Source organism: Pongo abelii, chromosome 13 (genome assembly GCF_028885655.2).
Source record: "Pongo abelii isolate AG06213 chromosome 13, NHGRI_mPonAbe1-v2.0_pri, whole genome shotgun sequence".
NCBI lineage: Eukaryota > Metazoa > Chordata > Mammalia > Primates > Hominidae > Pongo > Pongo abelii.
The window spans coordinates 113,923,596-113,995,684 of record NC_071998.2 but is presented as its reverse complement, the minus strand read 5'-3'; the positions used below and the strand labels follow the sequence as shown (position 1 = coordinate 113,995,684).

The 72,089-nt window shown below is 39.3% G+C and overlaps 4 protein-coding genes and 1 pseudogene across 5 annotated transcripts in view; 1 reads left to right on the top strand and 4 right to left on the bottom strand.

Annotated features, from left to right (window-relative positions):
• Nucleotides 1-221: 221 nt before the first annotated feature.
• LOC100446246 (serine/threonine-protein kinase tousled-like 1) lies at nucleotides 222-2,559 on the bottom strand (annotated as a pseudogene).
• Nucleotides 2,560-12,438: 9,879 nt separating this feature from the next.
• LOC100442309 (olfactory receptor 1L3) lies at nucleotides 12,439-13,397 on the bottom strand. Its single transcript, XM_009244841.4, is given in 5 exon segments — nucleotides 12,439-12,712; nucleotides 12,714-12,976; nucleotides 12,978-13,072; nucleotides 13,075-13,373; nucleotides 13,375-13,397. Coding segments are annotated over 5 exon segments (954 nt in total).
• Nucleotides 13,398-25,991: 12,594 nt separating this feature from the next.
• On the bottom strand, nucleotides 25,992-27,073 carry LOC100445862 (olfactory receptor 1L1). The gene is given in 2 exon segments (XM_002820188.6): nucleotides 25,992-26,275; nucleotides 26,278-27,073. Coding segments are annotated over 2 exon segments (1,080 nt in total).
• A 3,933-nt stretch (nucleotides 27,074-31,006) lies between these two features.
• On the top strand, nucleotides 31,007-58,011 carry LOC100459555 (olfactory receptor 1B1). Of its 2 annotated transcripts, none has more exons than XM_009237060.4 (2): nucleotides 31,007-31,102; nucleotides 56,168-58,011. In XM_009237060.4, exon 2 carries the CDS (start codon nucleotides 56,598-56,600, stop codon nucleotides 57,552-57,554), a length of 957 nt encoding a protein of 318 aa, XP_009235335.3. In that variant the 5' UTR covers nucleotides 31,007-31,102; nucleotides 56,168-56,597; the 3' UTR covers nucleotides 57,555-58,011. The 2 variants fall into 2 exon arrangements, with proteins under 2 accessions (XP_009235335.3, XP_054377075.2); XM_054521100.2 differs by lacking the exon at nucleotides 31,007-31,102 and adding an exon at nucleotides 31,189-31,270.
• A 13,576-nt stretch (nucleotides 58,012-71,587) lies between these two features.
• Nucleotides 71,588-72,089, bottom strand: part of LOC100441582 (olfactory receptor 1Q1) — a 945-nt gene continuing 443 nt past the window's right edge. The window contains exon 1 of the mRNA XM_002820182.5: nucleotides 71,588-72,089. This exon is cut by the window's right edge and continues 443 nt beyond it. Coding sequence (XP_002820228.3) covers nucleotides 71,588-72,089 — 502 coding nt within the window.

Sequence of the window (72,089 nt, the reverse complement as noted above, 5' to 3'; positions counted from 1 at the left end):
GCAGTCATCCTTCACTGCTCAAAGTTGTAGACAAAAGTGTGCATTTATTCATTGTCCATGATCCAGGCTCATACAAATGACACTATGAGGAACTTCAGCTCACAAACAGTTTTTAACCACATCCTGTGTAAAAAAAAAAACAAAAAAACACTCAAATGCTCTTAAACTCAAGTGTGCATCTGGAAGCAATTCAAAGATATCATGTCAATCTTGGAGGAAAGTCAGTAAGTAATTATACTTGAAGAAAGCGGTGTAGGAGATGTCAGCTCAGCCATGTTGTAGGTCTCCTGAATAATTTGATCTTCGCATGTGTAGGAGAAGGCATGGGTCATGTTGCTAGCTGGTGCACATCAAATCAATCTTCTTTTTGATATGCCAAGCAGCATCTTATAAAGGCCTCGGGTTCACTGCTTACAACTGGTTTTACAGGGAACAGGACTTCTGTGGCTTTTAATATTGTATTTTCTTGAAGAATGTCTTGTTGAGATTGATTGTGACCAAATGGCTTTTTATCATAAAGACACTGAAAGAAGATGACTCCAACTGACCACACATTAACCTTTTTGGAAATCGGAAATCTTTGCTACCTCTTTTCCAACTACAAAACACTCAGGAGGTAGATTAATTCCATCTGCACCACAGCTGTCATCATCCATAATCTTGGACAGACCAAAATCAGTGATTTTGATTTCACCACATGCTATTCTATCTACCAAAAGGATGTTTCCTGGCTTAAGATCATAATGTATAATGGGGGGTTGATCTCATTGGTATATCTTAGTGCATTTACAATCTGCATTACAATAGACTCAGCTTCTTTTTCTGACATTAGCTTGTGTTGCTTCAGATAGAAATCCAAGTCATTGCCTTCACAGTATTCTAACACTGTACAAAATGTATCTGTATCCAAGGAGAAATAATCATAGAGTTTAACTATTTGGGGGTGATCCAGTTCTTTGTGTATTCTATACTGCAGGCATGTTTGTAGTAGTTTTCTTTTTTCTCATCTCTCCAGCTTTTATTAAGCTGATGTAGCTTCACAGAAGCGTAGCTTTGTTCATAAAGGTCAAAAGCCTTATACACTTCACTAAAGCCACCTCTACCAAGCAGATGAAGTAATAAATATCTTTCATTTAACGTTGGGTGATCTTTGAATTGTGAATTATCTTCATTGTTTATTCTTCTCAGCTCATGTATGTGAAGATTTCTGACTCTTTCCAAACATTCAAGTTCTGCTTGGATTTCTGCCTCTTCTTTTCTGAGATGTCCTAGTCTAAGTTTGAAAATTTCTTCCTGTTCATAATATTCTGCCAAAGTCAACAGTTGTGGTAAATTTGGTCTAACAAAGGGATCATTTTCTGCTCCATTGACTGCTTTGTTTTTCCTTTGTTTTGGTTCAGAATTGGTAGAGGGTGCCTGAGAATTATTAGCTGTGGGAGGTTTGCATTTGGCTAGAATTTTCCTTTGCCTTTCAATATCTTCCCTTTGCTGATTCACCCATTCTTGTTGCTTCACAAGATTCTGAAATGCAAAACCATCTATCCATTATTCAGTAAATGAAGCGCCATGTCTAACTGTTGTAAAGTGCCTGAGACACAATCAATCTTGCATACTCTTCTCTCTGACAGTTTTTCTTGTGTACTCTTTTCAAAAGAAGTTTCTTGCTCATTTATATGCACTTATTTAATCATTCTTTGTATTTTTCAAGTAATTTTTTTTGTTCATCTATTTGCCATCTGAGATCATGGTTAGCCCTGAGCAAATAATCTATACATCCTTCCTTCTTTTCCAGGTCCTGGATTTTATTACTTTCTAAGGCTGCTAATTTCAGGATTGTGAGATCAGTCTGAATAATTTTAAAGGATAATTGCTTTGGTTGTAAAATAGGGTGGTCCCCAAATGCTAATGCAGTAGGAGAAGGGCTATTTGGTCGAAGAGATGAGGAAGGAGTGGAATGTGAATGTGAATTTTGAGGAGAACTGATTGCAGGAGGTATGCCTCTTACTGGACTTGAGCCATTTCCACCCTGGTATTCAAAATAATCACTACTTTTGTGGCCACGTCCCCCCAGTACTTTTTCCCTGATAATTTTCATTCTGGTTTTCTGCTTTTCTCTATCTTCCCCTAGATGATTCTGATTGTTTCTTCTCTGGCTTCTCAAGGGAACCCACTGCAGATAAAGTCCAGTCACTTGTATAGTCCTTTCAGCTGCCTGCCAGTCGTTTCTCTGATTCTTTGTCACTTAAAGATCCTAAGCTTCCAAAACTGTGATAAGAGCTTTCATTATTTGTTGAGGCTTTAGCTCCAACACTGCAACTGCTGGTACTCCCAGTGCTCCCACTTACAACTCCAGTAAATCTAGCTTCCAATAACTCTTGCCTTCTTGGATTCAGACTACAAAGCTCATCCATTGCACCTTCCCTGGGCCTCCTGGATGGTGGCATGTGATTCATCAGGGACCTGGCTGCCACTTGCCGCTGAGCCTGGAGTTAGAGATGTGGAGAGCTGGGACCAAGATGGTGGCCCCTCCAAACTTCCACTACTACTTTGGACACTCATCAAGCTGCTTCCTGGGAACCTGACTCTCACTCTGCAATGGCAGCAGTGACAATGGCACTGGCACTGGCCTCCATCATGGTGGGGGCTTGGCTGAGGGTGAGCAAGAGAGTGAGGGCAGGGAGCAGAGAGTCAAGGGGATGGGGGAGGAAACAAGAGGGGAGGTGGGGAGGAAAGAGGTGAGGGAAGGAGAGGGGATGGGGAGGAAGGAAAGGGGGAGAAGTAAGGCAGTGGGTGGGTGCACCAGAGAAGAGGCTGAGGGAAGGAGCCCAGTGGCTGAGGTGTGGTAGGGGCACCCGCCAGGGCTGGGGTCTGAGTGTGGGCCTATTGCTGTTTTTGATTTAAAGTCTGTTTTATCTAATAGAAATATAGCTACACGTATTTGCTTTTGGTTTCCAATTGCATGGACTATCTTTTCCCACTCTTTTACTTTCAGTCTATGTGTGTCTTTATGGGCAAAGTGAGTTTCTTGTTAGCAGCATATAGTTGGATCTTGATTTTATTTTATTCATTATGCCAATCTTTATCTTTTAAGTGGAACATTTATTTACATTCAAGATTATTATTGATATGTGAGGCTTTGTTTCTGTCATATTATTAATTTTTACACATTGTTTTATAATTTTTTTTCTCTTTTTACAAATTATGTCATGTTGCCATTTGATTCCTTTCTCCTCCTCCTTTGTGTGATTGTTTTATAAGAATTGTTAGTTTTATTTTTCCATGTGTTTTCATCATAATACTGATCTTTTGTTTCCATGTTTAAGACTCCTCTGAACATTTCCTGCATAGCCAGTCTAGAGGTGACAAATTTACTCAGCATTTGCTTGTCTGATCCTTCATTTGTGAAGCTTTTTCTGGTAGAATATAAAATTCTTGGCTGACAGGTTTTTCTTTTCTGTCTAGTGCTTTGAAAATGCCATCCCATTCTCTTCTGACCTATAAGGTTTCTGCTGAAAAGTCTGCTGTTAATCTGATGAGGTTTCCTTTATGGATGACTAGCTGCTTTTCTCTTGCTGATTTTAAAATTCTTTCATTTACTTTGACTTTAGACATTCTGAATAATACATGTCATGTTGAAGTCTTTTTGCAATGTTTTTTCCTGGGGATAGCTGGGCCTCCTATATCTGGATGTCTGACTCTCTTGCTAGGCTTGGGAAATTTTCATCAGTTATTTCCTCAAATAGATTTTCTAAACTTTTTGATCACTCTTCCCCCTTGGAATACCAATAATTCATAGGTTTTTTGGTCATCTTATGTAGTCCCAGGTGTCTAGAAGGCTTTGCTCATTCTTTCTTATTCTTTTTCTTTACTTTTGTCTAACTGTATTATTTCAAAATACTTGTCTTCTATTTCTGAGATTCTTCCTTCTGCTTTCTGGTCTATTACTGAAGTTTTCAAATGTATGTTTTATTTCCTTCAATGATTTTTTTTTTGAGACAGTATTGCTCTGTTGCCCAGGCTGTAGTGCAGTGGTGCGAACATAGCTCACTGCAGCCTTGAACTCTTGGGCTCAATCGATCCTCCAGCCTCAGCCTCCCAAGTAACTGGGACTACAGGCATGCACCACTATGCCTGCGTGATTTTTGTATTTTTTTTTGTAGGGATGGGCTCTTGTTATGTTGCCCAGGCTGGACTTGAACTCCTGACCTCAAGTGATCCTCCTACCTTGGCCTTCCCAAATGCTGGGATTCTAGGCATGAGCCACTGTACTCAACAGGGGATGAACTTTTCATTCCAGAATTTCTGCTTTTTTTTTCCCCTAAAGATATCTATCTCCTTGGTAATTTTTTAGTCATATCCTAAGTTGATTTTTGGACTTCTTTGTATTAGTTTTTAGATTTCTCTTGCATCTCACTGAGCTCCTTTAAAAATCAGTATGTTGAATCTTTTACTTGACATTTTGAGGAATTATTTTTTATTGGGATCTGTTGCAGGACAGTTGTGGTCCTTTGGTGGTGTTATATTTCCCCACTTTTTCATGTTTTCTGTGTCCTTCTTTTGATATCTGAGCATCTGGTGAAGCAGTTGCTGGTTCCAATTTTTTTTGAAATTGCTTTGGTAGGGGAATTTCTTTCCTGAAGATGTGTGTATGTTATTGGTTGAGTAGAATACTTTGGCTAAGATTATGGGTGCCTGCAATAGTGTGATCTTTGCATGAGCTCTTTAGCAGTACACAGAGTCAGCGGTATCCGTGATTTCCTCAGTGGCTTAGGGTACAGTTATTAGTTGAGGTTGTGGCAAGATTTTGCTGGGGACTTGGACACTGACTGAGCCAGTCTCCAGGTCCCTGTGGTGGCAGCAGTGGGGTTAATGTGCCTGTTTTTAAGCCCAGAGCAACTTACAGTGACTTTGGTGTTAAAGTGTCCTGGAGGGCTGGTTCTTGGGCCCCAAGTGGCTTGACTAGAAGCTAGTAGTGGGATTGGTAGGCCAGGTGTGTGGGTGGGTTCTCATATCCTGTGGCAGCTGGTATCACGTGGGTGATGGCAGTATCAGCGGTGGAGCAAACCACAGGGACCTGGGTGGTCCATATTGGTGTTCTTGATAGCTGTGATGGGTTGGGCAGGCTAGTCCCCAGTCCCAGAGCCACTGTAGCAGGGTGATGGGTATTACCCTTAGTGTGCTCAGGAGATCTTTGCCTCCCCTGTCTCTCTCCCAGCTGAGTGGCAGCTGCAGCTGTGTTGCCTTGAACTTGGGCCAACTGTGGGGCACAGCTCAGTGTTAAACTCTCGAAATGAAGCTAGCTGTCAGTTTGTGACCAGAGAGGGCAGGACCACCTAAGGCAAGCAGTATGGGCAAGAAATTATGGGGAGTGTGGTCTGCTCAAGTCTTAGTCTCACAGCAGCCTGTAGCAGGGTAGTGAATATTGTCCTATGTATGTGTAGGACAGCTTGGTTTCCTTGTCCCTTTTTGACTGGGTGCTGGCTGCAGCCATGGCAACTCAAACTTGGCCCAAGGGTGAGGCAAATCCCAGGATTAAACTCTTAAAATGGTGTCAGTTGTGGGCATATTACCAGAGAGTGTGGATCCCCTCTCAGGTGAGCACCATGGGCAAGAAGCTGTGGGGAATGTGGTCTGCTCATATCTCAATCTCAACAGTATTCCACAGCAGAGTAGTAGGGATCCTTCCTGGGGTGCATGGGAGCACCCAGTCTCTCCTATCTCTCCTTGAAGCAGCACAGTGGCAGCAGCTAAGTATGTAGATCACCAGTATCTAGGCTCTCTGAATGGCACCTGGCTGAGGCTGGTCTAGGCTCAGATGCCTGTGAGATTTCGTGTGGGTTCCCTTTCTGGAATGACATCTCTGCGCAATCTTTAGGCAGCTCTGTGTGTTAGGCCCAAGGTCTAGAGGGTCAAAGCATTCTCCCAAAGTCCAGAGAAACCTGGGGGTTTCTCTCTTACTGTTTCCCCATATCTAGGAGCCTCTCTCAGCTCTCAGTCAGTCCCTCACTAGGCAAGGTGTCCTGAACCCTCTCTTTACTTATTTTTGGTGCTTCTTGTATTTTCTCTGGTGAATCCTAGAATTCTCTTCTAGATGGTCTGTTTGAAACGTACCTACTTTCTATTCTGGTTCCTCTCCTGGCAGGAGGAACACACTACCTTCATCTAGTCAGCCTTCTTAATCCCTTTCTTGTCTAAACTGTTCTGTTTTCAATTAAATTCATACTCTGGATGAAGCAACTTTAGTTCATCTTCTTAGGATGTTCAAATCCAGGTCTTCCATCTTATCACATTAGGTATTATGAAAGGAACAGGTAAGAGAGTGACAGCATCAACAACAGCATTGACTAAATGCTTACTATCAACCAGGCACTGGTCTAAGCATTTTATACACATAAAACTTTAATCTTCACAGTAATTCTTGTATGTCAAAACCATTTTATGGATAAAAAACAATGTAATATTTCTGCTACGTTAGGATTAGAGACAAGTGTATTCTTGGGGCAAACAAGAAATATGTTAAACAATACTGTATTGCTCACCAAAAATTTTCTAAGAGAATAGATTTTAGGTACTTTTTAGTACTCTAGAAAAGCTAACTATGTAAGATGATGGATATGTTCATTTGCTTGACTGTAATAATAATTTCACTGTGTATACATATATCAGAACATCATGTTGTACACCTTCAATATATACAATACAAAATCTCAAGAAAATTTTTGTGAAATTGATTAACCATTGTTAAATTTTCTCTAGAAAAGAAATTGTTTAAAAATAATGAAGAAAAAAATTAAAAATAACAATGATGGAGGACTTGCCCTAAAAGATTTTTAAAAAGGCTCTTAAGTTATAGCAATTAAAAAGGCATAAGAACAAATGTACATATTGCTATAGATTGAATGTGTCACACAAAGTTCATTTCTTAAAAACCTAATCCCCAATGCAACAGTGTTGAGAAGTGGGAACTTTAAGAGGTGATTGGGTCCTGAGGGCTGTGTCTTCATGAATGGTTCAATGCTGTTACCTCAGGAGTCAGTTAGTTATTGCAGGAGTGGGTTTCTGATAAAAGGATGAGTACAGTCCCCTTCCTTGCTCTCTCCCTCATGCTCTTTTGCCCTTCCACCTTATACCATGAGGTGGCACAGCAAGAGGACCTTCACCAGATGCAGGCCCCTTGACTTTGGACTTCCCAGTCCCCAGAATTGTAAGAAATAAATTTATTGTCTTTATAAATTACCCAGTCATAGATATACTATTATAGCAACATAAAGCAGAATAAGACACATATCAGTGAAACAAAGAAATAAATGAGATAAATGTATATATGGGCATTTAGCATTTCAAATTAGTGATTGTAAATGTTATCAGAGTAATTAGATATATAGATGAAATAAAGTTATATATCTGTCTACAAAATATTTAAAACTAAAGAATAGAATAGAACTGAAGTTAATATCAGAGGCTATATTTTTTTAGAGGGAAAAGCTTGACAAACTTGACAACATAATAATCAATGGTTTCTATATACTGAAAAGTTCTATACATTGAAAATTACCAAAATATTTGAAGGCATTATAGCAGGAAGGCAGATTCTGATCAACACAGAAGCTGTCCAACAGTTGGATAGGTTACCCCATTATGTTGTGAGTTCCCTGTCATTTGAGGCAGTCAAAAAAATGCTAGGTGACCACAGAGTATGTCCAGTTTGCAGGAAGAATCAAAGTATAGAAATGGGTAGATAAGAATGAAAATAACTTTTATAGAAAACTAATCGTTAAGTTTAAGGTGAGATTTTGGGGATATCCAGGAACTTAGGGCTGATTGAAACAGAAATGGTGCCTTAGAAACAAACTAGAGATGAAAGAGAAGTTATCTTCTGGTTAAATATTTACAGTGCATACTCTGAATCTGAAAATCAAGAGTGACTGGTCCTTAAATCTGGATCTGAGCGTATGGAGAGATATAGAATTTCTTGGATGGGAAGATTTAATATCATGAAAATGTCAGTTTTATCCAAGCCAATGTACAAATTATATACATTTTCAATCAGAACCCCAATAGGTTTTTGGAAAACATATGCAGCAATTAAAACAATTTCTATGTACAACTTTGCCATATATTTATGCAATTATATGCCTATATGTACAGCATGAGAGTGGTTGAGGCAATCTATTGTCTGTCTGTCTGTCTATCTATCTATCTATCTATCTATCTATCTATCTATCTATCTATCATCCATCTATCCATTAATCTATCTAAACTATCTTACCTTACAGCTAAGGACACAATTCAAGCCTAATTCATGTTTGACACCACATGTGAACATAGTTGATAAAAAGGTAAAGACTTTAGCACTTTTGAGAATTTCACATGAAGAAATAAATGTGTGAGAATTGTCAATAACTTTTTTGAAAAGTACGATTCAAAGAAGGAAGAGTTACCTTAGTATATATATTTAAAAACTATTACCATCAAACATTATAGTTTGACACAAATAGAGATGATTGGGTTAGTGAAACAGAATCAAAAGTTCAGAAATATATTTGAATATGTATTTGGATTTACTATATACTATATACTTACTTGGAGAATTTTAAATTCAGTGTTTTATTTAACCACTTCATGATGGCAGATGGTGACATCTCTACTGGGTCATCACTAGAGAGTATAAGGAGTAACGAAAGCCAGTTGCCAATCCAAAGCAAGCCCTAGTGATCATCCATGGTGACAAATGGATGGAACAAGGGTGGATGTTAGCGACAGATTCTAGTATAGAACCAAAGGAGACCACACTAAAAAAACCCTGCTCTATATTAGGGACATCAAGAGTAAGCTGCATAAGTCCTGAGAGTTTAAAGAAAGAACATGGAGGGAGTAATGACAGCCGGGAGGGGTATGAAATGAATAAATGGGGCTAAATTATAACAGAAGTCATGGAGAAATTATTGAATTGGGATAAGAGAAACTCAGAATTGGGCCTCAATTGGGCAAAGCAAAAAGTGAAAAAAAAAAAAACTATACAAATTAAGCTATAGAATGATCTATAAATTTATACAAAAAAGATAACTTGCACATGCATGTTTATAGCAGCACATTGATTTATTTCCACTCATTGAGTTTATATCCACTCATTGATTGAGTGGATAAGAACTTGTGGTGTATATATATACATATATATATATACACACACACATATATATACACATATATATGATGTTATATATATAGGATATATATTCATTGGATATGAGTGGATAAAGTATTATATATAATATATGTTATATAATGTAATATATAATATAATGTGATATATATATGTATATATGATGGACTACTACTCAGACACAATACTTTATCCACTCATATCCAATGAGTGGATAAAGAACTTGGATATATATATATATCACATCATATATATATATCATATCATATATATATATCACATCATATATATATCATATCATATATATATATCACATCATATATATATCATATACATATATACATATATATAGGATATATATTCATTGGTTATGAGTGGATAAAGTATTATATATAATATATATTATATAATGTAATATATAATATAATGTGATATATATATGTATATATGATGGACTACTACTCAGACATAATACTTTATCCACTCATATCCAATGAGTGGATAAAGAACTTGGATATATATATATATCATGTCATATATATATATCACATCATATATATATCATATACATATATATACACATATATATATATGATGGAATACTACTCAGCCATAAAAAGGAACAAATTAATGGCATTCACAGTAACCTGGACAGAACTGAAGACTATTATGTTAAGTGAAGTAACTCAGGAATGGGAACCAAACATCTTATGTTCTCACTCATAAGTGGGAGCTAAGCTATGAGGATGCAAAGTCATAAGAATGATATAATGGACTTTGGGAACTTGGGGGAAAGGATGGGAGGGGTGTAAAGGATAAAAGACTACAGACTGGGTTCAGTGTATACTGTTTGGGTGATGGGTGCACCAAAATCTCACAAATCACCGCTAAAGAACTTATTCATGTAACCAAATACCACCTGTTCCTCTAAAACCTATGGAAATAAAAAATTTTTTAAAGTTATGCTATAGAATGAAAGTATGCCCAAATCTTGAGGCCTGTGGTGACTGTGAAAATTCACTTGTTATATGTACCAGTGCTCCTTGCTCCCATGCCCATTGTAGACATACTCAATCTTCATCCTTCTTCATTCAGCCCAGTGGTAGGCACATAAGTTTTCTCATTAGCAATGCAGGAGTCTGCAGTTGGCACAGAAGTTAAAATTAATTTGCAATACATGTAATAAAGGAATGAAATAGAACAGTATATCCTTATTTTGATTCTGCCTTACCCTTGGTTAGGGATTAACAAGGGCAAATACAAAGGTATTTAAATCTCTTTTAAAAAAGTTTTATTTTATTTTTTGATTGACAAATAATAACTGTATATATTTGTGGAGTACAGTGTGATGTTTTGATACATGTATACATTGTGGAATCATCAGATCAGGCTAACATATCCATCACTTCAAATACATGTTGTTTCTTTGTGGTGAGAACAATTAAAATCCATTCTTCTAGCTAGTTAGAAATATACAATACATTATTATTAACTGTAGTCACCTGCTGTGTAATAGATCCCCAGAACCTTATTCTATCATTTTACACTTTAAGATAATCCATCTGCTCATTGTCTAAAATACCATGAGAGATTAATTTGTTTGGCTTTGACATTGCCATCTGCTAAAATACGAATACTAGGAAAGAAAGAGAAACTCATTAAATTGCTGCATTTAAAAAAATATTGTGGGAAATAATTCATCTGGCTGCTTTCCTAAGTCACGTAATTTATTCCCCAACTATATTGAGAGGCTCCTTTATATCAGGCACTCTGACCCAAGAGACCCTTGCTAGTAGTTTATATTTATTGATATTTTGACTCTGCCTCCAGTGACCACAGGGAACATTTCTGATTACAAGGAATAAACCTTTTTTTATTCTGAGCAAAAAAACTAGACAGATAGAGGAGACAGTGGAGATTTTTAAATTCAGTGTTTTATTTAACCACCTAGAGATGCCTAGAAATATATGCATCTCTAGATGGAAGAGCGAACAGGCAAGAAGCCCCAGGAAGAGTCAGGGGATGAATGCCCCTTGGGTACAGGAAAAGAAGAAAGAGTAGAGACTCAAACTCATGTAGAGACATGGAGTTGTCTTATTAACAGTCAATCAGGCTGGGTGTAGTGGCTCACGCCTGTAATCCCAGCATTTTGGGAAACTGAGGCAGGCAGATCACTTGAGGTCAGGAGTTCAAGACCAGCCTGGCCAACATGGTGAAACCTCATCTTCACTAAAAATACAAAAATTAGCTGAGCATGGTGGCAGGCGCCTATAATCACAGCTACTTGGGAGGCTGAGGGGTGAGAACTGCTTGAACCTAGGAGGCAGACATTGCAGTGAGCCAAGATAGCACCACTGCACTCCAGCCTGGGTGACAGAGCAAGACTCTGTCTCAAAAAAAAAAAAGAAAAAGAAAAAGAAAAGTCAATCAGATAATTGGTAGCAGTTGTTGAGAATCTGACTCCAGAGCCCAGGACATTCAGCTCTTGTGATAATTTTAAAAAGGGACCATAAAGCTGGGTGTGGTAGCTCACGCCTATAATCCCAGTGCTTTGAGAGGCTGAAGCAGGAGGATCACTTGAGGCCAGGAGTCTGAGACCAGCCTGGGTAACATAGCAAGACCTTGTCTCTACAAAAAATTAAAACAATTATCTAGGGGTAGTGGTACACACCTGTAGTCCTAGCTACTTGAGAGGCTGAGGGAGGAGGATTGCTTGAGCCCAGGAGATTGAGGTTATAGTGAGCTATGATAGTGCCACTGTACTCTAAACCTGGGTGACAGCAGGGTACGACCCTGTCTCTAAAAAGGTGGAGGGGGGGACCAAAGCCTGTAGTCTCATGGGCAAGTGAGACTCGCACATACATACACACACGCCTGCAAAAAATTCCTGACAGCTTTAAATAGAAGAGAGTGACTATGTGTGCATAATATTGCACATATTTAAATTTCTACATAGGTATATAGGAAAATTCTCTGATAATTGAATGACCAAACTTGGATGAATTTATAAACACAAAGAAATATGAGAGGCTCCAAATAAATATGCAAAGAGTAAAGGGAATGTGATGTTCTGGAATTAAGATATATTATGAGGTGAGTCTGTGATTGGAGCTTTGATACCAAGACATCCTAATTGTTCAATCATAGGATGACGGAGACCACAGGGTGGAAAACCACAAGGTGAAGCTAGAAATGGTGAAGATGAAGAAACGTTTTTTCAAGAAAAGAGTTGCATCAGGTGCTAACACACACACACACACACACACTCCTTGTAATCAGGGTCCACAGATTTTATTGGTCTTTGTAGAAAACCTACCCATTTGAGACTTAATCTTGTTTATCAATTTCTGTAAGCCCCATTTCATGTCTTTGTTTCTTAAACTGTAGATAAATGGGTTCAACATTGATGTCAACACAGTGTAGTTGATTGTTGCTATTCGGTCCTTGACATTATAGCTGGACAGAGGCTGCAAATAGACATAGCTAATACTCCCATAAAACAGAATCACCACAGTGAGATGGTAGCTGCAGGTGGAGAAGGCTTTGTGCTGAGGGAATCTTGAGAACAGCAATGAGAATTCTTAGAGAAGAGATGATGATACAGACAAATGGAGCCATCACAGAGGCCAGCCCTTCTGTCATGGCCACAATTTCATTGACAAAGGTGGAGGAGCAGGACAGTTTCAGCACAGGGTTGACATCACAAAAAAAGTGATGGATAACATTTGATGTACAAAAGGTGAGCCGATTCACCAGGAGGACATGTAGGAGAGAGTGGAAATAGGAGAAAGTGACAGGGAATGCTAGTAGCAAACACACAGCATCTGCGGTTCATAACAGTGACATAATGGAATGGGTTACAAATGGCTACACAGCGGTCAATGGCCATAGCTGCCAGGAGATAACTATGTTTCCAAAAACCAGGAAGAAATACATCTGTGCCAGACATTCAGCATAGGAAATGGCCTTTTTATCTGATAAGAAGTTCACGAGCATCTTCGGGACTATGACTGTTGTGTAGCAAATATCAGCAAAGGACAAGATGCTTAGGAAAAAATACATAGGGTTTTGAAGTCGAAGATCAGAGTGGATAGCCAAGATGATAAGCAGATTTCCCATCAAAGTGATCAGGTATATGATAAGAAAGAGGGCAAAGAGTGGCCTCTGGTCTTCAGACCGAGAGGAGAGTCCCAAGAGGATCAATTCAGAGTCTTGTCAGGTTGGACGTTCCCATGGACTTGTACTCACCTAAGGATAAGCAACACTGTCAATTAATGACATAATTCTTATGTCATCTACAACATGCATCTTTCCACGTTGTTCTTACACTGAATAGTTATTAATAGAGCATTTACTCTGTAGTTTATTTTTCTTCCTGAGCATGGAGAAATCAGAACTGAAAGTGTGTTTTCACTTTTTAAAAGATCTTTGAGGTAGATACCTGTCTTAATCAGTTCAGGTTGCTATAACAAATTACCATAGCCAGGTCAGATGCGGTGGCTCATGCCTGTAATCCCAGCACTTTGGGAGGCTGAGGTGGGTGGATCACTTGAGGTTAGGAGCTCGAGATCAGGCTGGACAACATGGTGAGATGCCGTCTGTACTAAAAATACAAAAAATTAGCCGGGCCTGGTGGTGCATGCCTGTAGTCCCAGCTACTAGGGAGGCTGAGGCAAGAGAATTGCTTGAACCTGGGAGGCAGAGGTTGCAGTGAGCCAAGATTGCACCACTGCACTCCAGCCTGGGTGACAGAGCGAGACTTGGTCTCAAAAAAACAAACAAAAAAATCATAGACTAGGTGGCTTAAACAACATTTACTTTTCACAGTTCACGAGCCTGGGAAGTCCAAGATCAAGTTGCCAACAGATCCAGTGTCTGTGGAGGGCTTGTTTCTTGGTTTTCAGAGGGCTGTCTTCTCCTTGTAGTCTGGCATGGCAGAAAGCAGGGGGAGGAAGCAAGCTCTTCTTATCCTTATAAGAAGGATAATCACATCAGGAGGGCCCCAACCCTCATGACCTAAATTACCTGTCAAATATCCATCTCCAAATACTATCACATTGGGGATTAAGTGACTTCCGGGGGGACATAAACATTTAACCCATAGCAAGATCTATAGAGAACAGATACAAGGAGAGAGAGAGAGACAGCGAAAGAGAAAGAGAGAAAGAGATTGGGAGCAAATGGCTGATACCTTTCTCCTACTTACTCTGTGGCTGATAATTACAAGAACCACAGATAAAGACTTTGAATCAAGTTCAGGCCATCTTCTGATTAAGGATTATGAGTGGCTAAACCACATCTAGGTAACGAGATAGTTATCTCACCTAGCTTGTAATTGATGAATACCCTTTCTTTTAAGTCAAGATGTTTATTTCCACATCATTTACAATGGAAGCAAGAAACTCACTTAGAGAACACTGAGTTGAATGTAAACAGTTATAGGGAAAAGAAACATGGGGAATGAGAGAGTGAGGGGGACAGAGTACTTTTGTGAGAAAATTCTCTCCCAAGCTTTCCTACTCTCTGGCTGATAATCCATATCCTGAGGTCAGGGGAATGTAATTCTGGAGTTGACTAGGGGAAAGGAAGATCAGACTTTAAAGTATAAATACAGATAATCTACATTTAGGGTGAACATAAATTAGCTCTCTTATTTAATGTCCAGTAATGACTAATTATTTCCCAGAGATCAGGTATTTCCACTTTCTCATCAGGCACTCTCTAGGTTGATTTCTTACCTGGAAAGGACATTAATGTCTTGCCTTATGTATTCATTCCTCTCATTTATGCTCCATGAAATAACTAGTCAGAAAGAAGATAAATCTGTGCCAAGAAACTGCATACAAAAAGGTATCTAATTGTCGAAAATCTCCCAGTGCTTCTTGATTCTGAATGCTCCCTTCCCTGGATTCTTACTGTCACTCACAAGTTGTAGATACTTATAGCCCTTGTTTTCCTCATGGGAGTATCTTCTGAGACTGTGCCACTAGGTCTCTGATGTTTGCTAGGGGAGACAGTAAGAAAACAATCATTCATTAACTTTGTGCAGAATTGTCTCCAGGGATCCAGAGGAATTGCACGTTTTCTCTGCTCCCCCCAGCAAGTGGCCCCACATTCTCCTCTTGGAACCTTCAGAGGTAGTGCAAGATCTGCTTAGCTTGATGTAGGTATCTCAGATGGACAATAATTTTCTTTTCCCAGTTCTTCCAAGCTGAGGGCTTGCTTGGAAGATGTCCCAAGTAGCACTGAGAACAGAGTACCTGGCATTTACACCTGGGTCCAATTCCCCCCTTGAACCTATAAAATATCAATTTGGCCTCTTCCTTAGTGCCTCCATTTTTTCAAAGGACAACTACCCCAAGTGTACCCTAACATCACTGGTGCCTTCTTTCCAAACTCTTCCAGGATTAGATGCAGCTACTAGTTTAGTAGTGGTGACTTTATGATTCTATTTTCTAACAAAATATGGTGTTAAAACCTTTGAACCCAACCATAGGTCACCCTTCTTGTATTAGGCGATCTCCAAGTCTGCTGCTCATATATCTGATTCCCTTTCCTTGCTATGACTGCTAGGGAAAGCCACCAGCTTCATATCTCTTACTCTTCTTGATTCATGTAAGCATACAGAATCCATATATCAGAGTCCCCAAATGCCCTGCCTTTTACATATTGTCCATTCCTGTCACTTATTGATTTCTGATTACATCTTACATTTCAAGAACCTCACTGTCTTTCTTTTTCTTTTTTTCCCTCTCCTAACTGTATTAGGTTATTGTTAACTTAAAAGATTATACATTTGGAAGAGGAGGGGACACTTTAATTTTTGTGAGGTTACAGCTTACAAGGTGGCCATCCAGAGGCCGGGAAGCATGCCTTCAGCCAAAACCAGAGATAGGCACTTTGAAGGAGGAGAAGTTGAGAAAGGAGTTTTATGCTGAACAGGTTGGCTAAACATATATTCAACAGGTTACAGAAAAAGCTATGAATATTCAAGAAGACAGTCCTGACACATGTGTATTGAACCAACATGCATGTAACATATGACTCATGTTCACTTTGGGATGGAGACTTAACCTTTAAATGTATTACAATTAGGGCCTATACATCATAAGATCTTTTCAGGAAAAGAAAGCACATAAGTGCACAGTCTCTGTAAACTGGACAAAACCAGTTCATGGTCAGTGATCTTTTTATCAGGAGAAATTTACTAAAATCAGTCTCTTGTCCAATCAAAGCTGTAGTTATGGCTGGTGGAACAAGGGCTGGGGTTCAGTTAGTCAGCATCTGTGGAGCTGAAAATTGTTGTAATATTGCTTATCTTGAGGCCAAGTTTGGGTTAGCTGCTAGAGAAAGAGAAAAGCCTTGTGGCAGTTAGAACACAGTTTATTCTTTAAGTGAAGGAATGTGTGACTTAGACCTTGCCTGGCATGGCCGTAGGTCCCATTTAAAATTTGGTATCTTATTGCCACAAAGAGTCTGTTCTGTTTATCTTATGATGTCTATTTTAACAATAATGCTGATCAGTTGTTGTGTCTACATCATAAAAGAGAGGGTATATAGTGAAGTCTGTTTAACTTACCATCCTGACATAGCCAGAAACTCAGTTTTAAGGTTTTTCTGGAGTCCCGTTGGCTACCTGGGCATCCATTTAGTTGGTGGGATAGGGAGTGGTTAGGATTTTATTTTAAATTTACATTATAATAGGCAAATAAAAATGGTATACACTCAAGGTATACAATTGATGATTTGATATATGCATGCATTGTGAAATGATTGCCACAATCAAATTAATTAACACATCCATCACCACACATAGTGTGTGTGTTTTTGGTGAGGACACTTGTGATCTACTGTCTTAATAAATTTCAAGTAAACAATATAATATTACTAACTATATTCGCCATGCTTTACTTCAGATCCCCAGAACTTATTCATTTTATAACTGAAAGTTCGTAACCTTTGACCAACATCTCCCCCTTTCCTCCACCCGCAGTCCCTGTCAACCACCACTGTGCTCTCTGCTTTTATAAGTTCAACTTTTTAAGATTTTATAGATAAGTGAGATTATAAGGTATTTGTCTTCTGTATCTGGTTTATTACACTTAGCATAATGTCTTACAAGTTCATCCATGTTGTTGCAAATGTCAGGATTTCCTTCTTTTTTATGGTTGAATAATATTACACACACACACACACACACACACACACACAGAATATGAAAAATTTCCTTCTCTCTTTCTTTCTCCCTTTCTCCCTTCCTCCTTTCTTCCTTTCCTCCTCTTTCCCTCCCTCCCTTCCTTCCTTTCCTTCCCTCCTTTCCTTCCCTTCCTTCCTTTCCTTCCTTCCTTTCTTTCCTTCCTTCCTTTTCTTTCTTTCTTTTTTCTTTCTTTTCTTTCTTTCTCTTTTTCTTTTTTCTTTCTTTCTCTCTCTTCCTTTCTCTCTCTTCCTTCCTTCCTCTCTCTTCCTTCCTCTCTCTTCCTTCCTTCCTCTCTCTCTCTCTTTTTCTTTCTCTCCTTCTTTCCTTTTCTTTTTCTCTTTCTCTCTCTCTTTCTTTTTCTCTTTCTTTTTCTTTCTTTCTTTCCCTCTCTCTCTCTCTCTTTCTCTTTCTTTCTCTCTTTCCCCACCCTGTTGCCCATGCTGGAGTGCAGTGGTGCAATCATAACTCACTGCAGCCTTGAACTCCTGGGCTCATGCAATCTTCCCACCTCAACCTCTAAAGTAGCTAGACCTACAGGCATGTGCCACGTGCCACCATATCTAGCTAATTACAGAAAAACTTTTTTTGTAGAGATAGTGTCTTGCTATGTGGCCCAGGCTAGTCACAAACTCCTGGACTCAAGCAATCCTCTGGCCTTGGCTTCCTAAAGTGGGGGGATTACAGATGGGAGTCAATGTGCATAGCCACCTCATTTTCTTTATCCATTCATCTGTTGATAGGTATTTAGGGTGATTCTATATCTTGGCTACTGTGAATAATATTACAATGAACATGAGGGGCATATATCTCTTTGAAAGACTGATTTAAATTCATTTGGATATATACCCAGAAATGAGATTCCTGAATTCTATGGTAGTTATATTGAAGGGGTTTCATTGTCTGGGGAAATACCGGACGTTTGTTGTCTCACACTAAAGAGAACAAAGACATGGACATACATACGTGTGGAGTAGGTTTAAGAGTGGAAAGTTTAATAGGCATAAGAAAGAAGAGAGAGAGAGAAAGAGCTTCCTCATGCAGAGGAAGGGGGTGTCCAAGTGGATTTCCACGTTTGGGGCAAGATGTTGTCGATTTTATAGAGGGGCTTGAGGAGTCACTGTTTGATTTACATAGGACTCAGGGGATTGATTTGACCAGGTGTGCCATTTACATAGCCTGTGAAGAAACGGACCGTCCCACTTTATCTTGTATTATGCAAATGGAGCCTTCACCTGGCTGGTGCCATGACACCCACACACGTGGCAACAAAGAAAAGGGAAGAGGGAATTGCCATGTTGGACATACCTGGTGTCTGGCATAGTTGCTGGCATTTACCTAGGCAAGTTTCCAGCTGCTTATCTATGCTTGCAACTTGATTTTTCATGCTGCTTTTTATTAGAAAAGAAATGATTTGGGGGCTGCTTTTTATTAAAGGAAAAGTCTCACTGAGAATTTTTTCACCCTCACTAACTGTCTAAATAATTTCTTTTTAACCCCTGTATCAATTGTAAGATACAATGAATTTCTCTGAGTTTCTCTTCAAAGATTTAGCCTGCCAACTTCCTTGTCCTTTGTTTTCAAACTCAACTTTCTTGTTCCTCCTTGCCCCTAGTTACTGTAAATAGCCTATCCACTTCCCGTCAGCTCTAATCAATAACTCACATCTATTCCCTTGGTTACTTGCACCCATTGTTCCCCTGAAACTGGACTTCTCACATGCTTTACCACTGTACCTCATGTCCCCCTTCCCTTCCATATTTAGAAAAATATTTGTAAGTAGCCAATTGGGTCAGCTCAGATTGTGCGGCCTGACCCCAGCCCAGGGCGGAGTGACACAGAGGTAAGAAGGACCATCAGAGATAAAAACTCACTGCTCTCCTTTCTTCCCTGTGCTCTTGCGATCTTGATTGACACAAGTGGCACCCTTCTGCAGAAGTGAATTGCCTTGCTGAGACAACTTTTGCCTGAGTGCTGGTTTCACTTTGCGGCACCAAGCATTTTTTCCTAGAGCATTTTTATATCCAACACAATAATTTCAGTTTTTTGGCTGGGCACAGTGGCTGACACCTGTAATCCCAGCATTTTGGGAGGCCAAGGCGGGCAGATCATGAGGTCAGGAGTTAGAGACCAGCCCGGCCAATATGGTGAAACCCCGCCTCTACTAAAAGTACAAAAATTAGCCAAATGTGATGGTGCGCACCTGTAGTCCCAGCTACTTGGGAGGCTGAGGCAGAAGAATTGCTTGAACCAGGGAGGCAGAGTTTGCAGTGAGCCGAGATAGCACCACTGCACTCCAGCCTGGGAGACAGAGTGAGACTCTGTTTCAAATAATAATAATAATAATAATAATAATTTCAGTTTTTTGAGGAGCCCCCATACTGTTGTCCATAATGGCTGTGTTAATTTACATTCTCACAAACAGTGTGTAACTGTTCCCTTTTCTTTACATCTTTATAATCGTTATCTTTATACTTTTTGCTAACAGCCATTCTAACAGGTGTGAAGTAATATCTCATTGTGGTTTTAATTTACATTTCTCTGATGATTAGTAACGTTGGGCATTTTAAAATATACCTGTTGGCCATTTGTATATCTTCTTTTGAGAAATGTCTATTTGGGTCCTTTGCTTACCTTAAAACCAAATTATTTGCCTTCATACTATTGAACGTTTGAGTTCCTTATATATTTTGAATATTAATATTAACTACTTATCAGATATATCATTTGCAAACATTTTCTTTCATTCTGTGGGTTGTCTCTTCACTTTGCTGATTGTATCCTTTCCTGTGTGGAAGCTTTTTAACTTGATGTGATCCCATTTGTCCACATTTGCTTTGGTTGCCTGTGCTTGTGGGATATTGCTCAAGAAATTTTTGCTCAGACCAATGTCCTGAACATTTTCCCCAATATTTTCTTGAGGTCTTAGATTTAAGTCTTTAATCCATTTTGATTTGATGTTTGTATATGGTGAGAAATAGGGGTCTAGTTTCATTCTTCTGTGTCTTCAATTGGTAATTTGTTGTTGTTGTTGTAGTATATTTTGATTCCTTACTTTTTTATTTTTTGCATTTACTATAGGTTTCTGTTTTGCAGTTACCATGAAGCTTACTTAAAACATTCCGTAGTTATAACAAGCTATTTTTAGCTGATAACAACTTAAGTTTAGTTACATAAAAAAACTACACTTTCAAGCTCCTGCCCCTTCCATTTTATGTTTTGGATGTCACAATTTACATCTTTTATTTTTTATTGTGTATTCTTTAACAAATTATTGTAACTGTTACTATTTTTAATAGTTTTGTCTTTAAACATTCATACTAAAGTTATGACTGGTTTATGCAAACATTACAGAATTAGACTATTTTGAATTTGACAATGTACTTTTACCTGTGAGTTTTATATTTTCATGTTTTTATGTTACTATTTAGTATCATTTTTTTTCCAGCTTGAAGAGCTCTTCTTAGCATTTTTTGTAGTCAGATCTAGGGATGATTAACTCCATCAGCTTTTACCTTTCTGGGAAAGTATTTATATCTTCTTCATTCTAAAATATAGCTGTGCTGGTCATAATATTCTTAGTTGACAGATTTTTTTTTTTCATCACTTTGAGTATGTCATCCCACTCTTTCGGCCTGCAAATTTTCTGCTGAGAAGTGTGCTGCTAATCTTATGGGAAATCAGTTAAATGTGGTATGCTTCTTTTTCCTTTCTGCTTTTAGGAACCTCTCTTTGTTGTTTTGTTTTATAATTTCATTTCATGTCTTGTGGTAGTCTTATTTGGATTGAATCTGATTAGACCTTGGATTTCCATGTACTTGCATATTTATATCTTTTCCCGGATTTGGAAGTTTTAAGCTATTATTCTTTATATAACCTTTATATCCCTTTCTCTTTCTCTACACATTATTTAAATTCTATAATGCGGATGAAAGCTATCATTATGTTGTCCTATAAATCCCATACACTTTCTTCATTTCTTTTCTTTTTTTTCTCCTCTGAGTGTATATTTTCAAATAACCTGTTTTCAATTTTACAGGTTTTTATGCTGTTTGATTAATTCTGCTATTGACACTATTTCATTTTTATTCCATTCACTGTATTCTCCATTGTATTTTTATTTAATTCATGTATTCTTCAGCTCTAGAATATCTTACTGATTTTTTAGGATTTCAATATGTAACTTTTTCATTTTTTATTTATTGTTTTCTTGATTTTGTTGAAAATTTTTTTCTCTGTCTTCTTTTGAACTTTGCTGAGATACCTTAAATACAATTATTTTGAATTCTTTGGCAGTTCAGAAATTTCTATTTCTTTGGGGTCAGTTACTGGGAAATTATTGTATTCTTTTTGTGATAATATGTTTCCTTTGCTTTTCATGTTTCTTGTGGCCTTCTGTTAATGCTTGAATTTGCTTGCAACCAAGACTATACACTCAAAGTTTTCAAGGCAGTGAAATAATCCCCTCTCTCTGTCTGATTTCTGGGATGGTTTTGGTGGGGAAGGATCTTCTTTTATGGGAACATGCAAGGGTGCTGGCTATGTAGGGTTCAGCAATTCTGACTCCGGTGAGAGTGCAGCAGCATAGTCTGTACAGCTATGTCAGCTGCAGTCAGTGTTGGTAAAGTTTACAGGGCAGTGATCAATGATGTGAGTGCCTGCAGCAGCAGTGAGGGCTTTTGATGTGTTTGGTGTTTATGGCTGCTAAAAGTTCTCCTGAGATCTTTTTCTTCCACTTGGGAAACCATGACCAAAGGGATGTCTCTTGCCACTGGGTTTGACTCATGGGCCTGCTCACACTGGCAGCAATACTGGTGTCTGATGAGCAGTACCTGTGGAGTTGCCAGTGAGCCAAGGCTGAGAGCGCAGGCATGTGTGGAAAGACCATGGGTCTGAGGTTCAGGGCAGCAAACGCACTGGTGCCCAGGGTGCAGGTACCCCTGCTGTTGTGTTGGTAATGATGTACAAGGTGTGGGTGTTTATGAAGCAGGCAGGGAACCATGGACTTGTGCAGAGCTATAGCAGCTCCAGGCTCCAGGTCATGCGCTAGCTCACTATGGTGGCAGGGCTGATATCTGGTGTGTGAATACATGCAGATAGACCTTAATTCTGGGGTGCAGAGTGTAAACTAACTTGCTATGGTTTTGGCTCTGATATCTGAGGCATGGGTAGATGTAGTACAGCCACAGAGTGAAGGTCTGGAATGCAGGCACTCATGGAGAAGCTGCAGTTTAGTGGGCAGGAACATATGTCGGGTTGAGAGGAGTGGTGGCTCTGGTTCTGGAGTGGCACAACGCTGGCTACTTCTTGAGGGTGTGTATGTGTGAAGCCAAGTCTTCCTTTCTGGGGTTCCCTGGCAGGAATGGCTTTTGGATACCTTAGTGACAAAAATGCCGAAGTTTTCTGCAGAGTAGGTCACTAGGGACTGTGGTGTCTCCCTCAATGTGCCTGATACCAATGACCTTGGCTTTTCTCTTTGTACCTAGCCATCTCTAGGTATTTCAGGTACACTGATCTCACAAGTCATCCTTTATGTGCATACATTCCTCTTCTTCTTTTTATTATTCTTCTTGCACCACTGTCTTGCTGCAGATTCTTAAATAAGCCCTTGAGCACTGTCTGGGTTATTTTGGTTTGTGTATTGCTGTCTATATTTGCTTTTTGGGTGGTGGGGTTGGGAGATAAAGGCTGGTATCTCCTATTCTGCCATATTGATTATGTCATAGCTGGAAAAGTCTTTTAAACCCTCTGAAACTTGGCTACCTCATCTGTAAAGTGGCCATGATTATAGTGTTACTATCAGATGATAATATTATATCATAGTATTATTCTGATAATTAAAACATGTTTTAATTCTGGCACATAAAAACTCTCAACAGATATAGCTATCATTGAGGGATTTTCTGTCCCTTGAGGTCTAAGTAAATGTGACTCAGTGTTCCCGTTTCACAACATGCATAAGTTCAACTTATTATGGAGAATTTTGCACAGTTTTAGGAAGTTTATATCCTTGTGGTCATCTGTGCCTCTGGGTTTCTGCTTTTAAGAATGAAAATAAAGTTCCACCTCACTGACCTAGACTTGTTTTTTTTTTTTAAAGAAAATAGTAAGTTGAAGAAATTTGTCTTTATGGACACATAGGTACCTTTAGGGAGGTAGGATAGGGGTTAAGAGCCAAAAATACAATTTTCAGAACAAGTTTAAGTTCTCAGATCTGATGTTAAGAGTAGTTTGATTTTCAACAAGTTATTTGTACTTTCTGATTCTCATTTATCACATCTGTTATATGGACATAATAAATTTGTACTTTCATCAAAAAGTTAGTAGAAAGTTAGTATGATAATGTATGTAAAGTGCTGCATTGGAGTGCCTTTTACAGCTCAATGCTTGGTGGCTGTTATTACATAGTGTAAAGATCAGTAGCATCCCTCTGCTGAACGTTCAAGTAAGATTGAATTCAGGAACCTATCAGTTGCCTGGTTGGTGGAAGTTTAAGTTCTTTGCCAGTGTTTCTGCAAATCCCAGAGGCTTGTAATCTTTTATGATCAATGCCTGCAAGCTTTTGCTTCTGTTATTCTTCACATTGACCCAGATGTGCAACTGAGTCCTTCTCCAGTTACTTACGTAAGGCAGTCCCTGTGTGGTGTATGGTTTACTAAGGATGTTTGGAGTATGTTTGGCTGTTTATTTTGTGGGGAGTTTATACTTGCATGAAGGGCACATTTGTAACTGTTGTAAATATCTTCTGACAAACATGTCTCTGGGAAGTTTCCATGTTTACTTTATCACCATGTAATCTCCAATTCACTCTAGCTGATTGACTCTTCTCTCCCATACATCCTCATTAGAGGGTATTGGAGAGGGTATTGGAGAGAAGCTTCTTATCTTTTGTGTGATTCTCATGACCATGGCCTTCTTGTTTGAACTTAATGTGGAAGGGCATCAAAATGACATGTTCATGAATCTTGCATTTTCCCTGAGTAGCCTTCCAGAGCCTAGACTACCTTCCAACTCTGTGGGGCCCAACTATGCTTTGGTTCTTATTCCTCTGTGAGGTCTGGCTGTGCAGCTGAGATTTATGTCTTCTTTTTACCTCGTGAATTCTTACGGCAAATCCCTGTGCCAATGTTGAATTTTACCTGAGCCCTGTGCTCCTGGAAAACAGTGACAGTTAAAGAAATCCCTCCACTCTTTTGTGTTCTGGAAAAGAATGAACTTTGTCCCACCCTCAATCTGAGTTAACACATAACCCTTCCTTAATGACCCCTCAGGAGCATCAACTGATAAAATACATTCTTTGATCAACTCTTCAGTGTTGCTACTGTTACTAGCTCATCCCACTTCTGCATATCTGTTTCTTTCTAGCCTCATTCATGTTCACTTCTCTTTATGAAAGAAAATTCCTTTTCTGTCTGACATTTGACACTTTTGTTGGTCTCACAATTGAGACATTCTCCCTAGTGTAATAGTCTCCCTTGCATTATTGCTATAGACGATTTCCCCCCTTTTGCAGTAATATCTCTCCTTACCTAAGACCAGGTTGGATTTTTATTTGACATCTGTTACTTTTATTTGACATCTGTTACTTAAAAGTATGTGTGTTTCTCTGTACCTTGCAAACCTTAAACAATCCCATTAACAGGAAATTGCCCTCCAAATACTTGTATTGCCTGTGTTATTTTGTTTCCTACACCCTGCTGATATTTGGCCTTCAGATTGTTGACTTAAATCATGTAGGACATTATCTTTAAGTCCAGTAGGCTGGTGCATGGTGTATCAGAAGTAGAAATTTGTTGAAAGAGCAAATGAATTCACAAATCTCTGAGTTGCAAGATAATTCACGGACTAGCAGTGACTAATATTTCTCAGAACTCACAAATGAGCAAAAGTGTTTCTTTCCTACCCAATTGGTTTTTCTGGTTAGAAGACTGTCTTCAAAGTCTGTTAAGGAGAGAACTGCCCCAGCAGTTGGAGGCATCTGCTACTAAGGTTACTGGGACCTAACACACACCTCCTGGGAAAAAGTGCAGTTGAGTTTGGGTCAAATGAAATTAATGAGAGATTTAAGGTACAGTCAGCTTTGCCAGGTGGGAAGCAGGAAGAATACTGAGATGCCATACTCTTAGGAACCTGACCTGACACTGATTCACTAAGAGTTATCTAGTTGGATGATTTTATTTGTTGAGACTATGACAACTATAGAAGCCAGGCTTTATTTAATCTTTGAGGAAATGCAGAGGAAGGAGTCACAGTTCTGACATTCATAATGGGAGAAAGAGACCTTGTTATGGAGGAGCCCTTGGGCTAATATGATGAAGTGACACACACGCACACATGCACACACACACAGAGTAGCTCAAAGACATTCAAGCAGCTTTACATTACAATACATGAAAACCCAGCTGCATGAATAGGGATATTCAGGAGATTACAGTGATCCAACTTAGTCTGTAGGTATTATATTCAGGAGTAGCTTCAATACATGCAATAAACATTCTTGTATAAGGAATGAAACACCATCATTGAAGGTACTATCCTTTCAGGATCTAATAATCATTTCAGAATCACATACCCATTAATAACCTATAGTCCAGGGCAAGAGATCTGTGGTATTCTCTTAAGACCTTAGGTCTTTTACTGACATTTCATCCTGTGCATCAGCTTTGCCAAACCCTGCTTCATGTCTTTGTTCCTCAGACTATAGATAAATGGATTTAGCATAGGAGTCAATATGGTGTAGATAATTGTTGCTATTCGATCCTTGACAGTATAGTTGGACGGGGGCTGAAAATAGACATAGCTAATGCTTCCATAAAACAGGGTCACCACTGTGAGACGAGAGCCACAGGTAGAAAATGCTTTACGCTTTCCAGCAGCTGAAGGAATCTTCAGAACAGTGATGAGGATTCTTAAATAAGGATGATGATGCATGAAAACGGGGTCATTATGACAGCCAAGCCTTCTGTCATTACTGTGATTTCTTTGACAAAATGGGAGGAACAGGACAATTTTAGCACTGGTTGATCATCGCAGAAAAAGTGATGGATGACATTGGAGGCACAGAAGATGAGTTGATTATTCAGAAGAATGTGCAGGAGGGAGTGAAAATGTGGAATGCAGAAGGAGAGAACCAGAAGCAGGACACAGCGTCTGTGACTCATAATGGTGATGTAGTGGAAGGGATTACATATGGCCACGTAGCGGTCAATGGCCATGGCTGCTAGCAGGTAACTGTCTGTGTTTCCAAAGGCTAAGAAAAAGTACATCTGGGTCAGACAGTCACCATAAGAGACGGTCTTTGTCTCTGATAAGAAGTTCACCAGCATCTTAGGAATAATGACTGTCACATAGCAAATGTCAACAAAAGAAAGGATGCTTGGCAAGAAGTACATGGGTATCTGGAGACGAGTGTCTGAGTGGATGGCCAGGATGATGAGCAGGTTTCCTATCACTGTGATAAGGTAGATGGGGAGAAACACAGCAAAGAGTGGCTTCTGATCCTCAGGTCGAGAGGAGACTCCAAGGAGGATGAATTCAGAGGGTCTTGTTAGGTTATTTCTTCCCATAGTTGTGGGTTCACCTAAAGATAAACTAACACTGTAACAGATTCTTCCAAAATCTGATACAATCTGTCCAAAATTTCTCCTTTTATTCTTCTTATCAGCAATTAAAAAATTTAAAACATTACAATTACCTGGATTGTGGTTTCTTTCCATTAATGTGGGGTATTTAGAAATTAATATATATTTTAATCTCCTTTCAGTTGCCTGCTATAAAGAAAAAAATTACAGGGAAACAGAAATGGGAAAAGGAGAAAAGAAAAGATATAGGGCAAGAGGAAGGAGTGAGTGCAAGAGAATTCCCAGAAAGAGAGGAGGGGAATCCTGGAGAAATTATTCTCTTCTTTTTCTATGTATATTTATCGTATTCAGGGTTTTCAGTAATTAATTTATGACAGGTTAAAAAAAGTTTCATCTCTCAATTTCCAGCTGATGGAATAATGATTTCCCTTAGTTCGGATATTTCTGTCTGCATCAATTATTCTGGAGGCTGGCAATCATGTAAAAAGACATTGAAATATGAGATTACCCAACAGTTACTCCATTTCCCTCATTTTTTAGTGAAACATTATTTGAGTGAAAGGATAGGTAGGAAGAGGCAAAAGATAGACAGAAATAACAGGATAGTAAAAACATTTCTTTTCCTTTTTTTTTTTTTTGAGACAAGGTCTTGCTTTGTCTCACAGGCTGGAGTGCAGTGGCTCCATCTTAGCTCACTGCAACCTCTGCCTCCTGGGTTAAAGCGATTCTCCCACCTTCGACTCCTGAGTAGCTGGGATTACAGGCTTGTGCCACCATGCCCGGCTAATTTTTGTATTTTTAGTAGAGACGGGGTTTCACCATGTTGGCCAGGCTGGTCACAAACTCCTGATCTCAAGTGATCTGCCCACCTTGGCCTTCCAAAGTGCTGGGATTACAGGCATTAGTCACCACGCCCGGCCAACATTTCTTTTAATGTAACATAAATCTCATTTTTATTACCCAGCCCCTAAATGCTAAAATTGTCATTGTTGGTGCATGCTTGTCTGTGTTGGTGTAATTCTTTTCCCAATTCCGGTCTCAGTTGTATATATGCTTCCCCAAAAAACCACACAGAGAAGGCACCTGATTCTAGACAAGCTTTCAACCCTCATGAAGCTGAAGATTTTCCTGTCTTCCTCCTCTGGGCCTCCCACATGCTGAGGAGATTAAAGACACTCATAGACCCCACCGTCTGTCAAGGGAGCATCCTTTGAGATCATCAAGAAGTCCCTGGAGTTCAGATGGAGAAGATGGCAGAAAACAAGCCAAGAACTAGTACGGTTTTGGAGTTTCTTCCCCAAGGAGCCTGGGGAGTGTCAGTGCCTTCTCTCTCTCTTGGAAATCACCCTCCTGACCTAACTCCTTTTGGTGAAAAAGACCCCACCTGTGTGAGGCTGGCTCAAGTGACAGACTTCCTGAGCCTCACAGCCGTGCTGCTTACATTGAAAGACAGCATGTGGGGTTGGAGAACGTTTTCTCAGAATTCATTGATCATCAAGCTAAAACAACTAGAACATCTTATGCCACCAGTCACTTTCCCATCTCCCAGTGTTAGAAGCAGTCCCTTGCTAGACACTGTTCTTAGAACTTTAAAATATAATAAGCAATAGGGTTAAGACTTTAGACCCCAGGCCTTGAATCCTTACTCTTCTGTCTGAAGCATCCTTAAGTCTACTTATGTATGACCCTTGCTTCTCACTCAGGAAAGCTACCAGGGCATATATAGAGAGAGTTAGCTATTAATTTTATTACAGTTGTAACACACAAACATTAAGCAAACCAGATGGATATTTTTATTGTTAAAGCAACTTTCAAAAAAAGTGGTTGGGGCTGGGCGCGGTGGCTCAAGCCTGTAATCCCAGCACTTTGGGAGGCCGAGGTGGGCGGATCACAAGGTCAAGAGATCCAGACCATCCTGGCTAACACGGTGAAACCCCGTCTCTACTAAAAAAATACAAAAAAATTAGCTGGGCGTAGTGGCGGGCACCTGTGGTCCCAGCTACTCGGGAGGCTGAGGCAGGAGAATGGCACGAACCCGAGAGGAGGAGCTTGCAGTGAGCTGAGATCACGCCACTGCACTCCAGCCTGGGCAACAGAGCGAGACTCTGTCTCAAAAAAAAAAAAAAAAAAAGTGGTTGGCCACTCTAGTTTATTGTGTGGTTCTGTTTGAAAGTAAGAAAGTAATACTCACTGGAACCATTCTAGAACTCAGATTGTCATGTATTTGAAATGGCTCCTGCTCTCATTACTTGAAATTTAAGATGATGTTTGTTTTCCTCCTAAAAAGAGATGGCTCTAAGCAGGTGAAGTGATGGGGGAGGGATTCTGATAGATGAGCTGAATGGATGAGAAGGATAAGGCTTCTACTCTTTTATTTCTTCTTTTCTTTTTTCTTTCATTGTGGTAAGAAAACTTAACATGAGATCTACCCTGTTTACAAATTTTTAGTGCACAGTATCATTAATATAGGAAAAATGTTGCATAGCAGATTTCTAGGACTTATTCATCTTGTATAACTGAAAATATATTCTCCCTGAACACCAATTCTCCATTCCTCCTTCCCTCCAGCCTCTAGGGACATATATTTTATATTTTATGGCAATCCATATTTCTGGTCATTTGGGACATCTCACTTTGTGTGTAGGATAAAATTCTCAAATTAGGATTTAAACTTCCCCATATCCCAGTACAACCGCCATCCAAGGATATCTGATTCCTTCTGACTCATTGCCCCTCACCCATTTAGACTATTGTGTCTTTGCTTATCCTTTCCTTCATCTGTTAAACCTAACCTGCAAGGCTCGAATTCAGCCTCTTCCAGGACACTTTGCTTGATGACTACCAGTTGAAATGGCTTTGTCTCTGTCCCCACTTAACACTTTGGACCTCCATTCTATGCAATATCTCAATCTGTTTGTCTTATTGCTTAAACATTAATTTTTAAAAATCCCAGACAGCAACAATTCAGTGAGTGCTTGCTCTGTGCTAGGCACTCAGCTAAACAAATCAGTTGTAATGTCTCATCTATTTATCTCAACACCTTAATGAGGTAGGTGGTCTGATTTTCTTTACTTTAGACTTGAAAAATCTGAGCTCAGAGAGGTGAAGTGAGCTATCCAATGTAGAACAGCAAGTAAGTGACAGAATCAGTTTTGAAACATCTCATGAGGTTATTTAACTCCTGTTTGACTCAGTGCTCTTAACCTGCCACTCTATGCTTTTTTATGATGCTAGCAAAAAGATTTGGATATCATATGCTGAGTAACAATTCCCAAATAAAGCATATTGCCAAAAATATAAACTATTTCTTGTTGATTCAAAAAAGCATATTAGTTTAAGCTGTCCCTCCAGACTGCATACTCCTTGAGATCAATAACCATGCCTATTAATATCTGATTGCTCTGATCAGTTTATTAGTTCATAGGCATTTATTAAAGGCTTATGATGTGCTGGGAATTGTGATGGGTACTGGAGATACAGTGGAATATAAAATAAAGTCAGGTTCCACCCATGAATGGCTGATCAATGCCTTGTTCAAAGTAGTGGTTACTCAACAAATGAGCTATTTTCTCATTTTTCTATTTGTGGAAATTTGAAATAAAAAATGTAGAAAGGTACAAAGAGGAAAATAGTAATCATTCATGTTACCATCACCCAGAAAGGTTTGCAACAATAGCATTTTGCCCATTTTCTCCAGCCTCTAAAAAATTCATTTATTCACAGACCTTTATAAAGTACTTATTATGGGCCATGAACTCTTCTATGTGCTTTATAAGTATTGAGTCACTTTTATTGTCCTCATAACCCTATTAGGTAGGCATTATTCTTACCTCTTATTTGCAAATTGGGAATCCAAGGCACAAAAAATTGCATAACCTTCTCAAAGTCATCCAGCTAGTAAGTGGATGAGCCAGGATTCAACCAGGCAACCTCACTTCAGAGCACATGGTCTCACTATGTATGCTATGCTTTATGTCTTGCCCCCAAAATAATACATAATTATAGGTGAATATATTGCCCTTTAAAATGGAACACCACAAATAAAGATTGTCCTTTGATTTCTATCCCAGGTCTGGAGGTTTGCTATGTTTTTGTGTTCCGTGAGTGCAAACATCAATCTGATCTCAAGACTACTATTGCTGGTAAAGCAGAATGGACATTGCAGTAAGTATGTTTTCACTTTCTGTAATCTGTTCTAAAAGCCCTTGATCTACTTCCAGCCAGTCCTTAGCTGGGAAACATCACAACATAGGCAGGAACAACATGGACTGTGGCATCAGACATCTTGTCTTGAATTCTAGGTCTGCTAATAACCAGTTGTAGGATCTTGGGGTGAGTTACCGAAACTTTCTTTGCCTCGTTTGACTCTATGTAAAAAATAGATAATAGTAGCTGCCTCATAATTGTGGTAAAGATTTAATTATGTAATATGTATAAAGACACTTCTGGTAAGTTCTATATAACAATTTTCTATTATTTGTATTTTTATTATTTACAGTCTGAGTTGGCCAGAAAGTCTCTGATTTCTCCAAAATGATAAACCTCATACTAAAAGCCTCTTTTGTAGCCTAAAGGTCCAGGAGATTGAGAACACCCCCTGACCCTTGGAATACCCTGAGAAAGATCTTCAAACATATTAGTAGTCAAAATCTACATAAAAATGAAAAAAATTAAATTAGAAATATGTATTGAATCATTTAATGCATTATATTGATAACTTTTAAAGAAAAAAATTGGTTGGATCCCTCAGTTGATTTAAACTATTTTCAATGATGTTACTTAATAAAAAAAAATACAGTGCCAATGCTTATAGCTTTTATACAATCCTATAACTAAAATATGTTATAAATTAAATAAAATAAAAGTACCCATTCAATAGAATTTATGTCATAATTTTTGATTTAGTACTGTTTGGGTTTAAGAACAGAAAGTCATGCCTCAAGTTCTGGTTTTAAATTTAACTTTAGCTTGTAGACTGTGAAATGATACTATCTTCGTCCATTTTCTGCTGCTGTAATGGAATACCACAGGTGGGGCAATTTATAAAGAACAAAAGTTTATTTGGCTCATGGTTTTGGAGGCTAGGAAGTCTGAGAACATGACGCTAGAATTTGGCGAGGGTTATCCCATTGCGGAAGGTATCACATGGTGAGGAAGTGCATATGTGAGATACAGAGAGGAAGTTGGGCCAGACTCTTTTTTTTTTTTTTTTTTAATCAGGAACCCACTCCCATGATAATTCCTGCAATAACAGCATTAATCTATTCATAAGAAAGAGCCCTCCAAGGGTTCATGAGAAAAGATACCTAATCATCTCTTAAAGGCCCATCTCCCAATACGTTGTAGTGGGGATTAAGCTCCCAACACATGAACTTTGGGGGACATTTTAAAACCATAGCAGATAATAATGAGAAAATTGTCTTTGTCTATGTATAATATCTGAAATCAACAAAGCTTCAAGGATTTGTTTCCTATCTTTGGATTAATACATTTTTTGAAGACACGTGTTGCCAGAATTGTGCCCTGTGCCAACTTCTCCATCAAATAACAACAACAACAACAACAACAAAGTGGATACAACCTATTGAACACAGAGTACATTTCAGGCATGTAGTAGCTACATAAATTCTTAGAGACAGATCCTATTGGTATACCCATTTTGGAAATAAGGAAACTGAGTCTTACTCATAGAGGTAAATGATATTTCCCCATGTAATATTATTGGTAAATGTCAGGGCCAGGATTCAATGCATGTTCTTGACCATTACACTAGGCTACCACTTCAAGGAAGACTTAGGTAAAGTTCTGTCATTCTATGTGTAAAAGCAGAAGAAATTTCACAAAATAGGACTTTCTTTTTTTTTTTTAATTTTAAGTTCTGGGGTACATGTGCAGGAGGTGCAGTTTTGTTACATAGGTAAATGTGTGCCATGGTGGTTTGCTGCGCCTGTCACTTAGGTATTAAGCCCAGAATGCATTAGCTATTTTTTCTAATGCTCTCCCACCCCCACCTGACAGGCCCCAGTATGTGTCATTCCCCTCCCTGTGTCCATGTGTTTTCATTGTTCAGCTCCCACTTATAAGTGAGAACATGTGGTGTTTGGTTTTCTGTTCCTGTGTTAGTTTGCTGAGGATCACGGCTTTCAGCTCCATCCATGTCCCTGCAGAGGACATGATCTCATTCCTTTTTATGGCTGCGGAGTATTCCATGGCGTGTATGTACCACATTTTCTTTATCCAGTCTATCATTGATGGGCATTTGGGTCGATTTAGGTAAGGCTCTGTCATTTTATGTGTAAAAGTAGGAGAAATTTCACAGAATAGGACTTTCAAGGAGCCAGTAATAGGAGGGCTTTGGTCAGGAACAGTCTGGACCCCACTGAGTAGAGAGGACTTGAAGGAAAATAGATCTGTGGGGGAAAATTTAACTCTCAAATTAAAGTTGGATGCTGTATTTTCCTTTGTTCCTTCCTCTTTGATCCCTCATCACACATTCTTTCTTTTGATATTAAAAAGTTGTTTTAGTGCTTTGAAAATAATGTGCCTGGGGGAGCAGGGTGAATGGTGCAGTGGAGGACCTGGAATGATGGAGAATTTTTCTTAAATGTTTATTTTTAGTTGACAAATAATAATTGTGTAATTTATGGAGTACAAAGTGATATTTTGATGTATGTTTGCAATGCTGGATGATTAAATCAGGCTAATGAACAAATCCATCACCACAAGTAATTTTCAGTTTTTGGTGAAAACATTTAAAGTCTTTTAGTAATTTTGAAATATACAATGCATAATTATTTATTATAGTCACGATTCTGTGCTATATTATTTAGCCTTACAAAGGGGGGAAATCCTGTTATCTTTGACAACATGGATAAATCTAGAGGACATCATGCTGACTGAAATAAGTCAGGCACAGAAAGACAAATACTGCACGATCTCACTTCTATGTGGAATCTAGAAAAGTTGAATTCATTAGAAGTAGAAAGTAGAAAGGTGGTTACCCGAGACTGGTGATGGAGTTGGGTTGGGTGAAAGGGAGATGTTGACTGAAGGGTAGAAAGTTTCAGTTAGACAGGAGGAATAAGCTTTAGGGATGAAAAGTTTTGATGAAATAAAGAAGGAGTGGTACTTTCTTCTCTGAAACTCTAGGAAAGACAATGGGAAATTTGGTATATCTTCAGAGGTCAATGAAATGAAAAACAAAAATATTGTCAAAACCATAAGAAATGGACCCCATCTGGTTAGAGCAGAAAGAAGGGGGGAGTATTCTTGATGCAGCAGAGCACCAAGTTCCCACGAAGGAAACAGCTGGGTCTTAGGAGAGCACTGGAATCAGATAGATGCTGTGAGCAAGTCTCACTCTGTACACCTTCCCAAAGCTGTGGTTCAAGAAAGAACCTACGTCTTTGTATAGTCTCAGTCATGCATCAGGAAAGTAGGACTAATAAAACTGTCCTCATTTGTAACTGCACTCTTCTCTTTGATTGTTTACATGACACTTGAAGTTATGTCTTATCTTTTATCCTAGCTAGAATGGAAGCTCCATTAGGGACATAATTACATATTTTTTTCATCATTGCATCCTCAATCTCCATTATAGCCCTTTTCACATAGTTAGTGATCAATTAAAAAATACACAGAATATGGACAAGAGTCTCTCTTTCTGGAGCATGTTTACTGTGTTGATCTCTAATTTATTTTTTGTGCATATCTTATACTCAATGTTTGTCTTTTAATACTGGAGAAAATAAGTATTTAATAATATGTTAAAGAGATTTGATGGAAAGTAAATTATAAACACTCGAAAAATGCATAAATGCATGAATTGTCTAGTCCAGAATCTTTGTTAGTAGGCTCTCAATTAATAAGAGCTCTTTCTCTACTGTCTGAGGGGATCTTGAGCATAAGCAGGTTGAATAATATCCTTACCACTTAAAACCCCTCTCTCCTCAACAAGAATAAATTCATTCAGATATTACCAAGGGAAATATTGTGCAGTTGGAGAAATCTGTTTTTATAACCTCAATTTCAGCCAGAGGGAAGTGCTATGGTGGGTGTTTAAGAACACAGGCTTGGTTTCATCTTTCTGAAACTTTTACATGAGGTGGTGGAAGATCTCAATTACATACTGTTGAAGGATACCAACAGTAATAGAATGTCTTATATTGTATTTACTATGTGTCAGTCTGTGTTCTAAGCATTTTATGAAAACTTATTTAATAGTAACAATATTATGAGACAAGGACTATCTTCCTCATTTACAAGTAAGAAAATTGAGGCATAGACAGGTTAAGATATTTTCCAAAGATCACACAGTTGATGGGTGTTAGAGCTGGGATTACAACTCAGACTCAGTTAGTCTAAACACTAAGCTATACTGCCTTTCATAGTACTAACTCAAAAGTGCACTGTGAGCCTGAAATGAACAAAGCATTTAATACGTAGCATGGTGTCTGTCAACATTAATACATAATACATATTACATTAATACATATTACATTGATACATATTAACTAGTGTTTTATCATCAGTACACTCTCATATTCCTCAGAGCCTTTTCTGTCCCCAAGGAAAGTGTCCCTTTTCATCTCGGTCAATTTAAAACATGTATGACTATCTCTTTATCTTGGGCTGATGCCAAGTCCTCAGTCTAGCTGGCCTTAGTCCTGAGTGCCTGGTTACTTTGAGCACAGTAATGCTGGGACTCCAGGTGGATCCCACATTGTGGAAATTACAGCCTAGTGTCACAGGCACCCTCAGCTTGGAGCAGAGGGCTTTGACTTCCCCACTGTGATTACAGGGGTGCTACATTCCGTAAGAGACAAGTTGAAGAACCAAGAGATGAAAGTTATTCCCCTACATCCTTCCAATCCCCAGGGATTGAAGATAGATAATTAATATAATGAGGGTCAATTTTGGATCACTCCTTGATAAATCATCTGGAGCTGAAATTATCAAACTTGAGCATTATACAGTTACTTTAAGAGGAAAAAAAAAACAACAAACATAAAACCCAAGTTAACCTTTTATTTTAAAGTCAGTAGAATATATATGAACAGAAAATTCTAAGCCCTAATCAATGTATCAATATACAGATTTAACTCTAAAACTGTAACAAAGATACAAATTAAATAAAACAAAGTATTGCAGACATATTTCAAAATAAGAACACTTATTTATGGAACAGATGATGTGGTTTAAGTGAAACTAAATCAATAATGGTGGAGTTGAAAGTGAGGGTTTTATTTATTTATTTATTTATTTATTTATTTTCCCATTTGGTTTCTGTTACCATATCTTTTTTTTTTTATTATTTAAGTTTTAGGGTACATGTGCACAATGTGCAGGTTAGTTACATATGTATACATGTGCCATGCTGGTGTGCTGCACCCATTAACTCGTCATCTAGCATTAGGTATATCTCCTAATGCTATCCCTCCCCCCTCCCCCCACCCCACAACAGTCCCCAGAGTGTGATGTTCCCCTTCCTGTGTCCATGTGTTCTCATTGTTCAATTCCCACCTATGAGTGAGAACATGCGGTGTTTGGTTTTTTGTCCTTGCAATAGTTTACTGAGAATGATGATTTCCAACTTCATCCATGTCCCCACAAAGGGCATGAACTCATCATTTTTTATGGCTGCATAGTATTCCATGATGTATATGTGCCACATTTTCTTAATCCAGTCTATCATTGTTGGACATTTGGGTTGGTTCCAAGTCTTTGCTATTGTGAATAGTGCCACAACAAACATACATGTGCATGTGTCTTTATAGCAGCATGATTTATAGTCCTTTGGGTATATACCCAGTAATGGGATGGCTGGGTCAAATGATATTTCTAGTTCTAGATCCCTGAGGAATCGCCACACTGACTTCCACAATGGTTGAACTAGTTTACAGTCCCACCAACAGTGTAAAAGTCTTCGTATTTCTCCACATCCTCTCCAGCACCTGTTGTTTCCTGACTTTTTAATGATTGCCATTCTAACTGGTGTGAGATGGTATCTATTGTGGTTTTGATTTGCATTTCTCTGATGGCCAGTGATGGTGAGCATTTTTTCATGTGTTTTTTGGCTGCATAAATGTCTTCTTTTGAGAAGTGTCTGTTCATGTCCTTTGCCCACTTTTTGATGGGGTTGTTTGTTTTTTTCTTGTAAATTTGTTTGAGTTAATTGTAGAGTCCAGATATTAGCCCTTTGTCAGATGAGTAGGTTGTGAAAATTTTCTCCCATTGTGTAGGTTGCCTGTTCACTCTGATGGTAGTTTCTTTTGCTGTGCAGAAGCTCTTGAGTTTAATTAGATCCCATTTGTCAATTTTGGCTTTTGTTGCCATTGCTTTTGGTGTTTTAGACATGAAGCCCTTGCCCATGCTTATGTCCTGAATGGTAATGCCTAGGTTTTCTTCTAGGGTTTTTATGGTTTTAGGTCTAATGTTTAAGTCTTTAATCCATCTTGAATTAATTTTTCTATAAGGTGTAAGGAAGGGATCCAGTTTCAGCTTTCTACATATGGCTAGCCAGTTTTCCCAGCACCATTTATTAAATAGGGGATCCTTTTCCTATTGCTTGTTTTTCTCAGGTTTGTCAAAGATCAGATAGTTGTAGATATGCGGTGTTATTTCTGAGGGCTCTGTTCTGTTCCATTGATCTATATCTCTGTTTTGGTAACAGTACCATGCTGTTTTGGTTACTGTAGCCTTGTAGTATAGTTTGAAGTCAGGCAGTGTGATGCCTCCAGCTTTGTTCTTTTGGCTTAGGATTGACTTGGCGATGTGGGCTCTTTTTTGGTTCCATATGAACTTTAAAGTAGTTTTTTCCAATTCTGTGAAGAAAGTCATTGGTAGCTTGATGGGGATGGCATTGAATCTATAAATTACCTTGGGCAGTATGGCCATTTTCACGATATTGATTCTTCCTACCCATGAGCATGGAATATTCTTCCATTTGTTTGTATCCTCTTTTATTTCCTTGAGCAGTGGTTTGTAGTTCTCCTTGAAGAGGTCCTTCACATCCCTTGTAAGTTGGATTCCTAGGTATTTTATTCTCTTTGAAGCAATTGTGAATGGGAGTTCACTGATGATTTGGCTCTCTGTTTGTCTGTTATTGGTGTATAAGAATGCTTGTGATTTTTGTACATTGATTTTGTATCCTGAGACTTTGCTGAAGTTGCTTACCAGCTTAAGGAGATTTTGGGCTGAGACAATGGGGTTTTCTAGATATACAATCATGTCATCTGCAAACAGGGACAATTTGACTTCCTCTTTTCCTAATTGAATACCCTTGATTTCCTTCTCTTGCCTAATTGCCCTGGCCAGAACTTCCAACACTATGTTGAATAGGAGTGGTGAGAGGGCATCCCTGTCTTGTGCCAGTTTTCAAAGGGAATGCTTCCAGTTTTTGCCCATTCAGTATGATATTGGCTGTGGGTTTGTCATAGATAGCTCTTATTATTTTGAGATACGTCCCATCAATACCTAATTTATTGAGAGTTTTTAGCATGAAAGGTTGTTGAATTTTGTCAAAGGCCTTTTCTGCATCTACTGAGATAATCATGTGGTTTTTGTCTTTGGTTCTGTTTATCTGCTGGATTACATTTATTGATTTGCATATACTGAACCAGCCTTGCATCCCAGGGATGATGCCCACTTGATCATGGTGGATAAGCTTTTTGATGTGCTGCTGGATTCAGTTTGCCAGGATTTTATTGAGGATTTTAGCATCAATGTTCATCAAGGATGTTGGTCTAAAATTCTCTTTTTTTGTTGTGTCTCTGCCCGTCTTTGGTATCAGGATGATGCTGGCCTCATAAAATGAGTTAGGGAGGATTTCCTCTTTTTCTATTGATTGGAATAGTTTCAGAAGGAATGGTACCAGTTCCTCCTTGTACCTCTGGTAGAATTCGGCTGTGAATCCATCTGGTCCTGGACTCTTTTTGGTTGGTAAGCTATTGATTATTGCCACAATTTCAGAGCCTGTTATTGGTCTATTCAGAGAGTCAATTTCTTCCTGGTTTATTCTTGGGAGGGTGTATGTGTTGAGGAATTTATCCATTTCTTCTAGATTTTCTAGTTTATTTGCGTAGAGGTGTTTGTAGTATTCTCTGATGGTAGTTTGTATTTCTGTGGGATTGGTGGTGATATCCCCTTTATCATTTTTTATTGCATCTGTTTGATTCTTCTCTCTTTTCTTCTTTATTAGTCTTGCTAGTGGTCTATCAATTTTGTTGATCCTTTCAAAAAACCAGCTCCTGGATTCATTAATTTTTTGAAGGGTTTTTTGTGTCTCTATTTCCTTCAGTTCTGTTCTGATTTCAGTTATTTCTTGCCTTCTGCTAGCTTTTGAATGTGTTTGCTCTTGCTTTTCTAGTTCTTTTAATTGTGATGTTAGGGTGTCAATTTTGGATCTTTCCTGCTTTCTCTTGTGGGCATTTAGTGCTATAAATTTCCCTCTACACACTGCTTTGAATGTGTCCCAGAGATTCTGGTATGTTGTGTCTTTGTTCTCATTGGTTTCAAAGAACATCTTTATTTCTGCCTTCATTTCGTTATGTACCCAGTAGTCATTTAGGAGCAAGTTGTTCAGTTTCCATGTAGTTGAGTGGTTTTGAGTGAGTTTCTTAATCCTGAGTTCTAGTTTGATTGCACTGTGATCTGAGAGACAGTTTGTTATAATTTCTGTTCTTTTACATTTGCTGAGGAGAGCTTTACTTCAAACTATGTGGTCAATTTTGGAATAGGTGTGGTGTGGTGCTGAAAAAAATGTATATTCTGTTGATTTGGGGTGGAGAGTTCTGTAGCTGTCTATTAGGTCCGCTTGGTGCAGAGCTGAGTTCAATTCCTGGGTATCCTTGTTAACTTTCTGTCTCGTTGATCTGTCTAATGTTGACAGTGGGGTGTTAAAGTCTCCCATTATTATTTTATGGGAGTCTAAGTCTCTTTGTAGGTCACTAAGGACTTGCTTTATGAATCTGGGTGCTCCTGTATTGGGTGCACATATATTTAGGATAGTTAGCTCTTCTTGTTGAATTGATCCCTTTACCATTCTGTAATGGTCTTCTTTGTCTCTTTTGATCTTTGTTAGTTTAAAGCCTGTTTTATCAGAGACTAGGATTGCAACCCCTTGCCTGTTTCTGTTTTCCATTTGCTTGGTAGATCTTCCTCCATCCTTTTATTTTGAGCCTATGTGTGTCTCTGCACGTGAGATGGGTTTCCTGAATACAGCACACTGATGGGTCTTGACTCTTTATCCAATTTGCCAGTCTGTGTCTTTTAATTGGAGCATTTAGTCCATTTACATTTAAAGTTAATATTGTTATGTGTGAATTTGATCCTGTCATTGTGATGTCAGCTGGGTATTTTGCTCGTTAGTTGATGCAGTTTCTTCCTAGCCTTGATGGTCTTTACAATTTGGCATGTTTTTGCAATGGCTGGTACCATTTGTTCCTTTCCATGTTTAGTGCGTCCTTCAAGCGCTCTTTTAGGGCAGGCCTGGTGGTGATAAAATCTCTCAGCATTTGCTTGTCTGTAAAGGATTTTATTTCTCCTTCACTTATGAAGCTTAGTTTGGCTGGATATGAAATTCTGGGTTGAAAATTCTTTTCTTTAAGAAAATTGAATATTGGCCCCCACTCTCCTCTGGCTTGTAGAGTTTGTGCCGAGATATCAGCTGTTAGTCTGATGGGCTTCCCTTTGTGAGTAACCTGACCTTTCTCTCTAGCTGCCCTTAACATTTTTTCCTTCATTTCAACTTTGGTGAATCTGACAATTATGTGTCTTGGAGTTGCTCTTCTCGAGGAGTATCTTTGTGGCATTCTCTGTATTTCCTGAATTTGAATGTTGGCCTGCCTTGCTAGATTGGGGAAGTTCTCCTGAATAATATCCTGCAGTGTTTTCCAACTTGGTTCCATTGTCTCCGTCACTTTCAGGTACACCAATCAGATGTAGATTTGGTCTTTTCACATAGTCCCATATTTCTTGGGGGCTTTGTTCATTTCTTTTTATTCTTTTTTCTCTAAACTTCTCTGTATTTTTCAACTCTAGAATTTCTGCTTGATTCTTTTAAATTATTTCAATCTCTTTGTGAAAATCATCTTATATGATTCTGAATTCCTTTTCTGTGTTACTTTGAATTTCTTTGAGTTTCCTCAAAACAGCTATTTTGAGTTCTTTGTCTGAAAGTTCATATATCTCTGTTTCTCTGGGATTGGTCCCTGGTGCCTTATTTATTTGGTGAGGTCATGTTTTCTTGGATGACATTGATGCTTGTAGATGTTCATTGGTGTCTGGGCATTAAAGATTCAGGTAGTGATTGTAGTTTTCACTTGTGTGGGCTTGTGTGTGACTGTCCTTGGGAAAGCTCTCCAAGGAAGGGACTTGAGCCCTAAGGCCAATCATGGTATGGTTTTTATAGACTCATAAAGATATCACCTTGGTGGTCTTGGAAAATATCTGCAAGAATTCTTTGGGTTACCATGCAGAGACTCTTATTCTTTTCTCTTACTTTTCCCCAAACATATGGACTATCTCTCTTTCTTGCTGAGCCACTTGGAACTGGGGATGTGGTGATGCCAACACCACTGTGGTCACCACCACTGGGACTATGCTGGCTCAGACCTGAAGCCAGCACAGCACTGGGCCTTGCCCAAGGGCCTTCCCTTCAGGGTGACAAGTTTACCCAGGCCCATGCATGTCTAGAGATGCTATCTGGAAGCCAGGGATTGGAGTTCAAAAGATTAGCAATTTACCTGATGTTCTATTCTACTGTGGCTAAGCTGGCACTCAAACCACAATACAAAGTCCTTTCTGCCCCTTCCTCCCCTTATGGCAGGCAGAGGAACTTCTTCCTGTGGCCACCACCACCACTGGTCCCTGGGGCTTCTGCCAGGCCACTGCCAAGTTTTGCTTAAAGCCCAAGGGCTCTTCTATCAGCTTGTGGTGAATGCTGCTAGGCCTGAGACTTACCATTCAAGGCTGTGGGCTCCCCACAGAGCAGGTCCCAAAATGCTATCAAAGAACCTAGGCCTGGACTCAGAGACCCCAAGGGCCTGCTTGTTGCTCTACCCCACTGTGGCCAAACTGGTACCTAGGGTGCAAGACAAAGTCCCATTTACTTTTCCCCTCTGATTTTCTCAAACAGGTGGAGCCTTTTATCACAGCCACCACAGCTGGGAATGTGCTGGGTCTCCTCTGAAGCCAGCATGTCTCAGAGCCCAAGGCCCACAGTGTCCGCCCTGGGTATTGCTGGTGCTTATTCAGGACCCAAGGGCTCTTTAGTCAGCAGATGATGAATCTTGCCAGGACTAGGTTCTTCCTATCAAGACAGTGGGTTCCCTTTTGGCCAAGGGTATGTCATCCCAGAGCTAGGGCCTGGAATGGGGGCCTTACAATTCTGCCCAATGCCCTATCCTGCTGTGGCCGAGTTGGTATCCAAGATGCAAGACAAAGTCCTCTTTACTCTTCATTCTCCTCTCCATAAGCAGAAGGAAGGAGTCACTTTCATTACCACAAACGGCACTGCCTGGGTTTGGAGGAGGTATGGCGCCAGCCTTCCCTTAGCTGTGCCAGCTAACGTTTCCCTGGGTCATGTGCCACCCTAGTTTATTGGCTTTAAGCCCAGGCTAGCACTAGGAGTTGCCTAGAAATTGCAGTCCTTGTGTCCTAGACAGCCTTTCAAGTTTACCTAGGACCCGAGAACACTTCAGCCCATGGTGGCGAGGCTTGCCGAATAACTCAGGTTCTCACCACTGGGATAAGTGATTCCCCTGCAGTGAGGGCTGGTCCAAATACTCCATTCCTGTGCAGGTACTAGCTGAGTCCAGCATGGCTTTATTCTCTGCTGTGACAGGGCAGCACTGAGTTCAGTGTAAAGTCCCTCAGTTGCTGTGCTCTCCCTCCCCACAGTGCACATATTCTCTCTCTTTGCAGCATGACCACTGCTGGTGGGTCAGGGAGGAGTGTCATCAGAGATTCAAGACTGTCTGTCCTGCTCTTCTCAATAGCCTTCCGTGATATGGAGTTAAAACCAGGTACTGTGCTTACTCACCTGATTTTTGGTTCTTGTGTCAGTGCTTTTCTCTGTGCAGATAGTTGTTAAAATTAGGTGTTCCAGTGAGAGTGGTGGGGGAGGAACAAATGGTGTAGGCTTCCATTCTGCCATCTTGCCCCACACCCCCATTCTTTTATCAACAAAAACAATTATTATTTGAGCCTTTTAGTACATGCCAGGCACTATATCTGACACTTTAGGTAAAATATTCTAGTCCTTACAAAAATCTTTTATAAAACATTAGATGTTATTAGCACTTTACATGTGAGTAGACTAGAGGTCAGAGATGTTAAGTAATTGCCAGATTCACAGAATGTATAAGTGTTACAGCCTAGAATTATATTCAGTTTTGTCTCCAAAGCCCTGCTTTAGGCAATTACATCATGATTTACTTATTATATCGTAGGAAGAAGATAAAGTGATGACTGTGTGAGTGATTAGGGTAATGATACACAAGTGTTTGTCATCTGGGGTACCTGGGTGTTGATTGAGTTGTCTTCTCTACCCCAACACGATCAGTGGCATGGAGACATTGGCAGAGACTCGTGGTACTTTTAACCTTCCCTTGAGAGTATGTCAGTGCTTGCCTGATCTGTGAGGTGGCAGGCATTGTACCTGACCTCCCCCCCACGGTGGCTCTAGAGGAAAGATCCCTGGGGCCCCACAACTCCTAACTCTCACCTAGCCTCACCAGCCCTGATTTCCTGCTCTGTCTGCTGAGTGTCTGTCCTTCAGCACCATGGCCAGATCTCTGAGGTTTAAGAGGAGGCTGGAGTCACACAATCCAGAGTCACAGCAGTCCTTCCTTGCCAGGTGAATGTGTCGGTGGGGAACTAGCCTTCATTCTCCATCCTGTTTTTCCCTGACAAATTATTGTCTTTCTCTATCAATAACCTGTCTCTCACTCTGGATCTATTCCTGTTTAACACCATCTTTTCTCCTTTATGCCCTCATAGCCATTCCCTTCTCACTCCTCACTCTACCCTCTCTTTTTCTATACTTTCTTCTTTCTGTTCCCATTCTTGATGTTCTATTTTTCATACCCGCCTTCATTTCTCTTTCCTTTACACCACTTCCAATCATCTCTTTTCTGCTTTCCTTCTGCTCTGTCCACATTCCTACCCTTCTCTCACTCATCATCTGCAAACCTTTCTTCTTTTCCTGAAAATCTTTATTTCTGCTCATTATCTCTGCCCTAATCATTTTCTTTATTCTAATCCCCAATTATGCTCTTCTCTCTTCTCATTTTAAAGATCTTTCTTTTAAAAAAATTATATTTTTCATTGACAATTACAATTTGTATAGATTTATAATATACAACATGATGTTGGAATTTGCATTCATTGTGAAATGGCTAAATTGAACTAATTAACATGTGCATAATCTCACATACTTATTTTTTTGTGGTGAGACTACAAAATATACTATCAGTGATTTTCAAGGATACATTGTTGCTAACTATAGTCACCATGTTCTATAAAAGGTCTCTTGAACTTATTCTTCCTATTTAAGTGAAATTTTGTATGTTTTGATGACCTCTTCCCAGCCCCCACCCCCTGGGAACCAGCATTCTATTCTCTGCTTCCATAGGTCCTTATGCTCTTTGAATTCTCACATTCAGTGTACATTCTCCTTCCATCCTGCATTTCCATTCTTACTCTTTCTCCACCACTTTGACTTCTTTGTTCGCTACTGCATTTTTCCTTTCCTCCATTGTGTCTTCATTTCTATGTCTATAACCCTTGCCGTGACTTTCAGTTATCTCTTGAAGAAAGTCACAAAATTATTTTTGGAAACATGGAACTTTAGAAAGGAAGGTTTAGGAGAAACACTCAATTAACAGTAAATTCTACCTTTCAATAATTATTTTTTGAAAATTTGTCACATATATAGAGCTTATACACACATATACACACATATGCACACACACATTATGTCATATTCACCATTATTATTCAGAAAGCCAACTGTTCTTTGAGTAACATGGAGGGAAGTTTTGATATTAGCCCAAAGTGCTTTGATGTACTATACCCTGTTATGATTTTGTTACCTACTGAGGAATATTTTCATGCCCTCATCCCATCCCTGACCTCACCTAAGGCTGAAATGGGACAAACTCCAAATAAGATTCACAAGCCCCTTTGCTTATATTTATTATATCACTTATTGTACTGTTTTGCATCTAATGTTTATTCTTCTTTCTCTCCATGCTATGACTTCTTTATGGCAGGGTCTTTGTATGATGTGTCTTAATGTCCCATCACAGGTAAGAAATAAATATTAGTATGACATACGAATCAATCAGTAAATGGATGGAAAAATAAACGAATTATCTTCTGGATCATGTGACTACCTAATGTATTTAATCTAGCCAAAATTAGTTTCTGGGGACTATAGGTAAATTCAGGTATTCAGAACAATTCTCTCCATGCCTTCTCTTCTCTCTTCTCTTGTATATCCAGAGGCATAGATTCCTGTTGCCAAGCACTATTTAAAATAACGATTGTGCTCTGTGAGAAAATAGTCATTGGCAATTGCTCTTATAAATTGTTTGAAATCCCCAATACGATTGATTCATGGTGACTAAATCTTCATTTCCTGCCCACTCCATACCCCTTCACCAACTTTCTTGTTTTTCCTCTGACTTTTCTTCTGTCTCCTTTTATTTTCCAGTCCCTGCTATTCTCTCTGGATCCTTCAACTATATTATTAGCCTTCCATTATATACTCGGCTTCATTAGGTATTGCATTTTCAACAAGAACTGTAGAATAATCAGCATTAAGTTGATCAATGAGGATCTAGAACTGGACATGTTCTTCTGGTTTGCTCTTGGGGAGGCTTCATGGTGAAGAGAATGGGAGAGGAAGTAAGGAAAATATATAGAAAAGAGATAACCACTTGGAGGCAGGAGGATAAAATTAATAATTTTATAGTATTGTAGAGATTAGACAAAAGCAAATATCTAGAAGGTGGGGGATAGTGGCTAATAATGATAAAGAAGGAAAATGAAGAAGGGTTGAGAGAAGCAGTGATCAAGATTTCCAATTCTTCGTGTTAAAATTCCAGTTCTGCCACTGACTAGTTCTACAATAGTAAGCAAGTTGCTTAATTGCTGTATGCCTCAGTTTCCCCATTTATAAAATCAGAAATGGCACCTGCCTCACAGAACTGCAGATTTAATGAAATCATGCATGTGGAGTGCTTCGTACAGTGTGTGGTACGTAAAAAGGGCTCCAAAAATGTTAGCTGCTTCTTCTACTACTACTCTTGTTATAGATCAGTGTATATGGCGAAGACTGTTCATTTATAACCTTGGAAGCAAAAATGGAGTAAATTACTTTATTTTGAAACTATACTTAATTTGTTGATAGATTACAAAGTATAAATTATATATTTTTTAAACAATAATAGGCATTTTATTTAATTCTTCCAACAACTTTGTGAAAGTAGTTCCCATGTCCACTTTATGGTTGAGGAATCTAAGATTTAAAGACAAGTCAAAAAACTTACTCACATATGAGAGTTAGTAACTTAGAGCACAGAAACATACACTTGTATAAGCTTAGATCCATGCTTTGTATAACGGAAATCAGTAAACAACCCAAATACATATCACAGAGAATGTATAAATACATTGTGATATGTTCATGCAAAAGGCTATTATATAGCAGTGAAAAATAAATGAACCAAAGCTATATCCAATAATATCAGTGAAGTAATATGATGCTAAGATCTAAAGACAAGTCCACCTCAAGTTACTTAAAGCTTGTTATCCTTTAATACATTTAAGATCATCTCAAACTCGACAATATTCTTTTTGGAATATCTATCGATGTATCAAAATCATAGATGTATATAATATATAAACATGTTAAGAAGAGTAAGAGGATGATTAATTCAAGATTCTAGAGATTGGTTACCTTAAGCAGGAGGTAACGGGGAGGTGATGAAAAAGGTCTATCTAAGTAGATATGAATTATCATCAATGTTGTTTCCTTGTTGGACAATAAGTTGATGTGTGTTTATAATAATATTTTAAACCAAGTGAGTAAGAAGGCAAGCAGGTTATAATCAAACCACTGTAGTGTAGCATAAACCAAAGCTTATGATTAGTTAAATTTTGGGCTTCTGAAGCTGGGGAAATATAGTCAGTTATGAGCCTTCATCTCTTAGTCTTGCTGAAGATTTCTCCCTTCTATTCCAGAGCTCTGTGTAAACTTTTATCCTGCTCTAGATCCCTTCAATCAGCTCAAACTAAAAGCTGCCAAGAGAAGCTCACTGTAGAACTTGCTATAGTGAGACAGATAACCAGAAATGATAATTGGAAACATGGGTCTTACCTGCGGTCAGGGAAAGACCATCTAGGGGAACTTCATGGCTCAAGTGCACAGGCCTGATGATTATAATTCACATATATTGTGACCTTTTCTTTTTTCATAAGGTCTTGGGAAATTGTTTTGGAGATAAGTCTCTGATTATCTTAGTTCTCGGATAGATATTACCTAATTCTGTGTTCTCCATAATGTACTAGCTTGAGTATCTTGGTGCTGAATGTGTGATGTGGATGTTATTTTGAGTTAGAAAGGTATGCTTAATCTTAGAAGGCATCAATAATAAAAATTACTAGAAAATAAAAGGTCTTATATCTCCATTGCTACCCTTGACTTTATTGTTTATATTTTTAATAGGAAAAGTTTCACAGTGTAGAAAAATGTGTAGGAACCAAAACAATGAACTACATATACTAAACACCCAACTTTAACAAAACTTAAATTTTGCCTTTTTTGTTTCAGTTCTTACCTTGAAAAAATTGACTGCTATAGATACAATTAAAGCCCAAACTTCTTCTCTTTCCTCTTTTCCTAAAGAAATCTACCATCCCAAATAAGCTATTCATTATTTTCATGCATGTTTCTAGAATTTCACTATATATGTTTTATAAAAATGACACAATTCTCTTGCATGTTTTACAAATTTATATCTATTGTTATACTCTTCTATCATTTTGCAACCGGCCTTTCCCAGTTAACATTATGTCTTGGAGTTTTACACTCCATGCATGTTGTTTTGATTTCAAATGCTGTATAGTGTGAATAAAATGCAAGTTAAAATATGTATGTAGAGTTATAGCACAATATTTAACTGAATTATCTGTTCTTCATCACTGAAGAATGCCATCACTGTTATATACCACAATTTCTACAAATTGTGAGTTTGTTTTTGGGACTTTCCTTTTCTGTATCTGTATATCCATTTTTTAGCTACATATTAGGCCACCAAATGAATCTTAAAAAACTTCAAAGAACTAACCTCACAGAAATTAAATTCTCTGGCCAGAATGCTATTAAATTAGAAACTGGTAACAAAAAGATAGTTTAAGAAAATGTTTGCAAACTAAGAATGCAGTGCAAAATATTACTTAAGACCTTAAAGAAAGCTTGAGGGAAGGGCCAAGTGCAACTCCTGCCAGCGCATGGAGAAAGAGAAGACTGCATTTACCAAATTTGTTGGGATGAAAATGTGTGAGTTTTCCTTAGACTAACTTTCCTTGGACCTAAGGATGGTACATGAGCTGTGTCATCTTGAAAATCATTCCACCTAAGAGAATTTCTTGCTAGAGTAAGGCAATCCTAGAAGCAGCTTAGAAGGGTGCAGTCAGATGTCCAATGTAAGGGAGGGGGCTCTAAGGGATCAGACAGGGTTTGAATTAGTCTTATCTGGGAAGAATGCAGTAATAGTTACCTATAGGTGGTCTCAAATGGGCCAATATGATGTTCCGCAAGAGAAAAGAGTCAGTATTTGTAACTTCTACCAGCTCTATCTTTCAAAGAGACCTTACCTTTCCGTTTCCCTTCTTCAAATCAACACTGCAATAGCCAGAGACAGAAAAGGATGGATAAGATGGTGCAAAGATGAAGACAGTCACATCCCTCTTTCCCTAATGCAGGTTTCTGGTGAAAATATAAACCCTTCTGGGGAAGGAAGCACAGTTTAAATTGCTTGAGAATTAAAATTTTTATATTCTAATGTGTTGGAATTTTAGTACCTAAAAATGAGACTTTTCAAAAAGCCGTCATGTGAAAAAAGTTGCTTCCTACTTTACCTCTGCAAAGTTCATTTTCTTCCAAAAATACTGTCTTAACAGAAGATGTTCTCCTTTAATCTTCTCTACCTTATGAGAAATTTTGTCACTATTTGACAGATGAGAAAGCATAACTTGCTTAAGATCACATAGTTAATAAATGGCAGATATGGAGTGAAACTCCAGGTAAGTCTGACTCCAAAACCTTTGTATTAACTTCTAGACCACTGCCTTTTAGTAGAAAATCTCTTGTTTAGTTAACAAATGTTTAACGAGCACCCACTCATTCCCTAGCTCTGTGTTAGGTATTAGGAAGTCAGTGATTAATGTACATGTGCTTGTTTCTTTATTTATTTTTGAGACAGAGTTTCATTCTTGTTGCCCAGGCTGGAGTGCAATGGCATGATCTCGGATCACTGCAACTTCTGCCTTCTGGGTTCAAGCATTTCTCCTGCCTCAGCCTCCCGAGTAGCTGGGATTACAGGCACCTGCCACCATGCTCGGCTAATTTTTTGTATTTTTGGTAGAGACTGGGTTTCACTGTGTTGCCCAGGCGGGTCTTGAACTCCTGACCTCAGGTGATCCACCTGCCTTGGCCTCCCAAATTGTTGGGATTACAGGTGTGAGCCACTGCTCCTGGCCAGTATATATGTGTACATATGCATGCATGCATGTGTGTATCTACATAGGTTCATATGTATATATGTGTATGTATACACACATATTAACAGTGTACATTGGGAGATAGGCAAGTCAATATTTACGAAGTTACTTGAAAAGCAAAAAGTGCTCTACTAAAATGATTGTGCAGGGACTTGGTGAAGTCTCCAAGTAGAAATGAAGCCTGACTGAGACCTTCAACATGAGTAGCTTTTCACTTGTTAGCATGTGGCCCTAAGTTTGGGCCCTAAGAGGATGGGAGGACATTCCATGAAAGAGAAAATAGCATGTGTAAAAATGTTTTTTATTTTTTATTTTTTTATTTTATTTTATTTTTTATTTTTTTATTTTTCTTTTATTATTATTATTATTATCATTATTATATAGTTTAAAGAGATATAGAATTTGAGTTTGGTCATTATTTTCTCTCAGCACTTTGGAAATATTATTTCCTGATTTTCTAGAATCTCTTGTTGCTGATAAATATTTTGTCAGTCTATTTGTCTTTCTTTCTTGTTGCCTTTAATATAACCTCTTTGAATTTTCTATTCAGTGGTTTCCCTAACATAGTGTCTATGTATGGAATTTAAAAAATTTATCTTGTTTGGGAGTTGCTGTGATTCTTCAATCTGAGGATTCATTTCCTTCATTAAGTCTGGCAAATTCTTAGTTTGTGTTTCTTCAATATTGCCTCTCCTCTATTTTCTCGTATACTTAATCTTGGACTTATTTTATTGTGTATATTTTATGTGTACAACATAATGTTTTAATGTACACATACATAGTGAAATGGTTACAGCAGTCAAGCAAATTAACATATCCATTATCTCACATAGTTACCTATTTTTTTGTGGTAAGAACACCTTAAGTCTACGCTCTTGGCAAATTTCCATGATAGAAGTATACAATGCAATATTATTAATATGTCCTTTTGCTGTACAGTATACCTCTAGACATCCATCCTACAAAACTGTAGCTTTGTATCTTTTGACCTCTAACTACTCATTTTTACCCCTCCCCGACTCCTGCTAATCACCCTTCTAGTCACTGTTTCTATGTATTTAGTTTTTAAAACGTAAGATTCTACATGAAAGTAAGATTATGCAATATTTTTTTCTGTGCCTGGCTTATTTCACTTAACATAATATCCTCCAGGTTCATTTATGTTATCACAAAAAAGAGCAGAACCTCTTCCTTTTTAAAGGCTAAATAATATTCCACAATTTCTTTAGCCATTCATTCATTAAAAGACACTTAAGTGGTTTCCATATTTTAGCTATTGTGAATAATGCTGCAGTGAACATGGGAGTACAGATATCTCTATGAGGTGCTGATTTATTTTCCTTTGGGTATATACCCAGGAGGGGGATTGCTGGGTCGCCTGGCCGTTCTATTTTTAAGTTTTTGAAGACCCTCTGTACTGTTTTCCATAATGGATGCACCAATTTACATTCCTACCAACAATGTGCAAGTGTTCCCTTTCCTTCACATCCTTGCCAACACTTGTTATTTCTTCTTGTTATTCTGCATAATAACCATCCTAGCAGGTGTGAGGTGCTACCTCATTGTGATTTTGATTTTCATTTCCCTGACGATTAGTGATGTTAAGCACACTTTCATATACCTATGGCCATTTGTATATCTTTGGAGGAATATTTATTCAGGTTCTGGTATGGTTTGGCCCAGTGTCCCCACCCAAATCTCATCTCCAATTGTAATCCCCACATGTCAAGGGAGGGATCTGGTGGGAGGTGATTGGATCATGGGGGTGGTTTCCCCCATGCTGTTCTCGTGATAGTGCATTCTCACGAGATCTTATGGTTTTATAAGGGGCAGTTCCCCCTGCATTTTCTCTCTCCTGTTGCCTTGTGAAGAAGGTACTTGCTTCTCCTTTGCCCTCCACCATGATTGCAAGCTTCCTGAGGGCTCCCCAGCTGTGTGGAACTGTGAGTCAATTAAACCTCTTTCCTTTATAAATTACCCAGTCTCGGGTATTTCCTTTTTCTTTCTTTTTTTTTCTGTTTTCTTTTTTTTTTTTGAGATAGAGTTCGCTCCTGTTGCCTAGGCTGGAGTGCAATGGCACGATCTCTGCTCACCACAACCTCCGCATCCCGGGTTCAAGTGATTCTCCTGCCTCAGCCTCCTGAGTAGCTGGTATTATAGGTATGTGCCACCACGTCTGGCTAATTTTGTACTTTTAGTAAGGATGGGGTTTCTCCATGTTGGTCAGGTTGGTCTCAAACTCCCGACTTCAGGTGATTCACCTGCCTCGGCCTCCCAAAGTGCTGGGATTACAGGCATGTGCCACCATGCCTGGCTAATTTTGTATTTTTAGTAGGGACGAGGTTTCTCCATGTTAGCCAGGCTATAGTGTATTTCTTTATAGCAGTGTGAAAATGGACTAATACAGGTTCTTTTTGCTCCCCCCCCACCCTTTTTTTGAGACATAGTCTCACGCTGTCACCCAAGCTGGAGTGCAGTGGTGTGATCTCAGCTCACAGCAACTTCTGCATCTGGGTTCAAGAAATTCTCCTGCTTCAGCCTCCCAAGTAGCTGGGACCACAAGCATGTCCCACCATGCTGGGCTAATTTTTGTATTTTTAGTAGAGACAAGGTTTTTCCATGTTGGCCAGGCTGGTCTCAAACTCCTGACCTCAAGTGATCTGCCTGCCTCGGCTTCCCAAAATTCTAGGATTACAGGCATGAGCCACCATGCCTGGCCTCTTTGCCCATTTTGAAACTTGGTTATTATTATTATTTTGCTACTGAGTATAAGTTTTTAAGCATATTTTGGATATTAACCCCTTATCAGATATATTGTTTGCAAATATTTTCTCCCAGTCTGTTGGCTGCCTTTTCATTCTGTTGGTTATTTCCTTTGCTGTGCAAAAGCTTTTTAGTTTGATGTAGTCTCACTTGTTTATTTTTGCTTTTGTTGCCTGAGCATTTGGTGTAATATCCAGAAAATGATTGCCAAAACTAATGTCAAGGAGTCTCCCCCTTGTATTTTCTTCTTGGAATTTTATGGTTTCAGGTCTTGTGTTTAGGTCTTCAGTCCATTTTGAGTTGATTTTAGTGAACGGTGTAAGATAAGGGTCCAATTCCATTCTTTTGTATGTAGTATCCAGTTTTTTTCTTGGACTTATTTGATATATAATGGGTCTTCTTATTTTGTTTCCTGAAATTCTTAACTCTTGATATGGTTTGGCTGTGTCCCCACCCAAACCTCATCTTGAATTCCTATGTGTTCAGGGAGGGACTTGGTGGGAGGTAATTGAATCGTGGGGGCAGGTCTGTCCTGTGCTGTTCTTATGATTGTAAATAAGTCTCATGAGATCTGATGGTTTTATAAAGGGGAGTTTCCCTGCAGAAGCTCTCTTCTCTTGTCTGCTGCCATGTGAGATGTGCCTTTCAACTTCTGCCATGATTGTGAAGTCTCCCCAGCCACGTGTAACTGTAAGTCCATTAAACCTCTTTATTTTCTAAATTTCCCAGTCTTGGGTATGCCTTTATCAACAGGGTGAAAACAAATTAATACAACCCCCCTTCATATTATCTTTATCAGCAGGGTGAAAATAAATGAATACAACCCCCCTTCATATTATCTTTATCAGCAGGATGAAAACAAACTAATACAAACCCCCTTCATATTATCTTGGTCACTTTGTACTGTCTTCTGGGTATTTTTCTTAGAATTAGCTGCTTTCCATTATTCTAGGTGAAGTAACTGAGTAATGGAAAACCAAACATTGAATGTTCTCACTCATAAGTAGGAGCTAAGCTATGAGGATGCAAAGGGAAAAGAATGATAAATGGACTTTGGGGACTTGGGGGAAGGGGTGGAAGGGGGGTGAGGGATAAAAGACTACAAATTGGGTGCTGTGTATACTGCTTGGGTGATGGGTGCACCAAAATCTCAGAAATCACTACTAAAGAACTTACTCTTGTAACCAAATACCACCTGTTCTTCCAAAACCTATGGAAATAGAGAAAAAATTTTAAAAGAACTAACTTCTCTCTTCAGCCACTGTATAACCCATCCATTGAGTTTTTCATTTCAATGTGAATGTTTTTGTTTTCTAGTAATTCTTTTTGGGGCTTTAAAAATATGTGTTTTTTTGATAACTTCTTTCTTATAATCTTTATTTTCTCTCTTAGACACTAAGTACTTTAAATATAATGTATATTCCTTAACAGGTTGGTTAATTTTATGACATTCGGAGGAGGTTAATCACATTATTTGTTGATTGATGAATATCTTCATAATGAATAGACTTTATGTGTGTTTTGTAATTTTGAATTGTGAGCTCATCTTTGGTGGGTTTCTGTTTGTGGGATTCCTGTCTGGAGTCTATAAGTCACTGAGAAGTTTTATGTTCACTTCCATAAGGCACTCCAATGCTTTTACCTGTATGAGGATAATTTTTATGTTGATTTTTTATTTTGAGAGTTCTAGAATTGTATGTATTTTGTAAATTAGCATTATCCACTTCTTATGTGGTACAGATCCATAACTGCATTCCCATGGAAAGCACTTTTCCTTCCTTGTAGTCCAGGCTGAGCGATCTGGATTTTCATTTGTTCTCACATACCCTGTGTGGGTGTAGGTGTGTGTGTGTGTTTTCCTGTTTGTGTATACCCTTTTGCTGAAAGTTTAGCCTTTTGAATGTCCTCAATTTATGTGGTGGTCTCTACCTCCTGCCTCATACAGGTTTAAGCTCTCATCTCCTGTTCCACATGGATGTTAATAATCAAACCTGTGGACTATGGAGACTGATGTGATGCCCTTGAACCTACCTGCCACCTGTCACCTGCCATCACTACCTCCACCATCACAGATAGTTTTTAGATATTAATTTTTCATATTCCTCTTTGATTACAGACTCTTGTATTTCCCTTACATTCTTGAAAGCTTAGTTATGATTTTAAAAGTATGTTATTGGCTGGGCGTGGTGGCCCACACCTGTAATCCCAGCACTTTGGGAGGCTGAGGTGGGCGGATCATGAGGTCAGGAGATCGAGACCATCCTGGCTAACACGGTGAAACCCCGTCTCTACTAAAAATATAAAAAATTAGCCTGGCATGGTGGTGGGTGCCTGTGGTCCCAGCTACTCTGGAGGCTGAGGCAGGAGAATGGCATGAACTTGGAAGGCAGAGCTTGCAGTGAGCCGAGATTGTGCCACTGCACTCCAGCCTGGGCAACAGAACAAGACTCTGTCTCAAAAAAAAAAAAGTATGATTATTACATCTTCTCTAAATTTCCATCTGTGTTGAGTGGGTGTGTGTGGATGATTGTATTACATACCTCGTATTTCAGAAAGCCCAAATTCTCAAAATAATGGGAAGATGTGCAGGGGTGTGAGAGCTTACCATGTTTGAGAATTAAGAAAAAAATGTCTAGTTTAAAACATTGGGACCAGGCATGGTGGCTCATGCCTGTAATCCCAGCACTTTGGGAGGCCAAGATGGTTGGATCACAAGATCAGGAGTTTGAGACTAGCCTGGCCAACGTGGTGAAACCCTGTCTCTTCTAAAAATACAAAAATGAGCTGGGTGTGGTGATGTGTGCCTGCAGTCCCAGCTACTTGGCAGGCTGAGGCAGGAGAATCACTTGACCCCGGGAGGCGGAGGTTGCAGTGAGCCAAGATCAAGCCACTGCACTTCAGCCTGGGCAGTAGAGCGAGACTGTCTTAAAACAAACAAACAAAAAACACTGGATAGGTGACTCAGTATAATTCTAAGAGAAGTTAGGTACTAATAATGAAAGTTCCATACAAGACAGATTAAGCCATTTGGATTTTATTCTGAAGTCCCTGACTATTTAAACACGGAGTCACATATTGAAAGTTTTATTCCAGTATCAGTATGGAAGACCTATCAGGAGAGATAAGTAGAGAAACCAGTAATGAGGTTGTAGAAATTAGTATTGGTTAGAGATGCTAAAACTTAAATAGTCGTAGTGGACTAACAGCAAAGAATGGATATAAGGGAAAACATAGACGTTAAGGAATGATTGGATGTGGGAGATGATGGAGTAATTCCTTCAGTTTTTTGTTTGTGCATCAGGCAGATGACAATGATGATGCCATTAACTAACACAAGGAATAAAGAGAAAGAACAAGTAATTTCATGACATTCTAAAGCAGTATCTCATCTAAGAGTTTTTTGGTGGGGTCTTTAGGTTTTTCTAAATATAAGATCATGTTATCAGCAAACATGGATAATTTGGCTTCCTCTTTTCCAATTTGGGTGGCTTTTATTTCTTTCATTGGTCTAATTGCTCTGGCTAGAACTTCTATTACTATGTTGAATATGAGTGGTAAAAGTGGACATCCTTGTCTTGTTCCAGATCTTAGAGGAAATGTAAAAAAGTCAGCTATGTCGAAAGAATTGTTTCTTTGTATGGTATGTGTTTTAATGGTATGTTATTTTCCATACAGGTTCAGAGAGAAGACATCATGAGGATTGCAGTTGGGTGAGGTGTGAATGGAAGGTAAGGAAGTGGAGACAGTGAATACAGATAATTCTTTCATGAAGTCGGCCACTGGAAAAAGATAAGAAATAGTTGGATGAAAAGACAAGAATGAAGAGTTTTTCACTGTGGGAGAGACTTTAGTAGGGCTTGTGAATTAGATGGAACAAGTCACTAGGGTGGGTGAAAAGGAAGAAATAAAGGAGAAAATAAATACATATTAAAGAAGCAAAATCCTAGACCTTAGGGAGGGAGCGTAGATGGTCAAGTTTGAATCTAGGTCTTTAACGATCTTCAGTAACGTAATAGAATTAAATAGAAATGTTATGATCCCTAACATCAGACCCATGACTTTCTTTTTGACTTAAACTGTCTTTCAGGCAGGCTGACTGTCACTCATGATGAGCTGTGCCCCTAATGCTTCACACTCTCCGGTTTTTTTGCTCCTCGGGTTCTCGAGAGCTAGCATCTCCCACACTCTCCTCTTCTTCCTGTTCCTGGCTATTTACCTGACCACCATACTGGGGAATGTGACACTGGTGCTGCTCATCTCCTGGGACTCCAGACTGCACTCATCCATGTATTATCTGCTTCGTGGCCTCTCTGTGATAGACATGGGGCTATCCACAGTTACGCTGCCCCAGTTGCTGGCCCATTTGGTCTCTGATTACCCAACCATTCCTGCTGCCCGCTGCTTGGCTCAGTTCTTTTTCTTCTATGCATTTGGGGTTACAGATACACTTGTCATTGCTGTCATGGCTCTGGATCGCTATGTGGCCATCTGTGACCCCCTGCACTATGCTTTGGTAATGAATCACCAATGGTGTGCCTGCTTACTAGCCTTGAGCTGGATGGTGTCCGTACTGCACACCATGTTGCATGTGGGACTCGTCCTGCCTCTTTGCTGGACTGGGGATGCTGGGGGCAACGTTAACCTTCCTCACTTCTTTTGTGACCACCGGCCACTTCTGCGAGCCTCTTGTTCTGACATACATTCTAATGAGCTGGCCATATTCTTTGAGGGTGGCTTCCTTATGCTGGGCCCCTGTGCCCTCATTGTACTCTCTTATGTCCGAATTGGTGTCACTATTCTACGTTTGCCTTCAGCTGCTGGTCGCCGCCGAGCAGTCTCCACCTGTGGATCCCACCTCACCATGGTTGGTTTCCTCTACGGCACCATCATTTGGGTCTATTTCCAGCCTCCCTCCCAGAACTCTCAGTATCAGGACATGGTGGCTTCAGTAATGTATACTGCCATTACACCTTTGGCCAACCCATTTGTGTATAGCCTCCGCAATAAGGATGTCAAGGGTGCACTCTGCAGGCTGCTTGAATGGGGAAAGGTAGACCCCTGATTAGCCTGCTGTGGGCCATATTGAATAGGTGAGAAAAGTCATGGGTATATTCTGAGCAGAGTTGGTTTTGGGGAGATCAGAGGGGTGGAGGGCCTAGATAACTTAAGGAACTCCAGATTTGGCTCTTGTCAATGTTGTGCTTTGATGGAGCCATGAACATTCCACATTCATAGACACATAATATCAGGGCTCCCTTATCAGCATACCTCTGGGCACCCTCCATCAGACCTTTTATTTTATCAAAGTGGATGAAAATGAATTACCAAGTCTGGGTAGTTTTAATTTTAGAGTTCTGAGGGAATATGAGGATAGGATTGTGCAACTATGAACTAAATGAAGAGCAGTAGAGTTAATCATCATCATCACATTTAGGTTGGTGTGCGTTCTTGTGGGAGTGTGTTTGTGTATATCAGAAAGTAAGGGAAGATGACAGTTTAGACAAATAAGGCTGTCAAGTTTACTACCTATTCCATTCAATGAGCAAAAATATGTCCCAGAGTGAGTATGAAATGATAATCACGATTCTACTATTCCATAAGTTAGGACTAATTTCCATGGGTTTCTTATAGTGTGAGCATCTAACTCTGATGCATGTGAGTTCTATTTTATATATTTTAAATTAATTTTTAATGTGCATTAAAAATAAAATGTAGATAGGAAAATGCAAGCTAACTACTTTGTTGCATAAAAATGAACTATCTTAACACTGATTAAAACATTGGGACTTTGCTTAGCTTTTTGGCAGCTGGAAAATTGGTCTCTATTTTGGTGCTTCTTAAAATATTAAAATGATAATTTTGAGGGTACTCGATTTTCACTTTTATGTATTGACTTTTGCCCTTTACCCCACTAGAGATGCAGCTTCACTCAAATAGATTGTAATGTAATTGTAAGCAGGGTTTCTTGTGCTGAGGATTTCCAGGACATCTATGGCTTCTGGAGTTATAAGAACTTGATTATTGCCACAATTTCAGAGCCTGTTATTGGTCTATTCAGAGATTCAACTTCTTCCTGGTTTAGTCTTGGGAGGGTGTATGTGTCCAGGAATTTATCCATTTCTTCTAGATTTTCTAGTTTATTTGCATAGAGGTGTTTATAATATTCTCTGATGGTAGTTTGTATTTCTGTGGGATTGGTGGTGATATCCCCTTTATCATTTTTTATTGCATCTATTTGATTCTTCTCTCTTTTCTTCTTTATTAGTCTTGCTGACAGTCTATCAATTTTGTTGATCTTTTCAAAAAACCAGCTCCTGGATTCATTGATTTTTTTGAAGGGTTTTTTGTGTCTCTATTTCCTTCAGTTCTGCTCTGATCTTAGTTATTTCTTGCCTTTTGTTAGCTTTTGAATGTGTTTGCCCTTGCTTCTCTAGTTCTTTTCATTGTGATGTTAGGGTGTCAATTTTAGATCTTTCCTGCTTTCTCTTGTGGCATTTAGTGCTATAAATTTCCCTCTACACACTGCTTTGAATGTGTCCCAGAGATTCTGATATGTTGTGTCTTTGTTCTCGTTGGTTTCAAAGAACATCTTTATTTCTGCCTTCATTTCGTTACGTACCCAGTAGTCATTCAGCAGCAGATTGTTCAGTTTCCATGTAGTTGAGTGGTTTTGAGTGAGTTTCTTAATGCTGAGTTCTAGTTTGATTGCACTGTGGTCTGAGAGACGGTTCGTTATAATTTCTGTTCTTTTACTGAGGAGAGCTTTACTTCCAACTATGTGGTCAATTTTGGAATAGGTGTGGTGTGGTGCTGAGAAGAATGTATATTCTGTTGATTTGGGGTGGAGAGTTCTGTAGATGTGTATTAGGTCCGCTTTGTGCAGAGCTGAGTTCAATTCCTGGGTATCCTTGTTAACTTTCTGTTTCGTTGATCTGTCTAATGTTGACAGTGGGGTGTTAAAGTCTCCCATTATTATTGTGTGGGAGTCTAAGTCTCTTTGTAGGTCACTAAGGACTTGCTTTATGAATCTGGGTGCTCCTGTATTGGGTGCGTATATATTTAGGATAGTTAGCTCTTCTTGTTGAAATGATCCCTTTACCATTTTGTAATGGCCTTCTTTCTCTCTTTTTGATCTTTATTGGTTTAAAGTCTGTTTTATCAGAGACTAGGATTGCAACCCCTGCCTTTTTTTGTTTTCCATTTGCTTGGTAGGTCTTCCTCCATCCCTTTATTTTGAGCCTATGTGTGTCTCTGCACGTGAGATGGGTTTCCTAAATACAGCACACTGATGGGTCTTGACTCTTTATCCAATTTGCCAGTCTGTGTCTTTTAATTGGAGCATTTAGCCTATTTACATTTAAGGTTAATATTGTTATATGTGAATTTGATCCTGTCATTATGATGTTAGCTGGTTATTTTGCTTGTTAGTTGATGCAGTTTCTTCCTAGCCTCGATGGTCTTTACAATTTGGCATGCTTTTGCAATGGCTGGTACCAGTTGTTCCTTTCCATGTTTAGTGCTTCCTTCAGGAGCTCTTTTAGGGCAGGCCTGCTGGTGACAAATTCTCTCAGCATTTTCTTGTCTGTAAAGGATTTTATTTCCCCTTCATTTATGAAGCTTAGTTTGGCTAGATATGGAATTCTGTGTTGAAATTTCTTTTCTTTAAGAATGTTGAATATTGGCCCCCACTCTCTTCTGGCTTGTAGGGTTTCTGCAGAGAGATCAGCTGTTAGTCTGATGGGCTTCCCTTTGATGGTAACCCGACCTTTCTCTCTGGCTGCCCTTAACATTTTTTCCTTCATTTCAACTTTGGTGAATCTGACAATTATGTGTCTTGGAGTTGCTCTTAAGGAGTATCTTTGTGGCATTCTCTGTATTTCCTGAATTTGAATGTTGGCCTGCCTTGCTAGATTGGGGAAGTTCTCCTGGATAATATCCTGAAGAGTGTTTTCCAACTTGGTTCCATTCTCCCCACCACTTTCGGGTACACCAATCAGACGTAGATTTGGTCTTTTCACATAGTCCCGTATTTCTTGGAGGCTTCATTTGTTTCTTTTTATTCTTTTTTCTCTAAACTTCTCTTCTCACTTCATTTCATTCATTTGATCTTCCATCACTGATACCCTTTCTTCCAGTTGATCACATCGGCTACTGAGGCTTGTGCATTTGTCACATAGTTCTCGTGCCATGGGTTTCAGCTCCATCAGGTCTTTTAAGGACTTCTCTGCATTGGTTATTCTAGTTAGCCATTCATCTAATTTTTTTTTCAAGGTTTTTAACTTATTTGCCATTGGTTCGAACTTCCTCCTTTAGCTCGGAGTAGTTCGATCTTCTGAAGGCTTCTTCTCTCAGCTCGTCAAAGTCATTCTCTGTCCAGCTTTGTTCCATTGCTGGTGAGAAGCTGTGTTGCTTTGGAGGAGGAGAGGTGCTCTGATTTTTAGAGTTTCCAGTTTTTCTCCTCTGTTTTTTCCCCATCTTTGTGGTTTTATCTACCTTTGGTCTTTGATGATGGTGACATACAGATGGGTTTTTTGTGTGGATGTCCTTTCTGTTTGTTAGTTTTCCTTCTAACAGTCAGGACCCTCAGCTGCAGGTCTGTTGGAGTTTGCTGGAGGTCCACTCCAGACTCTGTTTGCCTGGGTATCAGCAGCAGAGGCTGCAGAACAGCAGATATTGGTGAACTGCAAATGCTGCTGCCTGATCGTTCCTCTGGAAGTTTTGTCTCAGAGGAGTAGTACCCGGCCGTGTGAGGTGTCAGTCTGTCCCTACTCGGGGGTGCCTCCCAGTTAGGCTACTCGGGGTTCAGGGACCCACTTGATGAGGCAGTCTGCCCATTCTCAGATCTCAAGCTGCATGCTGGGAGAACCACTACTCTCTTCAAAGCTGTCAGACAGGGACATTTATGTCTGCAGAGATTACTGCTGCCTTTTGTTTGTCTGTGCCCTGCCCCCAGAGGTGGAGCCTACAGAGGCAGGCAGGCTTCCTTGAGCTGTGGTGGGCTGCACCCAGTTCGAGCTTCCAGGCTGCTTTGTTTACCTACTCAAGCCTTGGCAATGGCGGGCGCCCCCCCCCAGCTTCACTGCCACCTTGCAGTTTGATCTCAGACTGCTGTGCTAGCAATGAGCGAGGCTCCGTGGGCAAAGGACCCTTCCAGCCAGGTGCGGGATATAATCTCCTGGTGTGCTGTTTGTTAAGCCCGTTGGAAAAGCGCAGTATTAGGGTAGGAGTGACCCCATTTTCCCGGTGCTGTCTGTCACCCCTTTCTTTGACTAGGAAAGGGAATTCCCTGACCCCTCGTGCTTCCCAGGTGAGGCGCTGCCTCGCCCTGCTTCAGCTCATGCACGGCGTGCTGCACCCACTGTCTGGCACTCCCCAGTGAGATGAACCTGGTACCTCAGTTGGAAATGCAGACATCACCCATCTTCTGCGTTGCTCATGCTGGGAGCTGTAGACTGGAGCTGTTCCTATTCGGCCATCTTGGCTCCACCTCTCCCTGCTTCTGCTTCTTTTGACAATTTCCTAGTATAGTGCTTTTCAAACTTTATGTGGAACTTTTATTTCTAATAATAATTTTTCATGTAATTCCAATGTTGCTGCTCAGTGGACCATACATTGAGTAAGTAGCAGGGTCTTAGTGTGCTTTATTTGATTAAAAAATTATCCTACCATTAGAACATAAAAATTTTATTCATATGTATATTTTCATAATAATAACAATTTACATACAATTTTGCAAAAATGTTTAAAATAATGTCAAAATAATTTTCCATGGTGTTACAATGTCACTGTTATAAGAATTTTCATGGCTGCTAAATACCTGGTGGTATGAACCATTTAATTAATTCTTCACCCTTAAGTGTCCATAAAGAGAACCAATCTTACCTCATAGTGCAGAAGTAAACAAACTGGCAGGAAAATTTCTAGTCTAATCCTCACCCACCACTTATACACAGGAAGAGGAAGAATTTTTCTGATTAGTAATCTTTACATTTATTCTGGCTAGCCCTGAGCTTCAATCTTCTGTGTCAGTGGCACAGAACAACCCCACAGCATATCAGAAAACTGTGATAGCTCTAAAAGTATACTGATGCCCAGGTCATACCACAGACCAATTAATACAGAATCACTAGAGGTGGGCCCAGACAGTGAAATTTTTATGATTCTCTCCAGGTGCAAAGCCAGGATTGTGAACCATGGCTGTATGAACTAATGTGACTATAAGTAGTCATGCTTCTGCTCTCTCTGTCCAGGTACAGGAAAGGTTAAGGGGAAATTATCCTCAAATGGGAGGAGGAAGAGAAGAGTCACTCTGTTATGAACTGAATGTTTGGGTCCCCCAAAGATCCATATGCTGAAACTCTAACCTCCTAGGTGATAGTGTTAGGAGGTGGGAGCCTTTGGGAGATAATCAGGTTGTGAGGGTGGAGCCCTCATGAATGGAATTAGTGCCCTTACAAGAAGAGGTCAGAGAGGCTTCTTTATCCTGTCTCTCTGGGTCTCCACCGTGTGAGGACACAATGAAAAGACGGCCATCTGAAAACCAGGAAGCCTGCCCTCACCAGACACTAGATCTGCCGCACCTTGATCTCGGACCTTCCAGCTTCCAGAACTGCAAGGAATAAATATTGTTTAAGCCACCCAGTCTACGTTAATTTGTTATAGCAGCCCTAACTGACAGATAGATTTACTGCTAATAAAGCTTCGATCCTGATGTGACCCTTTTTGTCTGCTCCATTCGTTAGAAGCTAAGTGGAACAGGGATGTGATCTCTTAACTTCCTACGACAAACACTGAGTGGGTACACCACTATTTATTTTCTTCTGTAAATTAAAGTCTCCTTTTTGTTGCAATTAATATATGCACTTCCTCCATATTTTGGATTACTTCCAGATGTGGGGTTACTCAGAGACAGTATATGATCTTATTTTAGCTCATATTTTCTCATAATTTGTATTGCATTTCACATTTTTTGTTATCTTTTCCCCCACTAGATATCTAGAGGCTTACACATCTTACTTTTATTTAACTGCTGGTCATATTTACATTTTTCAAAATTGTACTGAAGTTTATGTTTCACTGACAATATCAAAAACATATCTTTGGATGCCTTCTGATACATACTGTGAGATTTACCATGATTTTTCTGCTATTGCCCCAAATGCATTTGGTTTTTATTTTATTTTTTAAAAAATAAGATTAATATTTTAAAGTAGCTTTAGGGCTGGGCATGGTGGTTCATTCCTGTAATTCCAGCACTTTTGTAGCCCAAAACAGGAGAATCACTTGAGGCCAGGAGTTCAAGATCAGCCTGGGGAACATAGTGAGACCTCATCTCTACAAAAATAAAAAAAAATTAGCCATGCATGGTGGTGGGCATCTATGGTCCCAGCTACTTGGGAAACTGAGGTATGAGGATGGCTTGACCTGGGAGATTGAGGCTGCAGTGAGCTATGATTGTGCCACTGTACTCCAGCCTGGGTGACTGAGTGAGACCCTGTCTCAAAAAATAATAATAAAGTAGCTTTAGGTTCACAGCAAAGTTGAGCAAAAAACACAGCTGCCATATACTTCTGTCTCTCATGTACATAGTCTATTCCACTATCAACCTTCCACACCAGAGTAGTGGTATATTTCTTAACACTGATGACCCTACATTGACATACTGTCTCCCTGAATGCATACTTTACACTGGGATTCACTCTTGGTTTAGCACTTTCTGTGGGTTTGGACAAATGCATAGCGGCATTAAAGAATCATACAGAACAGTTTGACTGCCTTAAAGATCCTCTGTGTTCCTATTCATCTCTTCCTTCCCCCTAACCTAGAAGCAGATTATGTAGTCGTTCTGTGTACGAGTTTTTGAGGAACCTCCATACTGTTTTCCATAATGGCTATACCAGTTTATATTCCCACCAACAGTGAACAAGGGTTCCCTAGTTTTAGCTTTTGCACTTAGGTCTTTGGTCAATTTTGAGTTAATTTTTGTATATGGTATGAGGAAAGACTCTAACTTCATTCTTTTGCATATAAATAACCAGTTATTCCAGCATTATTTGTTGAAGAGAATGTTCTTTCCTCCTTGAATGTTCTTTGACCCTTGTAAAAAAATCGATTGACTTTAGATAGATGGACTTATTTCTAGACTCTCAATTCTGTTTCACTGACCTATATTTCTATGCTTTTGCCAGTACCACATGGTTTTTATTGTTGGGAACAGGCCCCCAAATCTGGCCATAAACTGGCCTCAAAACTGGCCATAAACAAAATCTCTGCAGCACTGTGACATGTTCGTGATGGCCATGATGCCCACGCTGGAAGGTTGTGGGTTTACCAGAATGACAGCAAGGAACACCTGGCCCACCCAGGGCAGAAAACGGCTTAAAGGCTTTCTTAAACCACAAACAATAGCATAAGCGATCCGTGCCTTAAGGACATGTTCCTGCTGCAGATAACTAGCCAGACTCATCCTTTTGTTTTGGCCCATCCCTTTGTTTCCAGTTATGAATACTTTTAGTTAATCTATAATCTATAGAAACAATGTTTATCACTGGCTTGCTGTTAATAAATATGTGGGTAAATCTCTGTTCGAGGCTCTCAGCTCTGAAGGCTGTGAGTCCCCTGATTTCCCACTCCACACAAGATATTTCTATGTGTGTGTCTTTAATTCCTCTAGCGCCACTGGGTTAGGGTCTCCATGACCGAGCTGGTCTCGGCAAGTGGCACCCAACATGGAGGCTCGAACCCAGGTTGAAGGGTCACTGGAACGACAGTTGGAGAATGTGGAACTAAGCTGGAGGACCCGAGTACTCTTAAAGCAATCCCTGTGATGAGTAAGAAGGGGAGCTTGGAAGCATCAGGGTAACAGTGGGACAAGTGTGGGTTCTGGTTTGTTCCAGCTTGGAACCTTTTCACACTAATGATAAGGAAAATGGAGAGTATAATGAAGTAACAAAAGAGGTGACAGAGCAGGTTTGTTTGCCAGCTAAAGCTAAAGTGGGAAAGGAGGAAGAGGTTCATCCCTACCCTTCTGCACATCCTCCTTATTTTGAAGAAAAAAGAGTGGTCTGACCCTCTAGATCTTTCTTTTCTGGAGGACACTGGGCGAAAAGTAGTTGCCCCAGTGACTGTTCGAGCAGCACCTTGAGCGACCACTCTCAGTTCTATTCAGGCGGGAATTCAGCAAGCTAGAAGAGAGGGTGATTTAGAGGCTTGGCAGTTCCCTGTTAGAATACACCCCCCCCAGATCAACTGGGAAATATTATAGCTATGTTTAAGCCTTTTCCTTTTAAATTCAGGAAAGCACATTTAGTTGATCATATCAAGGCCTGTGATGGTATTGGAGGTAATGTACATGAGGCTACTCTGCTAGCCCAGGCAATAGCAGGACTGAGAGTGGATAAAGGAAATAGTCCATTTCCTGGAGTTTGTTTTAACTGTGAGAAGCATGGTCATACTAAAAAAGAATATAGAAAAAATCAGCGAGTCAGGTCACCAGATAGGGGAAAAAAGAAAACTACTGAGCCTGAAACATGTCCAACATTTAAAAAAGGAAAACACTGGGCTAATCAGTGTCACTCTAAATTTGATAAAGATGGGAACCCGATTTCAGGAAACGCCATGAGGAGCCCATCCCAGGCCCCTCAGCATTTCTGGCTCAGGCCATTCCCTCACCCCTGTACAATGTCTGTCCCCTGCCACAGCCAGTAGTGCCACAGTAGATTTATGCTGCACAAAAGCTGTGAGCCTTATGCCTGGGGAACTCCCGCAAAAAGTTCCAACAGGGGTCTGTGGACCCTTGCCAGCTAGGATGATAGGATTACTTCTAGGAAGGTCTAGTTTAAATTTAAAAGGGGTACAAGTACAAACAGGAGTCATTGATTCAGATTACAATGCGGAAATTCAAATTGTTTTATCTACTTCTGTTGCCTGGAAAGCAGAGCCAGGAGAGCACATAGCACAGCTCCTGATTGTGCCATATGTGGAAATGGGGAAAAGTGAAATTAAACGAACAGGAGGATTTGGAAGCACAAATGAACAAGGCAAAGCAGCTTATTGGGTGAATCAAATTACTGATAAATGTCCTACCTGTGTTTCACGATATTGATTCTTCCTATGCATGAGCATGGAATGTTCTTCCATTTGTTTGTATCTTCTTCTATTTCATAACTTTGTAATAATTTTGGAAATAGGAAAGTGTAGGTTCTATAAATTTGTTCATTTCTTTTCCAGATAGTTTTGGCTACTCATTGTTTCTGGCAATTTCATCTGAATTTCAGGATTGGCTTTTCCATTTCTACAAAATAATAAAGATTTTATAGGAATTACATTGAATCTGTAGATCAATTTATGGATTATTGCCTTTTTAAGAATATTAAGTCTTCCAGTCCATTATATGGATGTCTTTCTATTTATTTAGGTCTTTTAAATTTCTTTCAGCAATGTTTTGTAGTTTTCAGCACACAAGTATTGCATATCCATGGCTAAATTTTTTCCTGTTTCATTCTTTTTGATACTATTATAAATTTTATTTCTTTTGAAGGTTATTCATTGCTAGTATATGGAAATACAGTTGATTATTGATGTTCATGTTGTATGCTGAAACTTTGCTGGTTTATTAGCTCCATTTATTAATTGCAAGAGTTTATTTGTTTTATTTTGTGTGGGTGCATTTTTGAAGATTTCCATTTGGTTCCTTTTTATAATTTCTATCTCTTTATATATATTTTCTCTTTGGTGAGACATTCTTTTTTGGTTTCCTTTTGTTGTTGTTTTTTTTGAAATAATATAGAAGTTTATTTACATTTAATGTTCAAAAAGTTTGCAGTTGGTCAGTCCAGGGCCACAGAGGCACTCCATGGCATCAGGGATCCGGGCATCTTTTTTCTGTGTTTATGTTTATTTTATTTTAAAAATTATTATTTTGATTGACACATAATAGTTGTACATATATATGGAGTATAGTGTGATATGTTGATACATGTATACAATATATAATGATCAAATCAGGATAAATAACATATTCATCATGACAAACATTCATCATTTCTTGGTGTTGGAGATATTCAAAATCCTCTCTTCCAGCTTTTGAATATATACAATAAAGAGCAGTTGTTCTCCCAGCATGGTGTTCAAGCTCTGAGAACAGACAGACTGCCTCCTCAAGAGGGTCCCTGACCTCTGTGTAGCCCGACTGGGAGACAGCTCCCAGTATGGGCCAACAGACAACTCATACAGGCGGGTGCCCCTCTGGGACAAAGCTTCCAGAGGAAGGATCAGGCAGCAATATTTGCTGTTCTGCAGCCTCCAGTGGTGAGACCCAGGAAAACAGGGTCTGGAGTGCACCTCCAGCAAACTCCAACAGACCTGAAGCTGAGGGGTGTGAGTGGTAGAAGGAAAACTAACAAACAGAAAATAATAGCATCAACAAAAAGGACGTCCACACCAAAACCCCATTTGTAGGTCACCAACATCAAAGACCAAAGGTAGATAAAACCATGAAGATGGGGAAAAAGCAGAGCAGAAAAGCTGAAAATTCCAAAAACCAGAGCACCTCTTCTCCTCCAAAGGATCACAGCTCCTCGCAGCAAGAGAACAAAACTCGATGGAGAATGAGTTTGACAAGTTGACAGAAGTAGGCTTCAGAAGGTTGGTAATAACAAACTTCTCTGAGCTAAAGGCACATGTTCTAACCCATCACAAGGAAGCTAAAAACCTTGAAAAAAGGTTAGATGAATGGTTAACTAGAATAAACAGTGTAGAGAAGACCTTAAATGACCTGATGGAGCTGAAAACCATGGCAGGAGAACTTCGTGATGCACGCACAAGCTTCAATAGCTGATTCGATCAAGTGGAAGAAAGGACATAAGTGATTGAAGATCAAATTAATGAAATAAAGTGAGAAGACAAGATTAGAGAAAAAAGAGTAAAAAGAAACGAACAAAGCCTCCAAGAAATGTGGGACTATGGGAAAAGACCAAATCTATGTTGGATTGGTGTACCTAAAAGTGATGGGGAGAATGGAACCAAGTTGGAAAACACTCTTCGGGATATTATCCAGGAGAACTTCCCCAACCTAGCAAGGCAGGCCAACCTTCAAATTCAGGAAATACACAGAATACCACAAAGATACTCCTCGAGAAGAGCAATCCCAAGACACATAATTGTCAGATTCACCAAAGTTGAAATGAAGGAAAAAATGTTAAGGGCAGCCAGAGAGAAAGGTCGAGTTACCCACAAAGGGAAGCCCATCAGACAAACAGCTGATCTCTCTGCAGAAACCCTACAAGCCAGAAGAGAGTAGGGGCCAATATTCAACATTCTTAAAGAAAAGAAATTTCAACATAGAATTCCATATCTAGCCAAACTAAGCTTCATAAATGAAGGGGAAATAAAATCCTTTACAGACAAACAAATGCTGAGAGATTTTATTACCACCAGGCCTGCCTTACAAGAGCTCCTGAAGGAAGCACTAAACATGGAAGGTAACAACCGGTACCAGCCACTGAAAAAACATGCCAAATTGTAAAGACCATCGATGCATGAAGAAACTGCATCAATTAATGGGCAACATAACCAGCTAACATGTAGTTGTTTACTTCTGGGTTCTCTACTCTGTTTCATTGCTCTATGTGTCTGTTTTGGTACCAGTACCATGCTGTTTTGGTTGCTGTAGCCTTGTAGTATAGTTTGAATTTGGATAGTGTGATGCTTCTGGCTTTGTCCCTGTTGCTTAGGACTACTTTGGCTGTTTGGGCTCTTTTTTGGTTCCATGTGGATTTTAGAATAGTTTTTTCTAATTATGTGACAAATGTCATTGGTAGTTTCATAGGAATAGCATTGAATCTATAAATTTCTTTGGGCAGTATGGTCTTTTAATAATATTGAAGAATCAACATTTTAACAGACTCTTGATGCTTGAACCTGTTCTTCGTGCCCAGTATAGATTGGTCAGAAGACAAATCAATTTTCACCCACTATTAGACCAGTTCCACGTATCAACTACAGAAGAGATCAGGAACATGCTGAGGCAAAAGGAGTTTGATTTATCCCTGAGTAGTGCAGGTAAAGCAGGTTAAGAAAAATGCAAATTGGTAAACATGACAGTGCTTCATTCTGGAGCATATATAACTTCTGACTCCAAATAGTAGACATTATCATTATGTTCCTCTTCTTATATTGGAGTAGTTACCCCATTTCACCTGACTTCTTTTTTTTTTTTGTTATTATACTTTAAGTTTTAGGGTACATGTGCACAATGTGCAGGTTTGTTACATATGTATACATGTGCCATGTTGGTGCGCTGCACCCATTAACTCCTCATTTAGCATTAGGTATATCTCCTAATGCTATCCCTCCCCCCTCCCCCCACCCCACAACAACACAGGAGTGTGATGTTCCCCTTCCTGTGTCCATGTGTTCTCATTGTTCAATTCCCACCTATGAGTGAGAACATGTGGTGTTTGGTGTTTTGTCCTTGCAATAGTTTGCTGAGAATGATGGTTTCCAGTTTCATCCATGTTCCTACAAAGGACATGAACTCTTCATTTTTTATGGCTGCATAGTATTCCATGGTGTATATGTGCCACATTTTCTTAATCCAGTCTATTGTTGTTGGACATTTGGGTTGGTTCCAAGTCTTTGCTATTGTGAGTAGTGCCGCAGGGAGCATACGTGTGCATGTGTCTTTATAGCAGCATGATTTATAGTCCTTTGGGTATATACCCAGTAATGGGATGGCTGGGTCAAATGGTATTTCTAGTTCTAGATCCCTGAGGAATCGTCACACTGTCTTCCACAATGGTTGAACTAGTTTACAGTCCCACCAACAGTATAAAAGTGTTCCTATTTCTCCACATCCTCTCCAGCACCTGTTGTTTCCTGACTTTTTAATGATTGCCATTCTAACTGGTGTGAGATGGTATCTCATTGTGGTTTTGATTTGCATTTCTCTGATGGCCAGTGATGATGAGCATTTTTTCATGTGTTTTTTGGCTGCATAAATGTCTTCTTCTGAGAAGTGTCTGTTCATATCCTTTTCCCACTTTTTGATGGGGTTGTTTGTTTTTTTCTTGTAAATTTGTTTGAATTCATTGTAGATTCTGGATATTAGCCCTTTGTCGATGAGTAAGTTGCAAAAATTTTCTCCCATTTTGTAGGTTGCCTGTTCACTCTGATGGTAGTTTCCTTTGCTGGGCAGAAGCTCTTTAGTTTAATTAGATCCCATTTGTGAATTTTGGCTTTTGTTGCCATTGCTTTTGGTGTTTTCGACATGAAGTCCTTGCCCATGCCTATGTCCTGAATGGTATTGCCTAGGTTTTCTTCTAGGGTTTTTATGGTTTTAGGTCTAACATGTAAGTCTTTAATCCGTCTTGAAGAAAATAAAAGCACAAATATTGCTCTCCCAGTTTTCCTGGCAGCTAGGGGATGTGTTGGTGACCAAATTCTTGACCAGTCAGATGCACCACCTTATTTTGAATCTAGATATAGTAGTGAAAAGAATAAGAAGGGGACAGTTCTTTCTGGAAGTGGTAATAACCAGTTTATAGACCTCCAAGAACTATGCCCAGTGACTACTGCTGGAAGTATAGGAGGAAGTACAAGCTGCAGTGAATAGAGTTTGGTGGCTACAGTAGTGTCCTCATTAGACTAGTTCTGAGATATGATTTTCACTGCGGTTCTGATGATATGACCTTTATTATTCTTGTCCATTTTTCTTGAGCCTAGTTCCCTAGCCTTGGAAATGCATGAGCTCCACATATCTTTTCAAGAAACTCATTTCCTCCATGCATAAGCCAGAATCAGTTTCTATTGCCTACATCTAAGGACTCTGAGAGTTACAACCCTAGTGTTTAATTGCAGAGAACACTGTTAATTATAGTTAAAGAAATGCTAGTGTTTTACACTAAGTACATGGTGGTTCCTTTTTGTTTTATGTACTTTGGATTTAATAGATTTCTCTGGGCAATATCCAATGAGAAAACACATGATATATAGCTAATTTAGATATTTCTGGAAAGTTCTAAAGAAAGCAGATCTGTGAGGCACAACATTATTTCTCCAGAATCATAGGTAAACCTCTGAACTGTGTTTGGGGTTTTATCTAAAGAAAAAAGTCTGCGTTCTGCTCATCCATTTCATGAAGGCTCCCTTGACATCCCCATTCCTCAGGCTGTAGATGAAGGGGTTCAGCATGGGAGTCACCACTGTGTACACGACTGTTATAATGCGACCCTTGGTCACTGAATAGCTGGAAAGGGGCCGGAAGTAGACCCAGCTGAGGGTGCCATAGAATATGGCCACCACAGTGAGGTGGGAGCCGCAGGTGGAAAAGGCTTTCCACCTGCCCTTGGCTGAGGGGATCCGGAGGACCACCAAGATGATGCAGGCATAGGAGGCAGTAATGAAGGCCAGAGGTCCACTGATTACAACAGCACCTTCTGTGTGAATCATGAGGGTGCTGAGGTAGGTGCTAGTGCAGGAGATCTTCATCAGAGCGTAGAGGTCACAGAAGAAGTGGGCGATTCTGTTATCTGCACAGAAGATTAGTTGGCCCGTGAGAAAAGTATGCAGCAGGGCATGAAGGTGGGAGAGGGCATGG

Bases quoted from the DNA above. Each gene is read 5' to 3' on its own strand.
- LOC100459555 (XM_009237060.4), top strand. From the start codon at position 56,598: ATGATGAGCTGTGCCCCTAATGCTTCACACTCTCCGGTTTTTTTGCTC.